Source organism: Salvia miltiorrhiza, chromosome 6 (assembly GCF_028751815.1).
Source record: "Salvia miltiorrhiza cultivar Shanhuang (shh) chromosome 6, IMPLAD_Smil_shh, whole genome shotgun sequence".
NCBI lineage: Eukaryota > Viridiplantae > Streptophyta > Magnoliopsida > Lamiales > Lamiaceae > Salvia > Salvia miltiorrhiza.
The window spans coordinates 4,808,105-4,860,122 of record NC_080392.1 but is presented as its reverse complement, the minus strand read 5'-3'; the positions used below and the strand labels follow the sequence as shown (position 1 = coordinate 4,860,122).

Genomic DNA, 52,018 nt, shown 5'->3' with positions numbered 1-52,018 from the left:
ATGTGTTTTTGCCTGAAAAAATTAAATGGTTTTTGAATAATCTAAAACTATATACTATGATCGAATTAATTAATAAAATGTACGTACCTTAATACTTTTGCGAAGCTTGAGAGCCGATAAGACCTTTTCATCAACGACTTCTTCCACAATATCATCTTGATTTGAACCATGAATATCTTTCTTTATCACATGATGATGGAGTTCTAACATCTTTGCATTCATATCTTCCATTTGTTTCTTAAACTCCACTTTCATTTCTTGCACAGCCTCCAATATTTCTTTACCATGATTCAAGTGATTAGCTGTTTGACCACTACATTTCTCAACACCTTTCTGTACTGTCTCATCACATCTAATTAACACAACAATTACTAACTGCACATTCACACATGTGTAATTTCTACTAAACACAACTGCTAATACGTACACAATATTAGTGATTTCCGGCGACCACGGCAGCCATGTCTGCCGATCTGCCACCTCCCTTCCCCCATATGGTAAGTATTAAATGTTTGACTATTTTAAATATAGAATGATTATTATTTTAGAAAGCACAAATTTTGAAAAGATTTTTAACAATGGAAACATAAACCCTAGATTTTTATGTTAATTAATTTTCGGTAGCTGCAAATTATGTAAATATAGAATGGCAATAAACTTTAGAAAGAAATTTTTTTGGAAACAATTTTATCAAAGGAAACTTAAATCCTAGATTTTCATCTATAAATTCATTAGTTTGAATTATTAAAGATGCAGCAGACGCAAGGTAACCTTCTTCTTCTTCTTCTTCTTTTGTTGTCTTTCTTTTCTTTTGCATTAACGCGGCAATACCTCCTTCTTTTTCTTCTTTTTTCCAGATTTTTGGTTTAGAGGATTAAGTGATTGCTTACTTCCCTGTTTTGGCGGGTGGCGGCTGGAAATTTTTGTTAGGTAATAGATATATATTTGTACTGTAGAAACTTTTATAACATAAATTAATGAGTTCGATTCTATTGATGGACGCTGTATGCTTTTTTTCCTATGTTTCTTTATGAAATTCTTAGAGGCTCTTATTGTTCTCTGTCACTGCAATCTTGATGAGGGTTTGACATGAAATCTGATGTTTGTATCTAATTCTTGAAATCATGAAAGCGTCCAAAAAGTGGGACCTAATGAAGCCTTATGGATATGAAATTTTTAGGATATAGTATCTAGCTCATATTTCTTGGATGTTTTACTTATTAAACTAAGGGGTAATTGCCTGTAAATACATAACGTTTACTCAGAATTGGTTTTTGCTCCCATTTTCGAAGGTCTTGCGTCTAATTACCTAACCTTTTTTTTGTCTGATTAAGCACCCGTCGTCGGTTTTCCCCAAATTTTAAATGACGTGTCACCGGGAAATGACAGCGTGGCGCCAGATTTTGCACAGTTGGAAGCCGAACTGAAAAAAAGAAACGACGCTGTTTCTAATTAAAAGAAACGATGTCGTTTCTCCATCCATTAACACTCAGATTTCGAATTAAGCCCTCATTTTTCGATTAGGGCTATACCCTTCCAGGGTTCTTCATGAAATCGATGGAATTGGAGAGATTCATGAGCGAATCGGTGTAGAAGAATAGTCCGCATGCTTGTAAAGGAGTTTTCGACCTAAAAAATAGGGATATTGATTCGTAGCAATGTCGTCTGCTTCCTCTTCCTCAAATTCAAGCTTCAATCGCGGAGTTTCTCAGGAGGTTGTTTGTGTTCATGAAATTGCAGCTACAATTAACACCTCCCACACTGAAAAGAATCCTGAGAGGCGATTCTATTGTTGTAGTCGAACAAAGGTATGTTCTTTGCGAGTTTGTAGGTTTTGTTTTGGTTTTACAAGTGTTTTAACTTTTTTGTTCTGTTTTTTCTAGGCTGAAAAATGTGGATTTTGGAGATGGAAGGATCCAGAGCTTAGTTCGTACTATAAGATGTGCATGAACAAGCTAATTCTTCAACGAGACAAAGTGTCCGATGAGCTGAAATTATGCAAGTTTATGGGAGAGATGCAAGTTGAAAATATGAAGATTTGATGACACTGTATGAAGTGAAATGTGCAGATGTAGAAGAAATGAAGATTGTGATGAAGGAGCAAGAGCTTGAAATTAGTAATCTGAAGTGGAAACTTAGGATTACCAAATTGTTGTTAGTCTTAATTTTTGGTGTTTTGGCAATGAATCACTTTCTGTGAGGTTTCATGTAAGATATGCAGTTATAATGAATCAATTATTTTTTAATGCAATGGTTATTTTCGAATAAAATGCTACTTTTCTTACAAATTCACCATCAAACATGAATCAACAATATAACATATGTTAACTGTAAACCAAGAAACCAAATACCCAAAACAGCCATCCGTACTTTTGATTAACATCATAAACACACTAATAACATATGATATGTTCAATGTAGCAAACTTCAAAGTGGCCAAGAAGTTCAAGTACATGTTTCTTCATTACAAAAGGAGTTACAAAAAGAAGACTTAGATGTCATTCATTGTTGTTGATCATTTGGTGCTTGTGCAGTTCTGCTCCTAGTTTGCACAACCCTCACATCCCTTGAACTTGATGATGTATTGATGTACTGATTTCTTGTTGCCTCACTTATGTAAAGACCAATCCCAGACCTTGCCGTGTTCCTCTCTCTGAAAAATACATCACTTCTTCCACCCCTTGCACTGCCTCTCCCTGATCTTCCACCCCCTCTGCCACTGCCTCTGCTGAACCTTCCCCTTGTCCCTCCCCTGGTAGATGAAGAGCTTGGCATGTCCTCCGCCCTTGTTTTAGAAGGCCTTCCAACTTTGTTCTACAATTTTACAAGAAATGTCTATGAGTAATTCATATAAAAATTATAAATGTTGAAAGCAACAACTTGTTACCTTGGGAGGAGGTGGAATTCTTGAGTAAGATTTTGGCAATTTCTTAATAAACCAGGCCCAATACTCCTCATTTTCCACTTCACAAGCAGCCCACGCAATAGGGAACATCTGCTCATTACCATCCTTGGCAATAGCACAAAGTAAAACTCCTCCAAGAAATGTTTTTAGATGGCACCCATCTAGTCCAATTATAGGCCTACAACTAGCCTTGAAGCCCTTCACCAGTGAGCTGAAACCTACATACAACCCCTTAAAGACATGGTCATTTCCCAAGAACAGCTCAAATCTACCCTGAGGATCACCTCTCCTGAGCTCAGCACAGTACCTCCTAATCAGACCATAATGGTATTCTACACTTCCCTTCAACAAATTCAGTGTAATGGATCTAGCCTTGTAGAGCCTGTCCCTTGGAATATCATATTGCAACCTATCAACAATATCTTGCCTTAAATCAGTGACAGAAAAATCAGGTCTAGTCCTAAACACATTCAGGTCCACTCCTCCTTCTCAATATACTCTTGCTCAACAGAATCCAATATGTCATCTAAGCTATCAACATCACTAACCATCCCTTCATCTTCATTGTGGACTGGATTTTCTAATTGTGTTAATTCCCCATCCCCAACCTGGCTTGGCTCAATTCCAGGCTCTATCATCACTGACTGTATTAAACTACCCTCAACAAAGTCATTGTTTACTTGCTCATTTCTTTCTCTTGGATCAGTAAACACTGCATCGTGTGTTACATCAATGTTCCCTATGTTATTTTGCAATCTACCAGAGCCACTATCAATGCCGTCTTCCACATACACACTAACCACAGATATCCCCTCATTCAAAAGATTCAACATTTGCTTAACTTCACTATCCCCTACAATCTTAACAAAAGTGTTTGTTCTAGGATACCTAAAAAACAGGTTAGTCCATGACCCATATCCTACATACTTTACAGCACGACAAAGTTTGGCATAATCAAAGGTACTAGGTACCAAGTCGAAAAGCCCCAAGTAAAAACCCTTAGCATAAACCGGAAACCTCCCATAATCCTCAAAGTGACCTCCATGATGTATAAATAATGCAAATGTATCACTGCAAATAAAATAGACATGCGAATTTCATGAACACTTGTTCCAGTTCAACTACAAAGAAAGCGCAAAAAAAATAGACATACGGGTTCACTACTTCATCGTCACCCATGCTTGAAGCTATCGCCGGCCGAAGCTATGGAGAAATCAACAGCTCGCGCCCGTCTGATGGTGTTCTTCGAAGAACCCTAGACGGGAATATTGAGAAGAGATTTGGGGAAATTCGAATAATCAGGGCTTAATTAGAAATCTGAGTGTTAATGGATGGAGAAACTGCGTCGTTTCTTTTAATTAGAAACGACGTCGTTTCTTTTAATTAGAAACGACGTCGTTTCTTTTTTTCAGTCCGGCTTCCAACTGTGCAAAATTCGGCGCCACGCTGTCATTTCCCGGTGACACGTCATTTAAAATTTGGGGAAAACCGGCGACGGGTGCTTAATCAGACAAAAAAAAGGTTAGGTAATTAGACGCAAGACCTTCGAAAATGGGAGCAAAAACCAATTCCGAGTAAACGTTATGAATTTACAGGCAATTACCCCTTAAACTAATCATCTACGTGAGCTATGTTCTCTAAGTAATCAATATGTGAATTGTGCTGCTGCCTGCAGTTTGATAGTCTACTTGCTTCTTCTTCATTATTTTTCCTGATTTGGGAAGATCTTTGTGATTGTACTTTTTGAATTTTATATGTTACTTATAACGGCTTTTTGAATAAATCTACATGAATATTTGATTTAGGTTTTTAACCCAATACGTTAGATTTTTGGTTTAGAGGATTAAGGGATTGCTTACTTCCCTGTTTTGGCGGGTATGGAGTAATTTATGTCCCTTTACAATCAAATATGTATCTGTTTTATGGGTTCTATGAATGAGTATCCGTTCTATGAAATACAATTTAAACTACGGAGATGACATGTTTTCGGAGCTCTGTGTGTGTGTGTCTGTGAGTGCCTATCCTCATATTCATCTTTGGTATTGGAACATTAGACATTGTATAGCTATGTGTAATGATTCAAGAATGATTTATTTGAGACAACATTTCAGACTTAACTTTCTTTCTCTGTTTGTTTCTTTCTCTGTTGTGGCCTAATATCTGTATTTTTCTTTGTAGTTGCCTGGCGACAACTCAAGAATATTCAAGGGTTGGAATGTTTGTCTTTTATATATCCATCTATCTATCTATATATTGACCATTTAAACGGAGTTTCTCTTTTCCCCATATCTCAAAGAAAATGTAACCTCATACTTTTTTAGATCAATGATATATCTATAGTTGGGGAGAAATTTATTTATTTCGCTACCCACTCAAAAATAATTACTACGTAAAACTCTCCCTCCACTCTTTACTAAAATGAATTAATTTTTGCATTTATTTCTCTCATCCACAAGGTTCCAAAAACTTTATATATATATATAACATGGTGACAAACTAATGTAACTTTGAAATTTCGTATTCTTTATCTCAACTGCAATGTGGAATTTTATTCTGTATCTTTCAGTAGTGAATTTTATTCCCTTAATCATAACAATTTTGCTTAATCAAAACTCAAGATATAATCAGAAATAATCTAATTTTATACATTATTATGTTACTTTAACAAAAATTATAATGGGTCATGACAATTATTTATTGAATAATTTTGAAAATAGGGATAAAAAATAAAGGAATGTGGTGGGATAATAGTGCTAAAAAATGAAAAGTTTATTTTTCTGAAGAGTAACATTTCAAAGTACCCCCAATTTATTTTTATTAATGGATAAATAACATTGCGAGATTTTAAATATTTAGCCAATGGTCCTTTTATCTAAAAAAAAAATTAAAAATGAAAAGCTAATGTTCCTTTTATTTATAATCAAATAAATTACTTAAATGGATTGAACAACTAATTTTTAAAATATTCACCTAATATATAATTTTACAAACTACTTCAAAATTAAATACTTTAGATAGGACTTTGGGCTTCACGTCGTATTTTCGAATACTTTAAATAAATTATTTTGTATTATTGCATTCCAAAGAGGGGTCAGTTTAGGAGCTGGTATTATTATTATTATTATTGAGGATGTTTTGTTTTGGTATTATTATTAGTCATGCATGATTAAAAATGTCCTCTATTTTTTCAATGTTACATATGACGTTAATTTGTGCATTTAGATTATAATATTATTATTACCTTCATTGTTGTTAATTTCTTAAATCTACACACACATACATGTATATATAATGATAGTTATATATTAATATATTAAGTCTTTAATATTAATTAATAGCTTATTTATATATATAATGTTCACTATTTATTAACTTGCAGAATTTCAAATGGATTATTGTGGTCGTAATAAACGTCAAAGAATCGGCACGATGGATGGAAATGGTACACAGAGAATCGTTTCTTATGATCCAAATACGACAATTATTAATGAAAACAATGGTAATTAACTATTCCTAATATTATTAGTTTAATATAAAATATTTTTAATATTATTCTCTATTAATATAGCACAATATGATGTCGCGGACCCACGATACCTATCTTGGCTTGCTCGACAAAGAAGACGTAGTATTTTGATAAGAAAAAAAAAATCAAACTGACTTCAAAAACGCATCCTACGTAGTATTTGTGCCTTATGTAAGGCACAAATGTGAATTAATAGATTGACATGGCATATTAACATTTTTTTACTGAATAATTTTCATAATTTATAAATATATTATAAAATAATTTCTACGTCTTTTTTTTATATAAATTATAACAGTAAATGATACCCATCGAATAGTCGACGGGTTACACACTAGTACATTAATTATTTATTTTGAAGTAACCCATAAAGTACTATTGTTAAAGTTTACTAAATCTAATTAAAGTGTGGATGAGTTAACGAACTCGACGACCCGCGAAGCCAACTCGGCGATTTGAATCGGCGCCGTGGTGTCCAAAACGAGCTTGGGTACGTCGCCGACTTCGTAGTCCCAGCAGCCGCCGTAGCCCTCCAAGAGGCGCTCCATCTCCCGCCACGTCGACGGCTTGTGCCACTCCTTCCCCCCCCTGGATTCGAGGCGCCTCCGCCACTCCGCCTCGTCGCCGGGCCTGCACTCCACCACGACAACCCTTGCTCCGCTCTCCGACGCCAAGTCGAGCAGGCGGTCGAGGTGGGGCCGCCTGGAGAGCGGGGAGTCGACCACCACGCTGAGGCCGAGGGCGAGCTGCGTGGAGGCTACCCGCCACATGGCGTCGTAGGAGAGGTCGTTGAGCAGTTGGGCGGCGGTGGCGCCTGAGGTTTGAACGAGGAGGGCCTGCTGGACCGCGTGGGTGGAGTCCCGGAAATGGTCCTTGTCGATCAGGGGGCATTTTAGGGATTTAGCGACGGCGCTCGCCACCGTGCTCTTTCCGGTGCCGGGATGGCCTTTCATCGCGATCACCGTTGCCCGTCGCTGCTCTCTCTCTATCCATTCACAATTTGGAGAATTGTAAGAGATCGAGGGCTCTTGTTGAGGAAATTTTTTGTCAAACGGAACGTGACGGAGATTTAGAGCTTATCCGGAAAATTGTCTCTTTATCTTTTTTACCAATTAAAATTATTCATATATTATGAGTTGCATATTACAATTGAAGAAATGTTTTATAATCAGCACCACTGAAATAGACTAATTTTTCGTTTTAGAATGTTTTATTGAAATAGGTTCGCTTATTATTTTGAATGAAAAAAATATACTAGTATTTAAAATATTTAATTAGTGTGAATTATATTAGTCAGATAGTGATATAGTATAACTTTTTTTTTAATTACGAAATTAACATATAGAGTCACGCAAGTCAAAAAAAAAAAAACTCATAAATGCACGGTTTTCTTCTAAAAAGCCAAAATCACAATCGTCAAAAATCTGGAATTGCATTTTCAGTTCCGGGGCCAGTGAGTCATTTGACAAAGAAAAGAAGAGAAAAGTAGATTATAATAAAAAAAAAACTACAAATTAAATTAATAATAAATCTCAAATCAGAAAATGAAAAGGAATAATACAAGGAGGAGGTGAAATCTGTAAATGAAAAAGAAAAATATGAGGAGTGTGAATCAACGAAGGCTCAGATCTGTAAATGAATCGAGCAATTGGCAAAAGTGAGTCCGCCATGGCTGCAAAATCAACCAGTTGCGTTTTGGGGGAAAGTATCCCCGCAACACGCCGTCTGGGCTGCCCCGCCAAGATACGAGTCGGTTTGCGCCATTGCTCGATTCTTCTGCTCTCCAGAAAAATTATCGTCACAGCCTTTAGGATATTATTAGGTTTCCAATAAGCGCTCGATAAAATAAGCTTCAGCCAAACACCTCCTAGTGGTTAAGTAGATCCAGCGCCAGAATCAAAGAACTGGAAGATGTACATACACACATATATATATACAGAATCACACACACACAAACACATACGCGAAAGCGTAGGCAACTCAGAAAGAGTAAGCGAAAGGGCTGTTGGTTTAGAGAGATGTGAAATCATTGGCGGATCAGAGACGGCAACCACCCTTGAGGAAATCCCTTTCTCCGACGCCTCATTCTGGAGAGAGAAGAGAGCAATTGAAATGTTTAGTTAGGGCATTCCGTATTTATTTCCATCGTCGTCTCGTTGTGGTTTAGAGCATCCGCATTCGGGGTTCCTTGATAGCCTACTTGATAGTGGTTGTGTTATTGAGTAGGTAGTGCTGCATTGGGGTTCCTTGATAGCCTACTTGATAGCCTACTTGATTTTTTTAGTTTTTAAAGAGGAGAGAGAAATTTTGAAAGAGGAGAAGAGAATTAAAAAAAAAAGAAAATCACTCGAGCATACTCGAAAACTCGAGTAGCACTCGAGTAGCTCCTCCCTACATCGCCTACTCGAGTGCAATACTCGAGTTCGAGTAAGGCATCCAGGATGCCGTTGCCAATGCTCTTATGCCATAAATTTGTTATAATAATTTGGGTTATTATTGAATTTCATTTTCCCTATTGAAGCAATCAAACTAAACAAATCTTTAATTCAACCTACAGTTTTTTTTTTCTTCCTCCAGAATTTTATTTTTGAAACTCTCTTCCTCTAGAATTTAAACTCACAAATTAACCCAATTTCATTGAACTTACAAAAACTACATATATGTTACAAAAATGATGGAACTTGTTATAAGTATTACATTTAACAGCGATAATACATTGTTATCGCATGTCACAATAACTAAGTGGTGTTTTATTATATTACCGTAATCAAATTAGCTTGACCAACTAAAAGCCCACATGTCATTAATTTAAAGGAACATATTTTGATTCTTCATAAAATAATCATTTAACTTTGGGTAATAATAAAAGTTAGGGTATTTTGACCTATAAATACCTTAATTTTTTGTATTCTCTAATTTTGCACATCAATTTTAAAATCTGCCTATAAATATTCGAACTTTATATTCTTTTTAATTTTGCACCGGATAAATTTTTACTCTCAAATCGTTAATGAGATGGCAGTCAGACTGAGAGGAAAGTTTGAAGTTCATAACGAAACAGATAAATTTTATTGTCAATGTGAGATTTAGAATATATAATTGTAGATTTGAGATATCAATCCGACTGTCATGTTAGCAACGATTTGAGAGTTAAAATTCGCGGGGTGCAAAATAAGAAATAATACAAAGTTCGAGTATTTATAGACAGATTTTAAAGTTGGGGTGCAAAATTAAAAAATGGAAAAGATTTGAGTATTTACAAGCTGGTGAAGGTGGTTTTTACCAACACAAATTTTAAGATTATAATCCTGAATCTTACCTAGTTTCGAACTTATGAAATAAGGTGGAACTTATGAAATAAGGTGAAAAGATATAGATTTCCGATATTCTTTTCCTTTCCTTCGATTGGTGTTCTTCAAATCCTTCTTTTCTCTTCTCCAACTGTTGGATTTGAATGGGAGTGCTCGAGTATTTTTCTTAACTTTTTTCTTTTTATCGAAATTGAGTAATAATTTGTAACTTGGTCCTTCACAAACTAATACTCGCGCTATTTATAAAATGCATGACCTAAGGGGTAATTAGTAACTTCCTTAGCTCAGATACGGAGGGGTCGTCCCGACCTTTTATTCCTCTTCTTCATTATGGAGAGGGGTAATTCGAACTTTTCTACTTTAAGACATCTTCCACGTCAGCCGATAAGTTGTTAGTTATGGAGACGTTCTCTGCCAAAAAGTGGAAAGTGACCGTCTACAATTCAGTTACACTAGGTCCATGTGGGTGCACCTCCCCTTTCTGTATATACTTACTTCTTATCCGTATTCTTCCACTTTGGAAGGCCTCAGATCTAATCCTAAGGAATACTTTATAGGACACCAAATATTCGATCTCTCTAATACCTGATATCTAGGGGTAATTTCCTTAGATTCTCCGTCTCCATGAAGCTCTGTAAGTTAGGTTCATGTGCTTTCGTGTTCCACTCAGAGTTCCTTTTCAGATTTTTCTCCGAATTCCGCTCTGGTGGATACTCCTTCCTTCTTAGAGATGGAACAGGGGATTCGGGTCCTGGTTTCTTTTCAAAGATAAGAAACTAGAACCCGGAATTCCATCCTCATCACAGGCCAATACCCTAAAAGTTATTATTAAAACCTAACAAAAATTCTCACCTAATGATCTACTGCTTCCGTTCTCATAAAATGTACTCCCTCCGTCCGCCAAGATTATGTCACAATTACTATATCGGGCGTCCGCCAAGATTATGTCACTTTCCTTTTATGGCAATGGTCCCACCATCCTCTTTAATATTTTATCCTTACTAACACTCTTTATTTACAAAAAAACCACTCAAAATTCAATCTCAACCACTCATCTCATAAAGTGGTGGGACCCTTTCTCCATTACATCAAAATCATCACCAATTTTATTAAATCTCGTGCCCAAGCAAATTACCATAATCTTGGCGGACGGAGGGAGTATCAAATTTGTCATTTTTGTCTGTTTTCATAAAATGTACTATCAAGTTTATTTTTTATAAGTTTTTTTATTATTAAAATTAGGGCAAATGTGCAGATTAGTCCCTGAACTCGACCCCCCTAGAGCGTTTAGCCCCCCATACTCTGTCAAGGCGCGTTGACCTCCCTGAACTCTCGAGAAAAAGGTGCAACTAAACCCACGCACCAAACGGCGCCTAAACGCCATTTCTTCCAGTTTTTTTATTTATTTTTTAAAGCGGGCCTCAGGTATACTACCCTCGTCGCCAAGGACACCGACAAGGCTTGCTGGGACATGGAGAACGTCTTGAAGGTTGGAATCGAAGAGGAGACGGCGGCGGCGGCTGCGGAGTCGGATAATAATTCGTTCGGCATCATATCGAAGGAGTTCCTCCGGCGGCACGTGGTCCACTTGTTCGGAGCGGCGAGCGCGTGGTTCTTGATCGACATCACCTACTACAGCCAGAACCTTTGAGTCGAGTCAGAGGGCAGGGGCTTGGGCTTATGTCCTACTGAGCGAAGGAAAGACGGAGATTGAGGGCCTAGGGCTCAGTGGCGTTCGCCGGAAATCAAAAGGAGGGAGGTTAGGAGGTGGCGTCTGGAATAGGGATCTAGGGTTCAGGCGTGGATAGAGGACAAGGCGGCGGCTGGTGGCTGTTGTTGGTGCGGCCGCCAGAGGACAGAGGGAGATGAGGGATGGGTGTAGGTGTTTGTGTACGTTTCCGTCGGATCCGGAGGAGAGGAGAGTGAGGGCAGCGGCTGGGTTGATGCAGTCGCCGGAGAAATGAGAGGGAGAAGGAGGGGCGGCTGGACCTTGCGTCTTTGTGAGGTTGACAGAAAAGTGGAGCCGAGAGGGTGGCCGAAGGCGGTCTCGGTCGCCGACAAAAGAAGGAGGAGGCAGACTATGAGTGTGAGAGGATGCGTGAGTTTCTTTTTTAATTTTGAAGATAGCGGCGTTTAGGCGCCGTTTGGTGCGTGGGCTTAGTTGCACCTTTTTTTCGAGGAGTTCAGGGAGGTCAACGCGCCTTGACCGAGTATGGGGGGCTAAACGCTCTAGGCGGGTCGAGTTCAGGGACTTATCTGCACCTTAGCCCTTAAAATTATAATAAGGATGAGACCCTTACTCCACTCACATCATATTCAATTACTTTATTAAAACCCGAGTTATTTAAAAGTGAATACATTTTATAAGGACAGTGATGAGGAGTGATATGTGCAAAGTAGGGAAATGATATAAATCAGAGGAATCGGCTCCACTAGCGGAATGAGTATGGTAGAGGAATCATCCTCATCAGAGGGATCTCACTCACCAGAGGCATCTCACCTATCAGAAGAATCATCTTCGCCAGAGAAGTCACCTTCGCTAGGGAAGTCACCTTCGCCAGAGAAGTCACCTTCGCCAGAGAAGCAGCTTTCGCCAGAGAAACAGTCTTCAACAGCGGAATCGCCAGAAACGCGGGATATTCCCCGCATGAAGGCGAAATTACCGTCATGTCCCTCGACCACGCCAAGTGCATGCCTTATCATTGATTTTACTATTTTGCCCTCCTATGTAATCTATAAATAGGCCCTGAGCTCGTGCATTGTATTTACGTTATCTCTTATTTTCAATACAACAGCTACTTTTCTCCGATTCTAAGCTTTCCGATTGTTTACTTTGCCTTCTCCGATCATTCACACTAGGTATAGTCTATGTTTATCGCTTTCTAGATTAGGTGTTGGTTACTTGATTCACCAGACAGAGAGTATTATTTTAAAATTTTAATTTGTAAAAATTACAAGTATAACTTAAATTTAGTTTATTGCTCAATTTAGAAAATTTCAATAAACTGAAACTGCTGTATAAAATTTATTGCTCAATTTATAAAATTACAAATATAAAATTCACATTTGGGAGCTATTGTGGAGATGAAAATTCTAATGTAATTTAATAATTAACAAATTAATTTTTAGCGAACCATGTCACAGCTTAATTAATTGCAATTTAAACTTGAGGTATAAATTTAATACTACTAATAAAGATAAATTCAAACTATATTTGTAATTTTTATAAATTTGAATTAAAAATCACCTAAAATAAAAGTTTTGAACTATTTTTTTTAATAATTAATAATAATAACCACTGAAAATCGAATCAAAACATGAAATCACAGTGGAAAAATCATGATTAAAACGAGAAAGCTACGAGGCTCAGACCGGCAGGCAGGAGATAGAGGCACCGCCATGGCTGCAAAAACTCGGCGCAGTCCCATGCCGTCCGAGTTTGCCCCGCCAAGATACGGGCCGTATTCTATCCCCATGCCCGACCCAACTCAAACAATTTTCAGCATCACCGCCTCCACAAACATCCGGACCAACTATTCCACGCTTCATTATACCACACTGAAAACCAAAAAGACTGATTGTTGGATACTGATTGCAGTTGAAAGTCGCAAAAAATTGCGAGGTTATTATTGCGTTTGAGGAATGATGATTATGATGAGTCGCGCAGCGAGTCGAGTCGACTCGGGCAACGGTAAAAGGGGTTGTTGTCTCAGACGAGAGAAATCATCGGCGAGAGAAGAGGGGAAACTACCCCGGAAAAATCCTACCTCTTTCGCCTCATTATTCGAGTTGGGATTTTTACAGAAATTTTGGTGAGATTCCCAACTTTTATTCGGAAAATTGGTCGGGTCGGATAGGGTCGGGTTGGTATTTGGATTTCTAGATCGCGTCGCTGAACAAACTCGATACGCATAAAGCCCTGTACTTTTTCATTTTCTACTATTACTAGCAAGTAACCCGTCGAAATTCGAGGGGAATAATAATCGAAATTCGACGAAAATTTATTATTATATAAATTTATAAAATTATTTAATACTCTCTCCGTCCCTAAAATAAGTTCCTCTTTTTCCTTTTTGGGACGTCCCCAAATAAGTTCCTCTTTCTTTCTTTCCATTTTTGGACAACTACCCCACCACTAATAATACTTTATTTATTCTTACTTTTCACTTTTTCACCACTCTCAATACTAATTATAACACTTTTTCATCTTGTCACCACTCTCAATACTAATTATAACATATTTTTCTCCACTATCAATATATTTTACCACTTTTCCTTAAAACCCGTGTCGTCCCCAAAGAGGAACTTATTTTGGGGACGGAGTGAGTATAATTTTTTATTTTTCAATTTTATTTCATTAAAATAAAATACTGAATGAGGTATTTTTAATAAAATATCCACTATAGTTACAATAAGATTTGTTGCATCTCGTATAAGAATATCTTCTGATAATATCACATCAGATTCTCCATCACCAAGACTTTCATCAGTACTTTAAGTATCCATTCTCCAAAAATTTTTGTATTTTCCTGATTTTTTATTAAAAAATCATTATATGTAATATGCAATTTTGAAACCCAGAATATACATTATCAAATAATTAAACAATTGCTTGGTACGTCCCTGAAAATTGTCCATGACTAAAAACTGATTTCAGTAGGTATAATCCTACATTTGAAAGAGATTGTCCCTAACTTTTATAGTAAAATAAACATTCACATGTAATTGCCTTATCTGAAACCGAATTGAAAATTTAGTGAAATTTGATGGACTCATAATTATAATCATTCTAGCTATATGAAACTTCTTGCTCGTATTTTTTCTTGAAATGAGTTTGCCTTCAATTACGCGTTTCCCAAGCTGAGTTACTATCAGCCTAGTGTTATTGCAAAGCTCATTAGATGGATCAATATTTCTGATAAGCATGATTATGCATCTCTATTTCAATTTAATTTCATGACTTGACAATCCTGAACACTTGATTGTGTTGAGATATTCAATCGAGAATACCTGTTCATCGAGGTCCACTTGTCCATCTTCTTTGCAAATACTGTTTAAACTTAGGTAAACCCTTTCCTTGGTAGACATTAGAGACATGATGTAATCATTGATCGTATCAACCATCTCATTGGTGGGGGCCAAGATTGCTATATTCTTAAACATTTCTGGATCAAATGTATTATTCATCACATTATGGTATGTGTTTTTCACTATAGCTATAATAGGATTTGTTGCATCGCGTATAACCTTTGTAGATATAGTTTCCACTCTATAAATTGGAAGATAATTATTTTCTAATTTTGAAATATTTAAAATATGTATTGCAAATTTAAAATTACCTCGAAGTTTTTTATCTCCTTAATTGTTTTCACTAAAGCAGGTTTCAACCATTCTTCACTTTTTACTTCTCAACTAACGTTGGAAATATCAGCTATGGTGTTATTGTTGGAATCTTCACTAAGACCGCACCTGAGATTATTTTAAATATGAGTGTTAAATTTGATTCTATTTCGTTCAATTATACTCATTTGTTAGATATGGAAATTTGTTGATTAAAAAATTAACATCATGATAGGTTCGAATATTTCAGAAAAGAGTAGTTGAGGTGATGTTGATCAAATACATGTTAATAATTGAATTTAATTAATGGTTGATTAAAAATAAAATTTATCATGATAGGTTCGAATATTTAGAGTTTTAATTCAAGAGGAGTTCTAGCATATATTAGTCATCGTCTAACATTTTTATCTCCTTAATTGTTTTCACTAAAGAATATTTCAACCATTCTTCACTTATTACGTTTCGACTAACGTTGGAAATATCAGCTATGGTGTTATTGTTGAAATCTTCACTAAGACCGCACCTGAAATTATTTTAAACATGAGTGTTAAATTTGATTTTATTTTCGTTCAATTATCTTCATTTATTAGATATGGAAAATTGTTGATTAAAAAATTAACATCATGATAGGTTCGAATATTTTCGAAAAGAATAGTTGAGGTGATGTTGATGAAATGCATGTTAATAATTGAATTTAATTAATGGTTGATTAAAAATAAAATTTATCATGATAGGTTCGAATATTTAGAGTTTTAATTCAAGAGGAGTTCTAGCATATATTAGTCATCATCTAATTAGTGTTAAATTTGATTTTATTTTTGTTCAATTATCTATATTTATTAGATATGGAAAATTATTGATTAAAAATTTAGAAAGAAATAAGAATGAATGAGAATTGAGGAAAATTAGAATAGAGTGATTTATGATGCCACGTTAAATAAAATTTATTTTGTTGTGAATGTTCTTGAGCTCAAAGTTTTAAATACCTCAAATTTATATTTTACCAATGACTTTTAAATGTACATTTCGAATAAGGACAATAAATTATTCATGTCATATTAGAAATTATCTTATGCAATTAAATATAGGAGTTTTGGCGAATAAAATTACGAAATTAATAATAAAATATTGAGACCAATATTAATTAAAAGTTAAATACTGAAAAATGTTACTCCGGATATTAATTTAATATTAGTAAACCTAATTAGTAATTAACAAACAAAACCGAATCCGGAAATATATGATTGAGCCCATCTCTAAAATTACGAAATTAATAATAAAATATTGAGACCAATATTAATTAAAAGTTAAATACTAAAAACATATTAATAAACATTAATTTAATAAGAATGAATGAGAATTGAGGAAAATTAGAATGAAGTGATTATACGACGCCACGTAGGATATGATTTATTTTGCTTTTATATATATATAGATAGATTATCTAAAATTAATTCCAGTAATTTTTTTAATTATAAACTATAATTTCTCTAAAATAAATTTAATTATTTGGGTAGTAATAATTTAATTATTCACCCCAAATTCCTCATCAATCATCCATTAAAACTTTTGAGAGGTTACTATTATTTCTCACAATGCATTCCCCTTTCTCGTGAATTTTATCTTGAAATTGCTTCTTCTTCTGTTTTTTGTACAAAGGGAACCGCCTCTGCATTTATATTTTCAGAGGCAGCTTTTTATATTTCCAACGAAGTGCACAGTTCCAAGGAAGAGCAATGCGCCATGCCCGTCGACCACTTCACTAACTTAAACATTACTTTCTTTTTAATAATATCAAATGCACATTATTAACATTAAACAGAGCTGAAAAAAGAGTTGTTAACTCAACATAAAAAAAAAATTAAATTAAAAAAAAAAACATGAAAAATCATAGTAATTGAAAAGGCGAAGGACAGAAAGATGTGGCTCAGATCTATACCAACGGGCAGCAGAAATGGAGTCACCGCCATGGCTGCAAAGCCCAGTTGCATCAATAGATGCCATCTGGGTTTGCCCAGCCAAGTTACGGGTCGGATCCATCTCCGTGCCCCGCATAAATCTGCTGCTGCTGCTGTCGATCTACAGTTGTTATTCAAAGGGTGTCCCAACTTTAAAATTGAAATCATCGGCAAGCAGAGATGGAACCTCTTTGCTTGCCTCATTCTTCAAGTTGGAATTTCGGTACAAATTTTTCTTGTTCGATACCTCTACTTATTCACAATGCCTAGTGAGGGCATTTTCGTAAAATCAAAAATTTTAGTATTCAATTTTATTGATTAGTTTATTACTCCAATTAAATACCTGCAATTTTTCTTCTAATTCTATTTTTTTCTTATGGTTTTTTTGTCACTTCATTATTTTTGACTATTTTATTTATAAGAAATCAAACTTTGAGTACAGTTTTATGGTTTTAAACTTCCAAATTATTTAACTTCAAAAAAAACTTCCAAATTATTTCGTACATTCTAATAAGTTGGAATAAAATCGTAGCTTACTCCCCTCTCAAAAAAGAAAATATAATAAGTATATTACTATTAAATTTTTATTCCGGATATAACAAAAGCAACGAGAGAAAAAGAGTAAAAGAAAAAAAATATGGGAAAACAAATTAGCAGTGAGGCTCAGATCTGGAAAAACCGAAGCACAGGCAAGAGGAGTCGCCGCCATGGCTGCAAAACCCGGTTGCATGAGATCTAGAGAGATAGTAATGCCCTCCGGGTTTGCCCCGCCAAGATACGGGTCAGATCCGCCTCCATGCCCGACCCAACTCAGAGAAACTCATCATCACAGCCTCAAATGAACTGGAATCCTAGCGTTACAGACAGACAGAGATCAAGAAGGCAGTACGTAATGAAGCATAGTTTTGCTTGAATGCTTGCTATACACACAATCTCGCACACACTGGATAAATCCAGCTGGCTGACTGTGGTATAAATATAAAGGGTGATTCTATTCACTTTGATGAAATTAGGGGAAATCATCGGCAAACAGAGAGGGGCAACTACCAGCTACCGAGCCTCTCCGCTTCCCTCATTTCCGACTTGGGATTTTAGTGAGAGGTTTCATGCATTTCCAACCACACTACAACAGTACAGATACTGCAAAACCAAATGCATTTTTGCGTTTCTTTATCAGGTTTTGAAATTGTTGCGTTTCCACAAACTCTGGAATTGAAGATGCATACGAGAGAGAAGGGGAATTAGGGCTCAAGCAGGATAAAAGAAGGATCTCGAAGGAAACGATGAATTGATGGGTGTCTGCGTTAGAAACAAAGAGGGAAGTCAAAGACACAAATAAGAAGAGCCATTGGATAGGAATAATTGATCAGAGCCGTCCATGAGTAGAAGAGTGCGATAACTTGTTTATTTCCTTACCTTTTTCAATTTTCAAGTGGTTGTTTAATTGGAGTTAAATTTGATCAAAAATAAATTTGTAATTTAATTATCAATTTGTTATTGCAATTTAATTTGCTTTACTCTAAATATCAATTTGCTCAATTCACTAATACAAAAGTTATCAATTGTGTTACTTATTGTTAATTTATTTCTCTCAAAGTAAAGAATCGTGACCCTAGACTCGCTTTTATACCTTGTACTGTTGTACATGCATTTTTAATTGCTTCATTTAATTGTTTGACTTTATTTATCATTGCTATAGTCTATACATGATCATTTACATATAGGTGCGTTCAAGCGTTCTCTTTAATTGTAAATTTATCATGAAAAAAGAAGGGATAAATAAAATTTCACCCTTTAAATCATTCATTTCTTTTCTCACATTTCCTACTTGACCCTTACTCATTCCTCATTTACACTACAAAAGAGACTCTTACTCATTCCTCATTTATAATATTATCCCTCTTTTGTAGTGTAAATGAGCAATGAGTAAAGGTCAAGTAGAAAATGTGGAAAAAAAAAGAAGGATTTAAAGGGTGAAATTTTGTTTATCCCTCATTTTCTCATGATAAATTTACAACCAAAGAGAACTCACCCATAATGTTTAAATCTATTTGCTTTTAGTACGTACCTAAGTTATCTTCGTGGATACAACTTGAATCAACTTGTCATTTATAATAGACCTCGTTTTGTTGCGAACAATTTCAAGGTACACTCTAAATTGAACAAGATACAAAATCAACAGAGCTGGGGCCTAATGAATGTGCAAAAAACAAGACAGAAAAATTCTAGTTGTTTAGAAACATAGGAGAAAATGAAGACTAGACTAGATGGCTGCTCTACCCCTTTGTTGGAAGGAGAATCTGTGCTCAACTTCTCCACTCAACTTAACCATGAACATAAGCTGCAACAATTAGGAGCAACTGTCACCAATCTCCATTTTTGCCTAAAAAAAAATACAAGGTTGCAGCAAATCTCCACTCACCATTTCCAACGAGCTGACCCGATGGAGAAGGAACCCGCCACCCGTTGCCCTGGAAGCGAAGCAACGTAAAGAAGGTTGCGAACAGCGATAATAGATGTGTGAAAGCTAACACAAAGGGAAGAAGAGTAAACCACTCACTCTTTGGAAACCACATTATGATTCATGGCAGTAAGATATATAGCTTTATCCTTGGTGTTGTCTTCACAAGTTTTTGAGCTCATGTATACATCCTAAGGAAAATAAATTCTCATTTTTTCAGCCATTTCTAAGGGAGGGTTAATAATGGTATATAAATCACTGGAAAAAGAGAAACAACATACAAAGATTTTGCTTTCATCTGTTGCTTACCACTCCATATTGCAGTAATATGTTCCACACAGGCTCGAAACGGGTTTCCTTTACTTTCAAGATGTTGAAATCAGAAGAGATCAATTGGTGGAGTCCAACTACAATTTTCCTGTATTAGAATAATGCATCCGATCAACAGATTTCTTCGCCTGTAACAAGGATATACAAGCAGAAAAAAAGAAAATTTCAGTGACGCGTTACAAAATTACCAGTCGCTGTTGCTTTCGTTTAGGGTCTTTGTCAACCACGCGATCTGATCGTTTCCAAGTGCAGTAGATTGATCCTAAAATCATGAGTCGATAATGTTTTAGGATTACTAATAAAGAATTTAATGACTAACAAGATAAAAATGAGAACCACGAGGCATCTTTATCAGAAAAGAAGCAAGAGAAGATGTAAGATGGCACATTAGAATCATGTAACTATCCAGCACTTATTTATCTCTATCTAAACAGTCTTGGTAATTTATCTCAAGCTTCTTTAATCATACCAGTAGAATAGATAAAGAATTTTTTTATACTGATAAAATTACATCATTTTTCAACAAGCTAGAGATGCCAAGAGACCGGAGAATCAGCTGAATGTTTATTCAACGGAAAAATACATGTGAACTTCTCTGATCATACTGGTTGAAGCTGCTTTGTTGGTTCATAATAGCTAACAGCAACCAAATAAATCTTAGCTATTGACACATTTCCATATAGGCATATTGAATGGACATATCTCAACGACAAAGACTCGTCTACAAAGACAGCAAGCACATCCCAACTGTTCTAGCCACAGAGGTCGCATATCTTTATTGCTCCCGTATAGATAATGTTATCGTGTCTTAAATAACATTGGTGATGGTGTGGAGGGAAAACCTTCTTGGCCAAGGAGAAGTGAATGGATGTGGTATTGTGGTGTAGCTTGATATAATTCATAAATATCTAAAGTTTTCGAGTATTATGTTTGAGGACCATAGTGAAAGTGCTAGTTGGGTTTCAGAATTTCCTGCAACAGTTCAACAGAAATAGACTTTTCTCAATGAATGTCAAAAAACACAGCATGCTTATTTTTGTCCAATAGATGCCCGACTAATGAAGGCCGAAGCACAAAGGAATCAAACGCACACAGATGACGTAACTTGAAGTAGTAATCATAATCTCATCAAGGGATCATACAGTTTCTTTTCAAGATGCAAGATTTAGGTTTCACATAGACATAACAGGATTTCCAAAGGATGTTCCATTGGAATATGCATAAAGCAAAATGATGCAAATGACAAAACATATCTCCCACTTAAGCAAAACAGGACTTACTAGAAGCACAAAGAAAGCTGTTTGGGAAAACAAAAAAGAGAAACTACTGAAGTGCATAATCAAGACACTTACGAAACATGCCCCCGACCTTTAATAATACAGTATCCAACGCGATAATGTCTATAGTTTGTCCATGAGGAACTTCAATTTTCTTTGAGAAGTATGTTTTCCCTTCTCCTGTTAAAGCCCCAGAATTGTACCTACAGTTTCGAAGTGCAGATGCGGAATCAAGAAGGTAGAACTTCAAAGTAACATAATGCCCAAACAACAGCATAATTAGTGCTAGCAAGAAATGGCATACCAGGGTATATTTTGTAGCGCAGGATACAGTGTTGCCTGTTAACAAATGCATATCATTTCCTTGCTGATATGAAATAACGAAAAACAGAATTACTTCAAAGGCTTTAAATTTGCTTATGAAAACAATTATTTCAACAGCATCAAACAAGAGAGCATAGCATGATTAGATGAAGTAACCAATTATTGTGTATTAACCTATTCCACAAATCATGTCAGATGAACACAAAAATGGATCACTAAAGCAAGTGGAAAAGGAAAAACCATTTCCTTCTCGATGGCATTAAGAAGAAGCAATACAACTACCACTTGGAAAGTTAAATATCTTGTCCAATTTATGAACTGTCTTGAAATAATATATTAATGAAACATAACCTCAGCATATAGAGTAGATGAATTTAAAAAGTTGAAGATCACACAAATTTTCAGATTTTCTGAACAGTTAGAACGGATCTCACATTTTGCAGGAGTGGATCGGATTCACCAAGCTCACTAAATTCCACTACAAAAAGCACTTTGTATGTCTTCTGTACCTTCACCATCTTCATCAACATCAAGATTACAGTTACCACAGGGCCTCTAAGTAGATAATAGCAATACTTATGAGCTGAAGTTGCATGATTTAAATAATAAATATATATATATATATTTTTTTTCTTGTACAGATAATAAAATCAACGTCCACCATACAAAATCAATTAATCAAAAACCAAACTGAATCCCAGAAGGCCAAGAAACGCTTGAAAAACAAATAAAAAACCAATCTTTACCAAGAAATGCGAAACCCACAAAAGATAATACAATCAAACCTGTTGGAGCAATAGGGTTTGTTCTTCAACAGGTCTAAAGCCGCCAGCAACACTCATAAAATACACATCATTCTGCCTGTTGCCTTGGTTTGAGATGCTTCGAGGAGTAAATTTCTCAATATTTATGGCTACGTAAGCTACAACGCAGAGAGATAGCTGCGTGATGAGAGTGCAAGCCCATGATTTTTCCTTCATTTTAAGACAGATTTTCGCAGAAATCTATGCATTTGCTGCGAGTGAGGTGATGAGATCGGTATGCTTCTGCGCGCATTCAGATATTGATTTTAAAATGCTTAAAGTATAACACTAGCACAAATCACAGTAATAGTTTACAGACATTATAACTTGATCGTCGCATATAATTTCACGGTGAAGATTAAAGGCCCTGTAAATGGCTTCAGATAATATAAAATTCATTACCTATCTAGTACTCATCTATTTAAATAACGTCAATTACTAGCGGACCCATAAACAAAAAAAAAAAGAAATCGACTTCAATTAAAATCTGTCACTAATCATTCCAGCGAGGACTTGTGATGACATCATTTTAATTTTATAACCAAAAGCATATCTATTTATTATAGTAAATGGGTCAATTATACTCCCTCACGCTGCGATATATTTTCTATATTGTGGACGACTGCAAATTTTAAAAAAGGGATGGATGATAGTAGATAATAGTAGATATTGTAGTGGGTTGAGTTTGAGTCCTACGAGTGAAAATTTATGGATCCTATTTTTATAAATGGAAGTGAAAACGATATTACGGACGGACCGAAACGACAAATATAAAAATGATATCGCAGACGCAGATAGTATGACTTTGTCTGTACCATGTTAGCCGTTATCAAACAATAATTAAGTAATATATAATTAATTTATATATGTATTCTTTAATATATTTCCCACGCTATGCGCGTCACTACTTTATGTTTTATTTAAAATTTAGTGTATTATAATAAGTAAAAATAAGTTTGTAGTTCACAGACTTGATTGATTATCTAAAAAAGTTGTGTTCACATTATATAGAATGATTACTACAAAATATAATTTTCTTTTTTTTTTTTAGGGACAAGTAAATTTTATTAGAACAATCAACTAATTTTGATCACACTGTTCACAAATATTTAGTGGTTTTATATAATCAAACATTTTATTAGATATAACGACATAAACTTCACGTGGACAATAAAATTCAAAATTCAATATATTATTTCAAAATATAGAGAATAAATCTTGGATGATGGATAAAATGAAAATTATGTATGTTCTGATCAATTAATAGAAAATATGACGACACAATAATTTATACATAAATATTCATGAAAAAGTGTACAAATTAAATATAATAACTTATCTACATAAATGTCATGAATAAATTCACAAATTGCATTTAATGCAATAATTATTATTGAAAATAATATATAGAATTAAGAATGCATAGATTTTGTATTCCATATCCAACTAATACTGCATTTCCGAAGGAATGTACAGAGTGTTCTCCAGCTGCAAGAATTTACTACAACATTCATTCATGATCTGACAATGTAAAAGGCGATGGTAGTAGATGCAATACTTGAAGAATGAATTCAGTCCAGTAACTTTTTTTCTTTTACCTTTCTATTGCTAGTCCATCTCCTCTTTCGGGCTGAATCAAGGCTCAGTTTCTGCCAACATGTTTGCTCTCCGTTTTCTTAATTGCAGTAGAATCTTTTTCAGCTGGCAGGGGAAGCTTGAAACGCTCGCTTCTCTTCTTCAACTTGGCGGCAGTATCCAAGTGTCTATCCTTCGCGGCTTTAGTATCATTGTCGTTCATTTCTGGACCAGTGTCTTCAATTTTCAACCAAAGGCTGTGGATTATCTTCTGTCTTTCCGGAAGGATCTTCAAGAGCCCTGGTCACCAAGGATCTTCCACTACTGTTATATGTATCTTGATCTCTTCTTTTCAAAGAAGATGAAGCAGTAGGGGTGGTTGCTAGGTCCGTCTCCTTATGGCTTGTCCAGTGTTCCAAATTGGGGCGCCCCCTCCTTGAGTCAGGCTGTTCATTGTCAGTCGAAGCATCATCTCTGTGCTTTCTAGATGACCGATGATTTGTATGACCATGATAACTTCGTTGCTCGTCTCTGCCACTCAAGTTTGCCTAACAGCAGGAACCAATGGGAAAACATTTAATAATTCAGTTCAGTTAATATGTGTGTTTTGATCCTATACACTGGTAATAAGAGATTTGATGAGAAGAGGGGAAGGGGAGCCACAGGCATCAGGCAGCACAACAATCTTGAATAATGAAACTGAGAATTTCAAAGCATATAACAAGTTTTATGAGCTTAAACATACCATCTCACGTACTGAACCACCATCTTCACCCTGGTTCCTCTTGGGAGGTATCAAGGAACGATGGCCTCCACTGTCCATTTCTCTACACTTTCGACTAGTTTGTTTCCTTTTGTTTTCACGCATCCTAGAAGTATCTGAACCATAGGACACATGTTCATTACGACAGGTGGACTTCTTGTATCTTGATCTCTTTTCGTTGTTGATGAGTTGATTTCTAAGAGCATAAACATCTTCACGGCTCCTCTGACGTAAAAAATCATTTTCAACTCGGCCCCTTTGCTTAAATAGATTACCATTCCAGTCTATATACTTCAGATGGAATTCTCTGCTGGATCCCTTTGTAGTCATCGTTACCCCTTAAATGACTTATCCATGTTTTTTCTTCAGCAGCTAGTGCACTTCGCATCATTGGCCGTGTTTCTATTCGTTCCCTCCTCCATAAATGATCATCTTGTTTAGTCCAATGCCATTTATCACGCTCTCTCAGCTTTTCCCCCCCTTTTTGACGGGCATAGTGCATCTCATCATCCTGATCAGAGCCATCATCCCTCTCTCTCTTCCTTCGGATGCTACATTCAATATGACTATGATAGATATCATCCATTCCTGCATGCACCCGTCTCACATGCACTCTTCCACTCCAACTATTTAGATGATCATCCCTATCTCTTTGTCTGGATCCTATGATATCATATTCATGATTAGTCCCCATCCAACTGCCATTATCTAGCTGGTTTCTTGATTGGCGATGATCATCTCTCTCACTCTTGTCTATTTGTCTAGGCTTATTCTGATTTCTGGAGCTGAATTCCAAACCATGCTCCCTCTTTCTAGGGTCTTCAAGTCTTTCTCTTCCACCATAACGATCCTCATCTCTCCGATTCCATGTTCCTTCAGATATATCACTCTCCTTCCACCAGTACGCACTCCCCATTTTCCCATGCAAATGAAGTGATGAGTTAGCATGCCCACCTCTACGTGAACAAAACCCGTCTCTCTCTTTTACCACCATGTTCTGTCTTCCAGCTTCTTCTCCACCATAGCTATCTTTCCTTTGAGCAATACCCTCATCTCCTACTTCTCTCATGCTTTTTCCTGCTCGTAGAGAGTGCCTATGCTGAAGGACTTCGTCATCAACATCACCAGGAGAAATCTGAAGATATTCACTACTTCCTGATCTTGCTCTGCAGTCATTACTCCATGCAGTGTTTGAGTCTCTCCCATCTTCATACTCTCCCGAATCTGGATGCAAATTTAGCTTTTGTTTCTTTGTTGAACATACTAAGTCCTCATCTTCACATGTACCCCTGTTCCGAGGATCCGAAGCGATTTCCACTCTTTCCATATTCAAGCTTCTATCATCCATTACTGAATCATCATCGGTCTCATCCCCAACTACTACAACGCACTCCCTATCAGATCCAACGGAGACGGAAGATGACGAGGAAGGCCTTAGCTTACCATCCCCAGCACGATATGATTCTTCCTTCAGATTACCCGCAATATTTTCTTTTATATTCTCACTAGCAGACATAAAAGGCGATCTGACGTGCCTCCTTCCTTTCTTAGACCTATTGTCACCACAATTCTTTTGTAAGTAATCACCTAACTAGATATATATAACGCAACAGAATTCAGAAAATAAAGCTTCCAGCAAAGTACATCTGAGTAGAAAAAATGGGTCTAACCCCCCGAATTAATTATATTTTACAGATAAAATCATGCTGGTTGTCTGATTTAGAATCTGTCATTGGCATCATTCATTAACCTTTCTTGGGCCTTTTTTTTTGAGTGAGTCTAGTCCAAAATCCATCGGTCATACAGAAGATGCAACGTCGAAACTTTTCATACTTATCCAGCACTATGTGTGCTAATGCAAGTACCATAAGTAATTAATGAGACACGAAAAAAGTATAAATCCATGTACCTCTCCTCATGTGGGGGACCAGTATCCCTATCAGTACGGGGATGACCATTTACTTCTGAAGGAAGATGCGAGACATCCTCTCTTAGAATATCATGATTATGGGCAGTGTTCTTTGGCAGTGGTCTTCTTGAATCAAATCCCCACTTATCACCATTATATTCAGGTGAAAAGCTATCCATATGGTCTGCATCATCCTGTTGAAGACCATCAGTTTCATCACATCCTCCAACATGATCCTTTCTTGCTGGATCATTGTCATGTTGCTCTGATACGTCATCACCATCCTTAGAACTGTGGCAGATGATCTGTATGCAAGATGCTTCATCAGTTCTGTGGCACTGATGACATTTGATATTGCATGGCGATCAAGTAGAAAGGATAGCAACTGCTTACCTCAATAATGGCATCCATATCATGCATTCTTAGACATTTTGTATCAATTGATGGCAGACGATCACAGGAACCGGTTTCTACTGGTATTGGTCTGCCAACCGGCTGAAATAAAAATAAAAAAAGCAAATGAGATGCCATTCAGCAATAACAAATAATACGTCTAAAATATCAAGCCTTGGCCCTTAACCATAATAAACAGTCTAGAATTTAAAAGGGTGTCCATGAGAGGGAATAATAGAGACAGAAAGCTAGTGGAATCTAAGCATGCATGCATTCAGGGGAATCATCTTCCGACAAAAGTTGAGAGATACTGGTTCTTTTGAGTATAGAATGAACATCAACGATGCTAAGTTTTAAGCTTTAACGGAATTACAAAAGTTATTTAGAAGGCCTGAAATCAAGCAGGTTAATGTGAAAAGCTGTTGAGAATGAAATCTGCAGTAGTTAAAATATAAGCAAAATACACATACAGAGGTCCGTCTCGCTGAGTCAGCACCAGCATCTATCTTTCCATGATTTGCATTTTCAGATGGATTATCTTGGCTACCAACTGCTGCTGCAAGCTCTGGTGGAAGATCTGGATCATAATTCTAAATTTTGAAACCAAAGAAATTTGAAGAGACTTGAGTACACAAATATGTTTAAGAAAGAATAAAAAAAACTTGAAGTATAGTGACCATAATCAGATCAGGTAACATACACGCTCACCAAAGCTTATTTCAAAAACCCCAAAACTACTATGTCACCTGTTCTGCCTTGCCGCTTTCATGAGCACGAACTCTGCTTTGCACAGTCATCTCAAGCCGGAGTTGTCCCTAGAGATACAGAATTCACTTAATTCTAACTTCCACTATCACAGTATAGCAATTAACAAACAAACACATTCATATCGACTCCCAGAAAGTTAAACAAACAAACGATGTACAAACTTGAGAAGAAAACTACCAGTTGTTTGCAATAATCCCTCCAACTATCCTCATTCAAACCAAAGTTGAAAAAGTTAGACACATCTATGCCAGGAAGTTTCCAAGGTTTTTCTTCAAAACTATCAATATCAACTTCAAATATTGACCTGAAAATACGAAGAGATGTTGAAAATCTCGAATGGTGATGGAAAACTATTCACAGAATGGCGCAATATTGCAATTGATCATAAGAGAAAATACTATCGCGTGTTACGAAGTAATAAATGAATAGTAGATTGGTAAAATAACTCAGCTTTAGAGGGTTTTGACAAGGTAATCATCTCCCACTTTCCATTAACAATGATTGTGGAGTAGTGACTATCAATCGAAAGGGACTATTTTTCAGGGACGGAGGGAGTATAATGGTATCATCAATCAATCCCCGATCTGAGAATTTGAGTGGATCGGTGATCTTATAATACGGTGCATATCTAATATTTATCAACTGCAAAATCTGTATCACAACTATCTAATCTTACTTGTATGATGGAAGCCTGAAATCGAATCCACTTCCATGACCTGCTACATTAACTCTCCTAGCCAGAATTCCATAACCAGGGTGATATCCTTTTTGCATGGGCATGGGCCACTTCATTCCTGGTGGCCTCCAAACATCACTTCCACGTTCAGCTGGAGGGACCATGCTGATAAGTGGACGAATTTGACCTGTGATGCCTCCAGCAGCACCTGGAAAAGTTGCTGCACCATGTCTTACGTACTAAGCAGTTCCCAAAGATAGCAAAAGTGGAAAAGAAATTAAAAAGAAAAGTTGAAGGTTAAAAATAAAAAATAAGGTAATAATTATAATAAGCAATGCATTAAATGATAAATAAAGTTATACATATTTCAACACATAAAGCAGAATGTGCAATGTTTTGTAAGCAAAAGTGCAAAACTAGAGAATTATATTGCATATAGTAGCAATTATTGTTTGTTAATCAAGCATCTGCATCACCATACAGTAATGGCTAGAATAATTTCCTAACATAGAATTAAGAAGCTTAGAGATACAATATTATATTGATATGTTGATGAATTCAAAATAAATCTGCTCTACAATCTCCAAAAGGCAGAGATGAGGATAAATAAGATACTGCGCTTGACGACAATGAAATTGATAACATAATCCAAATATGAAGTGAAATTGACATTCTCTATTCCATCTTTGACTAGATAAATAACTATATAAGCTTAAAACGACTACTGAACTTCTGGACATATCATTTAGATTGAAATTGAAGTACAATTTGTTAGTTAAGATGGAACCATGCAAGCTAGTGGTCAGGTGATATGATATTATGCATTAGTAAAGCATGCTTAGACTAGCACGGCGTAGAGCTATGAGCCATCTCATAATGATCATGTCGAGAAGATTGGATGCATAAGCTTCTCAATTACTACAGCTTGCTTTCGGACCTATTCTTCATCATCAAATAAGGCACCATGTACAAGAACACATGTTTGAGAGTGCTTTCTAAATCATGTATATGTAAACAAGTTTTTACATATAAGCATGATAAGGGCAAAACCCGGAAATTAGAGCCCTGTCTGCATTCTCTCGTGCTTGTTTCTTCAATTATCTTTTTAAATTAATTTAAATGGGGAAAATCATATCAACTGAGAAATACCCCAGATACAAGAAGATCCAAGAGACCTTGCTCTCCTTGTACATGTCAGACAACATGGATGTAATTCCATACGAGTACGAGTACGACCCATCCAATCGATTAGTCTCAGAAACTTGACATTTGCATGTATTTTATTAACCGCATAAATCAGAATTCCAAGTTTCCAACCTCAGTAGAAACAAGCACCAACAATCTCAAATGAGGAAAACATCCATCAAGAAATATGTAAGTTCATTACTAGAAATTTCATAACATTATTGTTTAGTTTCTCATCACCAAGAGACAAAAGCTCATCCACAGTATTGCTGATCATCCTTACCATCACTACAAGTGCACTATAGTTACAGCTAAAATCCAATTTACATTCTAAGTGCTTGGCAAACAAAATACTGACCTTGAACTGTGAAGAGAATGGGTTATGGAACGACTGGTTGCTGTATACAATCTTTGTCTGTGCAGCTGCTGGAGCATTGACACCTCCTTCACCACTTGCCTTAGAGGCATCACCCAAATCCTTCTCTGTATCCCCGCATCCCTCTTCCTTGCCACCCGGCTCTTGCTCACCCACCATCCTCTGTGCCTGCTGATGATGTTGGCCGTCATCACCATTATCTACAACTATCACCAATGGCTCCCCTTTATCATCTTTATCATCATCAATCATTCCTGGCATCCTTTTTATCCCCATTGGCCCATGGTTGTTATCATTTAACACTATCTGCAGATCATCATAAGTCCCCTCGCTCTCCCACTCATCCCCAATATATGGAACGCTGGGATTCTCCATTCTTCCGGAGAGCCCCCGAATACTCTGCTCCGGTCCCATTTCATCAATCGCAGCGTCATTTACAAAATTAATGGTAAATTCTTCTCGAACAGCACGTGCATACTTCTTGTCCTCTTTTATCATGAAATTGTTATTGTTTTTCTCCACCAATTCCTTACCTTTCTCCTCCCTTTCTTCCAAGATTATATTTAGATCATCATCATCATCCATAAAACTCGGTTTTCCACGTAATTCCAATCCATTTCCATTCTCCAAAACCCTAGCCTCAAAACCCAAACCATCACCTCCCTTTCCAACTAAGCCATCAATCCTCGCTGTCGCCTCCCAGTTGGAATCCAAATTCAAATTAAACCCCCCGCGCGCGGGAAGGGTTTTTTCTTGAGTGTAGGAATTCAAGTTCCGGCCTGGGGCAGTACCGGCTTTCAAATGCGGAGTCTTCTCATCGTCATTGTCGAAGTTAAGATCAACCGATCGGTCCTGCGACGCCGCCGCCTTCACGGCAGCTGCGTCCGGCCCAGGAGTCCTTGTGCTGCGGCTGAAACCGCGCCTCGATGAGGCGAATAACGTCCATGTAGAGATCTCCGAACTCATCTTCCTCCATGAACGCGCGCGCTTCAGTTACACAGAGAAATGCGGGTTTTGGGAGATGGTTAAAACGCCAATAGCGACTGTGACATTTTATATGCTCCTCAATCCACGTTTTTTAATAGATACTCGATTAATAAATTTGCTAAAATAGTCCAAATCTTTCAAAAAAAATAAAAATTCAGTCGTTCATTTTCTTATACTCCATGCTTTCTTAAGTCAAAGGGACAATGATTTCTTGTTTAAGAGCCTTTCCTTATTTAGATTGACAGTCAATAAGTTAGGGTGGTAAATAAGTCTAATTGAACCGAATTCGACCTTGATTCGATTAAATATTCTAGTGGTTGAGCTCGACTCTAATTTCTATCTTGTTAATGACTTGTGTTGTACTTAATAAGCTCGAGCTCGATTTTCGTATAAATGATGTTCGAGTTGAAGCTTATCAAAATTTTGTATAAAGTTCGAAAAATATATAAAATGTGCTATGATCAACCTATTACTCGAGTTCGAGCTCATAGCGTTTACTATTGTATCAAAATTAATCTAATTCTGTTTCTCATAAAAAAAATCCATATATATAGAAAGATGAAAGCGCTTTTGAAATAGTCATTTTAAATAATGAAACACAATATTTGGCCACTAATTGAAAAAACACAAAATCTGACCATTTATTACATGTAAAGACTATTTTGCCATTCGGATGGACCGGATTCGGGTCGAATTCGAGTTTGCGTGCGGGTTAGATTATATGGCACTAATATGGCCAACAAAAAAAAATCTAAGTATACGGCACTAATGACACTAATATGGCCATAAGAATCATTCGTGCAACACTAAATATGAGTATATGGCTCTAATGACACTAATATGGCATGCAACACACTAAATGGAGAATCTAAACCTTAAATGAGAAATCTAAACCCTAGGGGAAGTGTTCAAAATGGTTATATAACTATATCCATCTAAATAATATCAGCCACACGGTATATGCCACTAATGACAATAATATGGCCATAAGTATCATTCGTATGGCACTAATGTGGCCATAAATATCATTCGTGCAACACTGAGTATATGACATTAATGACACGAATAGTGTCATGTGTGCTTAACCCGTGCAAACTCGAATCCGACTCGAATCTGATCTGCCCTAATTAAGGCAAAATAGTCCTAAAACGTAAAAAATAACCAGATTTTGTATTTTTTTCAATTAGTGGCCAAATATTGTATTTCCTTCTTCAAAATAACCATGCGAATATATTGTTTCTAGAAAGATTTTGGTTTAAATTACAAAACGAGTGAAAGTTCTCGCTTAATGTCACATTAACCCCAAAACCAAAGCTGATAATTTAATGAGAAGCCATGTTATATCAAAACTAATCTAATTCCATATATAAATTATCCAAAATCCTCATCATGAAATAATAAACTTGGTCACATGGTAATACACTGTATATGGTGCTGTGTTAAAAGAAATATAGGGTTGAAAATTGTGTGTGCAGCTACAGCCTGTCTAATGCTACATATATTAAGGTCGGTATATACAAAGGATTCTCGAGTTACAAAAGCTACAACAGTTGATGGCCGCCGCAATGTAAATATAGAAGACGTAGAATGCAAGAAGCCTCAAATCAATTATCATGATCCGACAACATAATAGGTAGGGTTCTTCAACAACGAAACGAAAGCATCCTTCACTATTAATTGCCAGTCCACCTCCTCTTTCGAGCTGGCCGCTCCGATTTGATCTCTGAATCGGGGCGCGTCTCCACTTGGCTTGAAGGCAAAGTCGGCTCGCTCTCCATCTTCTTTACTGCAACCGCATCTTTATCAATAGGCATAGGAAGCTTGAAACGCTCACTTCGTTTCTTCAACTTGGCAACGGTGTCCAAGTGTTTATCCTCCACGGCCACTGCTTTAGTGTTGTCGCTATTCATTTCTGGACCACCATCTTTGTTATCAACCACAGGCGGTTGTGGTTTATCTTCTTCTATCTTTTCGGAAGGATCTTCAGGAGGCCCGGTCGCCCCACTACTGTTGTGTGTATCTCGCTCTCGATCTCTCTCCCGCTCTCGATCTCGTTTCTTCAAAGAAGATGATGGAGCGGGAGTGATGCCAAAATCCCTCTCCTTATGGCTAGTCCAGCGTTCCAATTTGGATCGACCCCTTCTTGAGTCAGCTTGTTCTTCGTCAGTTGAAGCCTCTTCTTTGTGCTTTCGAGATGATTGGTGATTTGCATGACCATGACCACTTTGCTGCTCAGTTCTGCCTCTCATGCTTGCCTGCAAGCATGAGCCAATTGCAAAAACAGTGGTAACTCAGACAAGTTGGTACAAATTTATCGATTCTAAAATTGGTAATAAGTTATTCAATGCCTTCACACTGCCCACCAAAGCAATTTTCACTTATCAAAACTAAGATATCATTAGCTGATTTCATCAGCTTGCACCAAATGAACTACAGATTATGAGTTTCCTACTTAACAATGGTTAAGGGCAATCCTAAGCAGCGACTGGCGACTGAGTACAAATGGCTGAAAGCAGGAAATTTGTTCAGCGGTCACATGACTAATACGACATTTTGATTCACACTCAGATTTCAAAGGAAAACTTGGAAATTCCAATTTTCCATTTGGATCCCTTGATTATGAACTTCTAAAATTGCAGGGGAAACAGCCGTGTATACCCCAATCCTAAGAAGAAATATTATTTCTTAAACAATATTCGGAAAGGTGTAGTTGGCATAATTTCGGAAACGGAAAGGAGTACAAAAAAGTTTCTTTTAATAATTTGGGTAAACATAATTTTTTATTTTAAATTTGGATGCTTGCGTCTCAGACTTATATCTTTCAGTGTCCTGGTAGAAAGTGAATCAGATAGCATGTTTAAACATCCGTGTAAGCCAAGGAAACTAGATCACTTCACAGCTAAAAAGTAGCTGTCTGGTAACAAGCAATACTGATCTCACTATGAAGGGCTCAGCCAAATAATCTTGCAAAACTTATTTCGTGCATGTCAAAGACGAGGTAAGGCAGCAAGGGAATAATCACTTGATAGCATCCAATTGTTTTCATATGTTCCAGGCTCAAATATGCCACAGAAAGCAACAAAAGTCAGGTGTATGCTAAAAAGCTACCCAGTATGTAACACAATACTCCCTCCATCCACGATATCGTTTCCACTTTGTGGACGGCACGGGTTTTAAGAAAGTGGTGGATAGTAGTGAGTATTATTGTGAAGTGGAGTTTGGGTCCCACTATTGTTGTGAGTGGAGTTTGTGGGCCCTACTGCTATAAATGGAAGTGGAAATAATATTGTGGACGGACCAAAATAACAAAAGTGGAAACAATATCGTGGACGGAGGGAGTGTTTTATATCTAGGTGGATGGTAAACTGTACTCTAACTGAGATCCTCAACAAGAATTCTTTTTCAAAAAGTCAACTTCATAATAGCCTGTTTGGATTAATCTTTTGGCCTTGCCAAGGGAAAATGGAACCTCTTGCCTTATTTAAGGGGAGCCGACACATACTCAAGGGAAGAAATTAGGAACAGCTTAAGTTATTGATTAATATAGTTCTCGAAAAGTTGATCAGACAGTAGCAAGTCAGCTTATCAGAAGTTGGTGTCTAGAGTGTCTCAACAAGCCCAAGCCTGAGTACTTAATAATATGAATTGCTTGGTGGTTTATGCAGCACCAATAACATAATGATCTAGCGCAAATTACAGAGTTCTTTAGCAATTAACACAGATGTTATCAAACACTCAATAATAGCTTCTTACAGAGCTGGATTTCTTCAGATCATAGAAAGTCACAAATGAAACACAAACAAAAAGAACAATGTTTTGCATATATGAACACAAGCAATAGTAAACCAAGTCAGTAACTCTGAAACATTTTTGCTTTCAATACCATCAATCTTGATGGTCAGATGAAAGCAGTCGAAATAAAATCTTGGTATAAATTCAGGTAATGCCCTTAATAATATTTCCATGAATTTTGAAGTGTTGGGTCAAGAAAACACATACCTTCTCATTTATTCGACCCCCATCCTCATCCTGATTCCTCTTGGAAGGTATCAAGGAACTGTGATCTCCACTGTCTGAATCTCTACTCCTTCGACTAGCTTCTTTCCTTTTGTATTCATGTGCCCTAGAAGTATCGGAACCATAGGCAGCACGATCATCCCGATTGCTAGTCTTTTCATATCTTGTTCTTTTCTCATCATTGTTCAGTTGATTTCCACGAGCATAAACATCGTCATGGCTCCTACGCTGTGAAAAACTCTCATTTTCAACTCGATCCCTTGGCTTTAGTTGATCAGTGTGCCTGCCTATATCCTTTGGATGGTACTCTCTGCTAGATCCTTTGTAGTCATCATTCCCTCTTGAATGACTTGGCCATGTTTTATCTTCAGCCGCTCGCCCACTCCTCATCACTGGCCGAGTTTCTACTCTTTCCCTCTTCGACAAAAGGTCATCTTGTTTAGTTCTATGCCATTCATCACGCTCTCTCTGCCTTTCACTCCTCTCCCTTTGAGACGATCCCCCTTCTTTTTGACGAGCAAAATGCACCTCATCATCCTTTGATCTACCTTGCTCATCTCTTTTGAGCAGATCAGAGCTATCATCTCTCTCTCTTTTCCTCCGGGTGCTACTTTCTCTGTGACTATGAGAAATATCATCCTTTTCAGCATTTGTCCGTCTCACATGCGTCTCTTCTTTTCTTCTGGTGCTGTGAATGTCATCTACCCTTTCACTCCTACTTTTAAGATGATCATCCCTATCTCTTTGTCTAGATCCTATGGAATCAAATTCATGATTAGGCCCCCTCCAACCGCCATTATCCAGCTGATTTCTTGATTGATGATGTTCATCTTTCTCACTCTTATCTTTTTCTCTAAGCTTATCTCGATCTCTGGAGCTGATTTCACGACCATGCTCCCTCTTTCTCGGGTCTTCAAGTCTTGTTCTTCTACCACGATGATCATCATCTCTCCGATTCCAGGTTCCTTCGGATACATCACTACCCTTCCTCCAGTCAGCATTGTCAGCTTTCCCATGCCGATGAAGTGATGAGTTAGCATCCCCACCTCTACGTGAAAGAGAATCTTCTCTCCCTTTCACCACAATGTTCTGTCTTACAGCTTCATCTCTATCATAGTGGTCTTTCCTATGAGCATTATCCTCATCTCCTACTTCTCTCCTGATGTTACCTGCTCGAAGAGGGTGCCTATCCTGAAGGGCTTCGTCGTTGACATCATCAGGAGAACTCTGAAGATGTTCACTACTTCCTGATCTTGCTTTGCTGTCATTACTCCTTGCAGCCTTTGAGTCTTTCCCATCCTCATACTCTCGTGGAAGTAGTCCTACGTGTGAACTTAGCTTTTGTTTCTTTGTTGAATAAAGGCTTCCCTCTTCTCGTTTCCCCCTGTTTGGCGCATCTGAAGTCATTTCCTCCCTATCCATATTAAAGCTTTTATCATCCACCACTGAAGCATCATTCATCTCATCTGCAACTGCTACATCTTGCTCCCCATCAGATCCAATGGAGTGGGAAGATGACAAGGCAGGAGTTTGCTTAGCATCCCCAGCACGATATGATTCTTCCTTTAGATCTCCTGCAATATGTTCTCCTCTTTTATTCTCATGAGCAGACTTCACAGGAGATCTGATGTTCCTCCTTCCCTTTGTAGACCTATAGCCACCAGCAACCGTTTGTAAGTGTCCAAATGGATCATATGCAAAGTAATGAACCCTTAGTAGATATACATACTTCCTAATACTGCACATAGCATTAGACAAGAAAATTTGGCAGATGATGACAGAAATGCAAGAGTGATAAATGCAACATATAACAGGAAAAGAAAGAAAAGTGCCTAACTTCATATAGAAATGTTCAGAACATGATAGTCTAGCCTTTGCTTTACCAAAAATGTTGTACCACTATACAATGAAAAAATAAAGATACTAAAAAAAAAACATCTAGCATCATACAAATGCAGTGAAGAAACTGGCCAATAATTCCCGAAATCAATATTTTTCATGGATAACGTATCCAGATACAATGGTGCCAGTCATTTGAATCTGGCATTGGCATCATACATGCACTTTCTCAGTCTCTTTCTTTTTGGATGAACGCCTAGTCTACAATCTGGATGACATAATTTAACTTTTTTGCAATGTTGGCCTAAATTAGCTGATCTAACTATTTGTTTTTTGTATTTCTAACTCAGAACAAAATAGCCCCAATATACCCTCCTAAATTACAGCAAACGTGAAATACTACTAACAATATCATGAAGTCTCCATACTGATTCAATTTCAGGTAAGCTTAATACAAGAACCATAATCAGCCCAAAACAAATTTGATGAGAAGTGAAAAAGATACAAATCCATCTAAAATTGGCAATAGAAATATCAATGTACCTCTCGTCTCGCGGGACACTAGTCTCCCTATCAGAATGGGAATTTTCTGAAGGAAGATGTGGAACATCCTCTCTTGCAATACCATCATTATTGACAGCGCTCTTTGGCTGTGATCTTCTTGATTCAAAATTTCTCTTATTACCAGTAAATGCAGGAGAATAGCTATCGATATGGTCCACCTCATCGTGTTGAACACTATCAGCTTCATCACCTCCGCCAAGATGATCCTTTCTTGCAGTATCACTATCCTGTTGCTCTGATATGTCATCACCATCCATGGGACTCTGGCAGGCGATCTGTTTTTCAGGAGCTTCATCAGTTCTGTAGCACTGATTACTTGTGGTGTTGCACCGTAACAAGATAATTGGCAGCTTGCTTATAAAGTATAGAGGATAATAACTACTTGCCTCGATAATTGCATCCATATCATGCATTCTTGGACGCCTTGTATCAATTGATGGCAGACGATCACCAGAACCAGTTTCTACTGGTATAGGTCTGCCAACAGGCTGTTATTAACAAAGAAAACTAATGAGATGCCAATCTGTAAAAACAAATAATACCTTTCACATTTATAGTTTAAACAACGGGAAACAGTCTAGAATTATAAGGGATGTGTACTTAAGAGGTATTAATAAAGACAGAAAGCTAGTGGAAGGTTCTTTGAACTCTATACCATGGTCAGGTAAAGGCAAACAGAATGAAGAACAGAGCAATTTCAATTTTTGAGCAATGTTTAGAGAAAACTATGTTGTACTGAAAGTTGAGAGAATATTAGTTCACATGAGTTTAGAATTAACACCACATACATAGGGTAATGCAAATAAGCTGTAGAGAGCAACATTACGAAAGTTCTTTATGAGTAAATCATGCAGTATATGTGGAAAGATGTAGAACCAAATCTTCAGCATTTAGAACTATGGAATAATTTATAAATAGATCCTTAAACTTTCAGGAATTCTGTAACTGGGCCCTTGAACTTTCATTTGGTTCGATTGAGTCCACACCTTCATTATGTAAAAATTGACTTCTTCAATCTTTGATTGGTTCAATTGGGAACTCAAACTTTTAGCATCTTGTTGTAATTGGGTGCAATTGTGGATGGTTGGATATAATAATGGCATACCACAAAGTGTAAGGACCCAATTAAACCAAATGAAAGTTCAAGAACAAATCACAAAAGGACCCAATAGAACCACCACACAAATTTAAGGATCCAATGACAAAAAACATGAAATTTCAAGGTATTATTCCTGAAATAAAGCAAAATACACATACAAGAGAAGGCCGTTCCCGTGCAGCTGCTCTTGCTAAGTCAGTTGGACCAGCATCCACCTTTCCATGACTTCCTTTTTGAGATGAATTATTATCTTGAATACCGACTGCAGCTGCAAGCTCTGGCGGAAGATCTGGATCATAATCCTAGATTTTGACACCGAACATAGACTTGCTTACAGATACACTCAAGACCATATAGCATCACAAAATCCATAGCATGATTTTAAACTATAACCAAATGATTGCCACATACACCTGTATTAGACAAAAAAACTACGTCAAAATGGAAAATATTACAGCATTACCTGTTCTGCCCTGCCACTTTCATAAACACGAATTTTGCTTTGCATAGTCATCTCAAGCCTGAGTTGTTCCTAGAGATATGAAATTCACTTTAGCTGCCACTACGTTAATATAACCAACAAACTCACATCCATATTGACTCTCCAAGTGCTAAACAAAACAGATCTACAAACTTGAGAGACTACCTACCAGTTGTTTGCAGTAATCTCTCCAACTATCCTCATTCAAACCAAAGTTGAAAAAGTCAGATACATCAATACCAGGAAGTTTCCATGGTTTTTCTTCAAAACTATCAATATCAACTTCAAAAATGGTCCTGAGAATATGAAGATATTATAGAGACATTAGTATGACATATCAAGTAATGGATTAACAGAAGAATGGATAAACAACCCAGATAAAAAAAAAGACCTAATGAGGCATTCAGCTCCCAGTTACTATTAAACATTAAGATGAATTCCACCAAGGCCCACAGTTTTGCACTTTGTGCCTATCCTATGGCACAAGCCTTACAACAGCCAAGGCATGGGCCTTCAACAACTATGACGGAATTATCGCTTTAAAATGATGTTACTGAAATTAGGATTATCACATTATCTTCTAAGTTTTAAACAATCCCTGATCTGGACTATTGCATGATCAGTATTCAGTAATATAATAATCATACATTGAATATCTAATATTTATCAAATGCTATCGAAGGAAAGCTGCACGAAATATAATACATCTTACTTGTGTGAAGGAAGAGTGAAATCTAAACCACTTCCATAGCCACGACCTGCTGAATTAACTCCCCAAGCTGGAGGATGGAACCCTTTCTGGGGCAAGGTCCCCTTCATTCCTGCTGGCCTCCAATCACCTCTTCCACGTCCAGCTGGAGGCCCCATGCTGATGGGTGGACGAACTTGACCTGGCATTGCCCCAGGAGCTGCTGGAGGGAAAGGTGCTGCGCCAGGTCTCACATACTAAGCAGTTCCCAAAGAGAGAAAGACATGAAAAATGGTTAACAGTTAATAATCCAAAAATGAGAAAAGAATTACAATAGGAAACTGCAACATAAAAATTGATAAAAACACGCGACTTAACATATGCATCAAGTCAAAATATTCATATTTCAACATGTAATGCAGTATCATACACATAGGAGCCACTTCGCTTTGTTAAGCAAATATCTACATGAGCAGAAAATAATTGTTAGAATAGTTTTCCCCCGTTGATCATTAATATGTTATTACATATATAGAGAGATTTTAATTCCTATACAGTCTTCAAGCTGAGATTTGAATTGGTTGAAGCAGAGATGAGGATGAACAAGATGTCACAGTAGCTTGTTTATCTACTACAGAAAAGGTAAATCCAAATTTGAGGTGCAATCCCTCAATAGATAAATAACTATGCAATCATAAAACAACTACTTCTTTACTTGACCTTTTACACATAACATAGTTAAACAGCTTAAAACCTTGAAATTGAACTACAGTTTGTAAGGATACATGGATCCTACGTGCTCTAGTAGCCAAAATGTTATGATAATACTTTAATAAGTTATGAAGGAGTTTGATATTGTGTGGGTTAAAGTTAAACCAGTCTGCCTTTTGCTTTGATCTCTCGAACTTTGCTGGATTCATCAGTAAAAGTGGCAAAATCATATGGGGTGTGAATGTCCCCACTTTGGCTAGAGCAAAATATGAGAATTTCCAGAAATGTGAGGCATATAGAATAAGTGTGAAATAGGGTAAAATTAAGGTTGCATGGTAGGATTCCAAACCATAGAGACTTCAAGGGTTTCTCTATATCTAATACTATTAGACTCTGGAGTGGTAATTTTAGCTCAATATCGAGCTGACTTGGGATTCATCATCCATTTGTACTTAATTACCTTGTTTTCTTATACAAATAAAGCCAACAAATTCTTGAAATTGGGTTGTGCAGAGCTATAGGAGTCAAGAAGACAGGTTCTGGATGAACACATATGCACTTCTTAAGGACTAGAGTCAGCTTTCAGACCTTTTTATCATGGTCAAACACACTTATGAGCAAGCACCATTGTCCATTACATGACAAAATGGAATGCCAATTACCCTAGCACATGTTGAGAGACCTCTTGATTTATAGAACATATATATAGCTTATATATAAGGAGGAATGTTATGCTACATACCTTATGCGAACCCCATTCGTGAACACCGCTCTCGTTTAATCCACGTTAGCATAATTTTTTTTGCTGTTGTTTTACACATTTATTTTGATCCTAATACCTCAAAAATTGTTATCATAAATTACATAAAAATCAAAGCCCATTTTGTTCTCTTATTCATTAATTTGAAGTTATAAGGAAAATGAACAGATCGAGCTTTGATTTTTATGTAATTTGTAAAATTAATAACATCAGTAACATTTTTTAGGTATTAAAATCAAAATAAATGTATAAAACTAAAAAAGTCTTATAAAGTGGACTAAACGAGAGTGGTGCTCACGAATGGTGCTCACATGAGGTATGTAGCATAACATTCTACAAGTACATATATATATATATATATGTATACATATTATAAAAATCAGGTCCCTGCATTTTGCATATCCGCATGCTGCTTTCATTCAAATTATCTTGTAAGTCTATCTGGATGGAGAAACGCTCAGCTAGTGATAGATTCCCCCAGACAGAGGAGGATCGAAGAGGTTACCATCTCCCTCAACATGTGGATGTAGTTGGATATGGTGTAAGACCCACCAAATCATTAGTCTCAACAACTGACATTTTTAAGTTTTTTAGTAGTAGCAGAATTCAGAATCTAATCATCACCAGAAACAAGATCAAACTCAAAAAAGGAAAAGATAATATGAAAAAAATATGTAACTTCATTAATATGCGAAAATTTAAGAGCAGTATTGTGTAGTATCTCATTACTATGAGTCTATGAGACAAGAGCTCATCCACAATATTGCTGATCACCTTCAGCATCACTAGTATGTAGCGGTTCACTACAAAAGCACTACAGTTGCAACTAGAATACAAATTACATTCTATGTGCTCATCAAACAAGATGCTGACCTTGAACTGTGAAGAGAATGGATGATGGTATGCATGATTGCTATATGCAATCTTTGGCTGTGCAGCTGCTGGAGCAGTCCCACCTCCTCCTCCACTTGCCTTCATGATATCCCCCGAATCCTTCTCCCCGTCAGCTCCAGATCCCCCTTCCTCACCGCCCCACTCTTGCTCGTCCGCATTCCTCTGTGCCTGGTGATGAGGGTGGCCAACATCACCATTATCCGCGACAATCACCAACGGTTCTCCATCTTCATCATCATCATCAATCACTCCCGGCATCCTTTCCATCCCCATTGGCCCATGGTGGTTGTCGTTTAGCACTATCTGCAGATCATCATCACTCTCTTCACTCTCCCACTCATCCTCAATATTTGGAGGCCTGGGATTCTCCAATCCGCCCGAAAGCCCAGGGATCATCTGCTGCGTACCCATTTCACCTGCATCATTCAACAAATTCATAGTATTTCCCTCTTGAACTGTGGTAGCATACATCTTCTCATCCTTGCTCGTCAAGCTAGCGTCATTCTCCACCAAGTCTCCATCTTTATCCTCCCTTTCTTCCACAATTATATTAATATCATCTTCATCCTCCATGAAACTCGATTCACCAGACGCCTTGTCGCGCAACTCCAAACCACGCCCCTTCTCCAAAACCCTAGCATCAAACCCCGAACCATCGCCTCCCTTTCCAACTAATCCGTCAATCCTCGCCGTCCCCGGGTTCGAATCCAAATTCAAATCAATTCCCCTAGGCTCAGGAAGGGTTTTCTCTCGAATCAAGGCGTCCGAGTTCCCACTGGGGGGATTCGACTTCCGAGTCGTCGAATCCGAAGCTCCGTACAGAATCTCCTCATCGTCGCTATCGATGTTGAGATCGATCGGCCGGCCCTGCGGCGGCGGCGCCTTTCCAGCAGCTGAGGCGGGCGCGTGTTGCTCGCGCTGCGGCTGAAACTGCGCCTCGAGGGGGCGGAGGACGTCTGTGTAGAGATCTCCGAACTCATCGTCGTCCTCCATGAACGCGCGCGCTTTAGGTTACACGGAAAAATAGAGGGGTTTTGGGCAATGGTTAAGGTAAAAGGGGGAAGTGGGATTTTATATATAGGGAGGGGAAGGAGAAGAAAATAGTGTACAAATGGAGAATGACGGAATGTTACCTTAGCTAAGATCTACTTTACAAAATTTCATTTTGGGAAATAAAGAATCTTTTAAAATAAGCCACACTTGCAAACCAACATTACCTTCCTTCCTTTCTTTCTTTCTTTTTTTTTTTTTCCTCTTTATTCCCAAGGAGACACTAAGCGGTGCGACCTCCTATCTACGAACGGTAAAGTCTAGGGTTCAAACTCCACTGTTCCCCCTCCCCCATACCCCGAATTAAAAAAAAAAAAAAAAAAAACATTACCCTTCTTTCAAAAAATAAGGCGATTGTTATTATCATATATTGGTGGAAGATATCCGCAACAATTTATTATAGATTGTAATTTTTTTATGCTTTTTAAAATTAAAATAATTTAGAACTTTATTTTATTATAATGTATTTTTCAAATTCAATCAATGTATAATTAATTTTTAATTTGAAGGAATTTTATATTAAATATAATGTTTAAATTAATTGAAAACAAACATTAAAACTAAATACAAAATTAAAATCAAAATTTAAGAGTTGGAGGTGTGACTCTCCCATAATTCCATTGTGGAAAGTGTGCTCTTAAATGATGAGGACCATATTTAAGAGTCTGCCTTAACTCTTTATTGTGGATGCCCTTGGCCAAAAAATTAAGGCGATTCAATAAAATCGCAAAAATTAGCAAACCAAGTTAGGGTAAAAAAATTCAAATTAAAACATACTCGACCTTCATCGTTACTACGATGTTAATTGGGTGATATCACTAACAGTGGTTATTTTCGGTTCTTTTATTTTAAGAATTTTACATTCTAATTATAAATTTCGATTTTCGAGCTAGTCTATTGGGTCACAAAGTTTACTTTGAACTATCGACAAATTCTTGTTTTACATATCAACTTTAAAATTTGTATTAAAATTACTTTGTTGGCTTGAAAAAGGCATGATACCATTCGGCTTATTTTATCTTGAATGTCATATTATTTTATTTGTAAAACTTGGCTAATTCAAAATTTATATGTATAAAAAAAATAAATTTTGTACAACCCCTACAAATTTCATATGACAATGAAACATGAAAGAAAATGGGGGAACTATTATGATCCTGTTAAAAAGGAAAAAGAAAAAAAAAGTTTCAAATAAAATTAAAAGTTATTAGTATTTGTAATACAATTATAACATTTTATTAATTATATTGATGATACAAACATCCACAATATGAAACAATTTGTTATACAATCGATCTTCAAAGAAAAAATAAACCTATATGAAATATTGGACATTGTTATAAAATCAATCCAACCAAAAAAAATATATTAACTATTGAACAATGTATGTATAACTTAAGCTATAATTTTTTGTGAAAGGTATATTTGCAAGCTATGATTTTTGTGTGGAAGGTATATTTACAATAACTTTTAATCAATTATTAATAACTCTATTTCCTTTCTCTATTATGTATTAATATTCACATTTTAAAATTTTAAATGCACTAATAATTTAATGCAGTTATAATAAATCGAAGCTTAGATTTAATCAAATGAAATTAATTTAAGTTAATAATAAATAATAGTTTTGATGTTATAAATATCAACTAATAAAAAATACTTTCCTAAATTAAATTTATTAGCATTAACTAATAATTTATTAAAACTATTTAATTTTAATTGTTTTTTAAATAATTTAATTTAAAAAGGGCAATCCTATTCATAGCCCTCATTTTACTCTTTATAATATTTATATTTAAATATAGAATAAAATATAAGATAAATTTCTAATTATTATTTTAATTAGTGACTATAAAGAGTAAAATGGGAGGTATAGATAGAATGGAAAAAAAATCCCCTGCTGTGCGCAGCACCCCTGAATAAATACTCATTTCGTCTATGAAAGAACTTCTTATCTTTCCTTGTTGGGACGTCCACAAAACAATTTTCTGCCTATTTTTGGACTATACCCTACCACTTATAATTACTTACTTTTCACATCTCTCAATATTAATTACTATAACACATTTTCATCACTGTTAATACACTCAACAACTTTTTCTCCACTCTCAATACACTCAACAACCTTTTTTCTTAAAACTTGTGTCACTCCCTCCTAGAAAGTTATTTCGTGGACGGAGGCAGTATAATATTTTATTAAGGGGTAATTGCCCCTAAATACATAAAATTTCACCAATTTCTAGAATTGCACATTGCAAATCATCTTTAAAATCTGCTTTACAATACATAACATTTGTTAATTTTCTAAAATTTTGTACGACCATCCAAACGTGAAAATGACGTGGACGCCGAAAATGCCACGCAAGCACATCGGAAGGTGCAATTAATTGACGTGGCAATCAAATGCTTAAAACGACGTAGTTTTGAGGTGTTTCAATTTTAATTTATGAAAATACCCTAATTCTCCTAATTCCTAACTTCCCTAACTCCCGTAATTCTAATTCCCCTAAATCTTAACCCACCTGTTGTCTGTGAAGAACAAGAAGGGAATGAAATTAGTTAGTGCCAAATTCGAAAAATCCCCTAACTCTCGTAATTCTAATTCCCCTAAATCTTAACTCACCCGTCGTTTGTGAATAACAAGAAGGGAACGAAATCAGTTAGTGCCAAATTCGAGGGTTCGACAAGGAAACCGTTCGCGACGGCGCAGGACCAGGACCAATGCCAAATCTTAATCCACCCGTCGTCTCTATCTCTCTCTGAGCTTTGGTCTTGTTTAAATCTTTATGCATGTTGAAGTAACAGTTGAATCATTATTACAAAACCAACACGGACATTGCTACTTATTGTTGTTTGGTTGTTTTCTCTTCTTATCTTTGTTGCATAGTACTTTTTCTAGTTGCCATCTATTGCCATTCATTTATGAATGCATAGAAAAAGTTCATTTCCTGAGCTTAGAGCCTACAACGATCATGTGTCGAAAATGGGGACCTTTCTCTTAAACTCGAATTATGTTTTTCAATGAAATATGAGCAATATATTACCAACTTTCAAACAGAACTTTTATATTGTTATTCAGTTGCTTTTCCTTTTACATTTCTGTAATCAAACGCTCCTTTACACTTTGTGAAACAGTAGCAGTCTTGTGCATACAGTTCATCAGATAAGCATGGATTTTAAGAGGTGAACATTATGAGACCAAATGATTTTTACCAATCGAGGGAGGCGGATGGTGGGTCTTGTGCCGTCGCGGCCGAACCCTGGTCCTGCGTCGTCGCGAGCAGTTTCCCCGTCCAACCCTCGAATTTGGCACAAACTAATTTCATCCCCTTTTTGTTTATCACAGACGGCGGGTGGGTTAAGATTTAGGGGAATTAGAATTACAGGAGTTAGGGGATTTGGGAATTAGGGTATTTTCAAAAATTAAAATTAAAACACCTCAAAACTACGTCGTTTTAAGCATCTGATTGCATGTCAATTAATTGCACCTTCCGGCGTGCTTGCGTGGCATTTTCGGCGTACACGTCATTTTCATGTTTGGGTGGTTGGATGGTCGTGAGAAATTCCAGAAAATAAAGAAAAGTTATGTATTGTGAGGCGAATTTTAAAGATGACGTGCAATTCGAGAAATTAGTGAAATTTTATGTATTTAAGGGCAATTACCCCTTTATTAATGATTGTATAATAAAATTTTGGCACTTACATGGATTAAATTATTGTCGAAATTTTAATTTGAGCAAAATAATAAATATTAAAAGTTCGTATACTAATTAATTAAAATTAGCATTAATTAAAAACAAAAAATTGAGTGTATTTCCTATATTTAGATGCAATTAAACCTAAATTATAATCTGACGACTTTTTTCTCCAGCACCTTTGGGCTCTCCTTGAGGCTCGTGAGAATAGTTTTCACCCTTTGTGGCGACTCTTTCCCTTCCGTTTGGGATAGTTTGTGTTTGTTTATGCATTTTCCATGGATCCAAGCGAGATTCAACGCTTGGTGGACCAGTTGAAATTGTCAGAGGAAGCAGACGGATCCACGGTGATTCTTCCACCAACGTTAACAGCAAACCTTCGCGAAAATACTAAATTCTGCCTGGCTGGCAAAGTGTTTGTGGGGAGACAAATCAATCGTGACATTCTCTTGACTCATCTACCCAAAATCCTACAATCACAGAAACGAATAGATGTTGAGATCGTGGCGGGTAATATCTTCATTGTTCACTTTACGTCTCTTGAGGATAAAAAGTATGCTCTGCTTGGAGGACCTTGGCATTTCTTTCAAGACCTCCTTTTGTTCTCGGAAATAGAAGGATTTCAGAACCCTTTGGATGTTAAGTTTGAGGATTTCACAGGGTGGATACAGTGCCATAACCTCCCGGTGGCATGTATGCACCCTGATGTTATTAGACGAATTGGTGAGGCGATTGGTACTGTGGTTGAAGTGGATTTGGGGATAGGAGGGCTGTGCCTAGGCCGATTCGCTCGTATTAGGGTTCGTTGGCTGATTTCTCGGCCACTACAACGTTGTGTCCGGTTACTCCCAGATGGAGAGATGGTGGGAGCATTGATTTTACTTCAATATGAAAAACTTCCTAATTTCTGAGGACGCCTAGGCCACATTCTCAGGTTCTGTGAAACCCCCCCAAGGGATCCCGGTCAACTAAAATATGGTGCTTGGCTCAACGCCCCGCGTGGCAATGATAATCGATGTAAGCCTTTTGAAGGTGAAACTTCCACCAGTGAGACGACAAATAGCTCACAAAGTCATTCCCAGGACAGCAGTCGAGCTATTTCTGGTATTGGGAGACTACTTGACAGTAGCCCTCACATTTCTTGCAGGGGTATGGAAGTATCTGATGACATAGGCGACCAAAAGATGAGTAAGGTTGGGAGCGAGAGACAAGGGATTTGTGAAGATGGGGAGAGAGGTGAGGGCGCTTTGATGAAGAGGGGATTCTCCACGAGTGATGGAGTACAATGGGAGGACAGTGAGAGGGTGAAGGAGATGAATTTGGAGGGAGTGCAAGAGCAGGGAGGCGTTGAGGGAGAAAATGAGGGTCGAGCAGAAGGTTTTGCTCCATGTCTGAACCATCTTGGGGAGGGGAAACGGGTGATGGCGAGGGATGGTGTTGAGGGAGATAGGAGGATTAGTGAGGGAAGTGGCAAGGGGAAGATAAGTGATAAGGAGGTTGTGCAGATAGTAAGCAATAAAAACCTTGTTTATTCACCTTCCAATTTAAAATCGACGACCAACAAGAAACCGTGGAAGCGTATGGCGAGGGGGTCAGGATTCGTCTTACACTCGAAAGAGGATTGCGGCACCAAGTCAGATGGGAAGAAACAAGTGGGCATCAAGAGAAAGGGAGGGCAGTCTCCTGATGCCGAAAAGAGTTGTCCCAAACATAAACAACCTCGACTGATTGATGAAAATGATGACATCGGACTCGCTTCTAGCGATCCAACGGCGGCGGCTGCAGTGCAGCCCCGCCGGGAGTTATGAATTGCCTGTCTGGAACGCAAGGGGGTTGGGGAGCTCCCATGCGTTCCACGAACTACGCTAGTTGGTGACCGGTTCCTCCCCAGGGCTTCTCTTCATTTGCGAAACAAAAGTTGACAGTGTTAAGAGCAAACATTGGAAACATACTCTCGGGTTTGATGGTCACTTTGTGGTAAACGCTACTGGCGCAAGTGGGGGCCTTATGCTTTTTTGGAAGGATAGCTACTCAGTCTCTATTAAGAGCTATTCTTTCGGACATATTACTGTGTAGTTTTGTCTAATGATGTGGAATGGAGATTCACTGAGTTTTATGGCCATCCAGAAACGGCTAAGCGATGTCACTCGTGGGAACTTTTAAAGCGTCTCTCGTGCTGCGGGTTAGATGACATTCCTTGGATAGTCGGGGGAGACTTTAATGAAATTATAAACCAAAGCGAGATGCATGGAGGGAATAAATGACCTTGGGGTCATATGCAGACTTTTCAATCCACTTTGAATTACTGTGGTCTGAAGACGATTCGATGTGATACAAATTTTTCTTGGTACAACAGGAGGGCGAAAAAGGCTGCTACTTTCTTGAGATTGGATCGCTTTGTCATAAATCGTGAAGGGGTGGCTGCGTTTGGTGATATTGCGTCGCGGAGCCTTGACTCTCACGGCTCGGATCACCTGCCTCTCCTTCTTAACTTCAAACATGTGGACGTTGAACCTTTGACGGAGGGCAACGGAGCGAAGAGATGGCATTTTGAACAAAAATTGGTTTTTGATAAGAATTTTGCGGCGGACTTGATCTGCCAGTGGAAGAACTTTGGGGGATTCCCCATCCAACAAAGATTGGAAAGATGCAAGAACTTCTTAAACTCTTGGTCCCGTAAGAAATTTGAAGCACCTACTCGAGAACTGGCTGAGTTGCGAAAGCAAAGGACCAAGCTGCTGTCCAAACCGAATTCTAAGAACTTCCCCAATGAGTTGAAAAAGCTGGATAAAAATATTGAAAAACTTACTGAAGTTGAGGAGGTGCATTGGAAGCAAAGGTCTCGAGCAAATTGGCTTGGGCTTGGTGGCCGTAACACGAAATATTTTCATAACTTTGCTTCGGAGAGAAAGAAAAGAAACACGATCAAAAGGCTCACGAATAATGCCGGAGCAGTGGTTACTAAAGATAATGAAAAGGCTGCTATTGTTCAGGATTTTTTTGCTACTCTCTTTCAGTCAACTAGACCTTCGCCCGATCATATCAAGGAGGTCACGAGGTCTATTTAAGGTCAGCTTGACTCTTCCAGCCAGGGGGCACTGACGGAGGTTTTCACGGATAAGGAAGTTAGGAAAGCGGTCTTCCAAATGAACCCACATAAGTCTCCGGGGCCTGATGGCTTTCCGTCTTTCTTCTTCCAAAAGATGTGGGCTAAGGTGGGTTCTACAGTGACTCGGGAGGTTCTGGGTGTGGTTAATAAGGGGGACAGTGTGCAAGATTGGAATCACACCCTCATCGTTTTGATTCCCAAAACAAAGCAGCCTATGATCATGACGGAGTTTCGGCCTATTAGCTTGTGCAACACCATCTACAAGGTGGTTGCAAAAATGTTAACAAACCGTCTGAGGAACTTCTTGGCTGAGATCATTGATGACTCTCAAAGTGCGTTCATAGCGGGCCGCCTGATTACTAACAACATCCTGTTAGGATATGAATGCATGCATTGGTTACGTCATAAGAAGAGTGGTGTTGGCGGATTTGCAGCTGCCAAACTTGATATGAGCAAGGCCTATGATCGTGTGGAGTGGGATTTCTTACGCGATATGCTTATTATTATGAGGTTTCCTCCAGCCATCGTTAGTCTCATTATGCAGTGTGTTACTACGGTTCACTTCTCCTTTGTGATTAATCGGAAAGTGTATGGCTCTCTCGTCCCTTCCCGAGGACTTTGTCAGGGCTGCCCGCTCTCTCCTTATCTCTTTGTTATTTGTGCTCAAGGGTTTTCTTTCCTTCTTAGGAGCTTTGAAAGGCAGGGGCTCATCAGTGGCGTTGTTATTGCTCGGAATTGCCCGTCCATTATTAATCTCTTCTTTGTTGACGATAGTCTCATTCTCTTTAAAACAGATCCTCGAGGTGTCAATAGCCTTAAGGAAATGCTTAAACTCTACAAACGAGCATCAGGACAGGAGGTCAATTTTGAGAAATCGACAATCTCCTTTAGTCCCAATTCTAAGGCGGATGAGGTGGATTTTGTGGTTAATACTCTTGGGATCAAGGAGACTCAAGAACATTCCATGTATTTGGGTCTCCCAACCTTTATCATGCGGCAAAAAAAGGTCCAATTCGGGTATTTGAGAGACAGAATTAATAAGAAAGTTTGCAGCTGGAAGCATAAATGGTTCTCCATGGGTGGAAAAGAGGTGTTGATCAAGTCTATTTTGCAATCCATCCCAACTTATGCCATGTCATGCTTCAAACTTCCTTTTGGCATCTGCGATGACATTGAGAAAAGTTGTTGTAGTTTCTGGTGGGGCGAGAACAGCGCGGGTAAGAATATGCACTGGACAAGGTGGAATAAGCTTTGTGTCTCAAAATCCAAAGGCGGTCTTGGCTTTCGAAAAATTTCAGCTTTTAATCAAGCTTTATTAGCAAAACAGGCCTGGAGGCTAATCAAATTTCCTAATTCGTTGGTTGCCCGCGTCATTAAGCAAAGGTATTTTCGTGATGTGGATATACTTGAGGCGACTTTCACGTCTAATAGCTCGTTCATGTGGCGTTCTATCTGTTGGGGGCGTGATCTTTTAAAGAGAGGGATACGATGGAAGATCGGGGACGGCCATTCTGTTCGAGCTTTCAATGATTTGTGGATCCCCGGGTCTGACTCTTTGGCAGCTGATTCTAGTAGGGAAACTGATAGTTCTACCTTGGTGTATCATTTCATTTCCGACGCCGGTCAATGGGATTCTGGTCTTGTTCAGCAGAATTTTCTCCCTCATTTGGTGGATGACATTCTTTCCATTGATGTCAATTTCAGAGGGACCCCTGACAGTAGGTATTGGAAATTTGATGAGAAAGGAAAATTCTCCGTTAAATCGGGATACTTGTGTGCTGTGGATTTCTATGAACAAAATGAGTCATCTTCCTGGTATTCTCTTGAGTCGTGGTGGAAGACTATTTGGGGCCTTAATATTCCCTCGAAAGTGAAGCACTTTGCGTGGCGAGCCTTCAATGATTTGCTTGCCGTGGATGCTAATCTGTTTAAGCATCATGTTCCATCTACGGGCATTTGCTCGTGGTGTAAAATGGCGTGGGGCTCGTTTGTTCATTGTCTTCTTTCCTGTGATTTGGTGCGACCTGCTTGGAAAGAGACAATTTTTTGGGAGATTATTCGAAAGCTGCAACACCTCTCCCTCTTTGATATTGGTCGAGCTGTTTTTTTTTAATGTGGGATTGCAAGTTTTGAGAAGTGGATCTTTCTTCTTTGGAGGGTGTGGACCTATCTTTGTGGCGTTAAACATGATTCTGTCATGGAAGGGGTACGGACATGGTTTTTGGGAGCTGATACCATGCTTGA

At 37.5% G+C, this 52,018-nt stretch overlaps 4 protein-coding genes and 1 long non-coding RNA gene across 6 annotated transcripts; 2 read left to right on the top strand and 3 right to left on the bottom strand.

The window, feature by feature from the left end:
- Window positions 1-1,227: 1,227 nt before the first annotated feature.
- On the top strand, window positions 1,228-2,215 carry LOC130988114 (uncharacterized). Its single transcript, XM_057911874.1, has 2 exons — window positions 1,228-1,808; window positions 1,884-2,215. Exons 1-2 carry the CDS (start codon window positions 1,659-1,661, stop codon window positions 2,040-2,042), a joined length of 309 nt encoding a protein of 102 aa, XP_057767857.1. The 5' UTR covers window positions 1,228-1,658; the 3' UTR covers window positions 2,043-2,215.
- Window positions 2,216-17,493: 15,278 nt separating this feature from the next.
- Window positions 17,494-18,564, top strand: LOC130988113 (uncharacterized). The gene is made up of 2 exons (XR_009089986.1): window positions 17,494-17,925; window positions 18,054-18,564. It is a non-coding gene; the product is annotated as an uncharacterized LOC130988113 (long non-coding RNA).
- Window positions 18,565-19,132: 568 nt separating this feature from the next.
- On the bottom strand, window positions 19,133-22,640 carry LOC130988112 (uncharacterized). Of its 2 annotated transcripts, XM_057911873.1 has the most exons (10): window positions 22,555-22,640; window positions 22,218-22,478; window positions 21,867-21,950; window positions 21,413-21,447; window positions 21,200-21,311; window positions 20,020-20,093; window positions 19,811-19,919; window positions 19,601-19,692; window positions 19,463-19,511; window positions 19,133-19,381 (listed from the first exon to the last, which is right to left on the bottom strand). In XM_057911873.1, exons 2-10 carry the CDS (start codon window positions 22,410-22,412, stop codon window positions 19,304-19,306), a joined length of 828 nt encoding a protein of 275 aa, XP_057767856.1. In that variant the 5' UTR covers window positions 22,413-22,478; window positions 22,555-22,640; the 3' UTR covers window positions 19,133-19,303. The 2 variants fall into 2 exon arrangements, with proteins under 2 accessions (XP_057767856.1, XP_057767855.1); XM_057911872.1 differs by having other exon boundaries at window positions 22,218-22,639.
- Window positions 22,641-23,596: 956 nt separating this feature from the next.
- Window positions 23,597-30,943, bottom strand: LOC130988111 (FIP1[V]-like protein). Its single transcript, XM_057911871.1, has 9 exons — window positions 29,863-30,943; window positions 28,320-28,558; window positions 27,821-27,947; window positions 27,622-27,690; window positions 27,346-27,465; window positions 26,876-26,977; window positions 26,483-26,787; window positions 24,556-26,126; window positions 23,597-24,358 (listed from the first exon to the last, which is right to left on the bottom strand). The coding sequence occupies exons 1-8, from the start codon at window positions 30,844-30,846 to the stop codon at window positions 24,845-24,847; spliced, it is 3,228 nt and encodes a 1,075-aa protein (XP_057767854.1). The 5' UTR covers window positions 30,847-30,943; the 3' UTR covers window positions 23,597-24,358; window positions 24,556-24,844.
- Window positions 30,944-32,205: 1,262 nt separating this feature from the next.
- LOC130988110 (FIP1[V]-like protein) lies at window positions 32,206-43,038 on the bottom strand. Its single transcript, XM_057911869.1, has 9 exons — window positions 41,900-43,038; window positions 39,580-39,812; window positions 39,037-39,163; window positions 38,850-38,918; window positions 38,545-38,688; window positions 37,674-37,775; window positions 37,267-37,562; window positions 34,867-36,535; window positions 32,206-33,122 (listed from the first exon to the last, which is right to left on the bottom strand). The coding sequence occupies exons 1-9, from the start codon at window positions 42,911-42,913 to the stop codon at window positions 32,541-32,543; spliced, it is 4,236 nt and encodes a 1,411-aa protein (XP_057767852.1). The 5' UTR covers window positions 42,914-43,038; the 3' UTR covers window positions 32,206-32,540.
- Between the last annotated feature and the right edge of the window lie 8,980 nt (window positions 43,039-52,018).

What these genes read in the sequence shown, in the direction of transcription:
- LOC130988111 (XM_057911871.1), bottom strand. Translation starts at nt 30,846, where the DNA reads ATGAGTTCGGAGATCTCTACATGGACGTTATTCGCCTCATCGAGGCGC. An exon ending in AAAGCGGCAAGGCAGAACAG is followed by an intron (nt 27,466 to 27,621) that starts GTGACATAGTAG and finishes TTCAAAATTTAG; the next exon opens with AATTATGATCCAGATCTTCC. An exon ending in ACTCAGCGAGACGGACCTCT is followed by an intron (nt 26,978 to 27,345) that starts GTATGTGTATTT and finishes TTTTTATTTCAG; the next exon opens with CCGGTTGGCAGACCAATACC.
- LOC130988110 (XM_057911869.1), bottom strand. Translation starts at nt 42,913, where the DNA reads ATGGAGGACGACGATGAGTTCGGAGATCTCTACACAGACGTCCTCCGC. An exon ending in CATTCTCTTCACAGTTCAAG is followed by an intron (nt 39,813 to 41,899) that starts GTCAGCATCTTG and finishes GGAACTGCTTAG; the next exon opens with TATGTGAGACCTGGCGCAGC. An exon ending in GGGGTCGAATAAATGAGAAG is followed by an intron (nt 33,123 to 34,866) that starts GTATGTGTTTTC and finishes TCATGCTTGCAG; the next exon opens with GCAAGCATGAGAGGCAGAAC.
- LOC130988112 (XM_057911873.1), bottom strand. Translation starts at nt 22,412, where the DNA reads ATGAAGGAAAAATCATGGGCTTGCACTCTCATCACGCAGCTATCTCTC. An exon ending in AACGAAAGCAACAGCGACTG is followed by an intron (nt 19,920 to 20,019) that starts GTAATTTTGTAA and finishes ATTCTAATACAG; the next exon opens with GAAAATTGTAGTTGGACTCC. An exon ending in TATTACTGCAATATGGAGTG is followed by an intron (nt 19,693 to 19,810) that starts GTAAGCAACAGA and finishes TATTTTCCTTAG; the next exon opens with GATGTATACATGAGCTCAAA.
- LOC130988114 (XM_057911874.1), top strand. Translation starts at nt 1,659, where the DNA reads ATGTCGTCTGCTTCCTCTTCCTCAAATTCAAGCTTCAATCGCGGAGTT. An exon ending in ATTGTTGTAGTCGAACAAAG is followed by an intron (nt 1,809 to 1,883) that starts GTATGTTCTTTG and finishes TGTTTTTTCTAG; the next exon opens with GCTGAAAAATGTGGATTTTG.